We start from the raw sequence: 71,832 nt of genomic DNA on the forward strand, positions 1-71,832 counted from the left end.
CTGTTATGCCTGGAACGTTCCTCTAGTCTGAGTTCAAGCATTTGCTAACTATCCCAATATCAAATCTCTCCTCTTTGTCTAGATATTCAACAGAATAATTAAAGCAGAACTATTTAAAAATCCTTGCCCCTCTTACTTGACCTCAAATCTGGGTGTCTTTATTCCATCATCAGTGCTTTTTCTGGTCTATTATTGAACTCTGTGTATTAATTCTCCTATCATTAATGTCCGCATCTGACTTTAAACTATGGTCTCTGTTCATTCTTCCGCTATAAATTCCTCTCTGGTAGTGTTGCCTTCCACACAGACCTCTGATAAAACTACCACTGTTAATGCCCCCTTAAACAAGGACTTTGGTTAGTGAGTTTACCATCAATACCCTCCTGTTTTATTTTATTTTTTTATTTTTATTGAGACAGAGTCTTGCTCTTGTCACCCAGGCTGGAGTGCAGTGGCACGATCTTGGCTCACTGAAACCTCTGCCTCCCGGGTTCAAGTGATTCTCCTGCCTCAGCCTCCTGAGTAGCTGGGATTACCGGTGCGTGCCACCACGCGTGGTTAACTTTTTTTTTTTTTTTTTTTTTTTTTTTGAGACGGAGTCTTGCTCTGTAGCCCAGGCTGGAGTGCAGTGGCCGGATCTCAGCTCACTGCAAGCTCCGCCTCCCGGGTTCACGCCATTCTCCTGCCTCAGCCTCCGGAGTAGCTGGGACTACAGGCGCCCGCCACCTCGCCCGGCTAGTTTTTGTATTTTTTAGTAGAGATGGGGTTTCACCGTGTTAGCCAGGATGGTCTCGATCTCCTGACCTCGTGATCCACCCGTCTCGGCCTCCCAAAGTGCTGGGATTACAGGCGTGAGCCACCACGCCCGGCCTTTTTTTTTTTTTTTTTTTTTTTTTTGAGACAGTCTCACTGTGTTGTCCAGGCTGGAGTGCAGTGGCACGATCTCAGCTTACTGCAACCTCTGCTTCCTGAGTTCAAGTGATTCTGCCCCCACCTCCCGAGTAACTGGTATTACAGGCATGCACCACCATGCCCAGCTAACTTTTGTATTTTTAGTAGAGACAGGGTTTCGCCATGTTGGCCAGGCTGGTCTCAAACTCCTGGACCTCAAGGGATCCGCCTGCCTCTACCTCCCAAAGTACTGGGATTACAGGGGTGAGCTATCACGCCTGGCTGATACCTTCCTATTTATAAAGCACTGGCCCTGGCATGTGTTAACTAGTCCATCACCCATGCCCTATTTTCTGACCTTGAACTTGGACCATTGTTTGTTTTTGAGACAGAGTTTCTTTTTTTTTTTTTTTTTTTTTTTTTTGTGATGGAGTCTTGCCCTGTCGCCCAGGCTGGAGTGCAGTGGCACGATCTCAGGTCACTGCAATCTCTGCCTCTGGGGCTCAAGTGATTCTCCTGCTTCAGCCTGCCAAGTAGCTGGGACTACAGGCGAGCGCCACCAGGCCTGGCTAATTTTTTGTATTTTTAGTAGAGACAGGGTTTCACCATGTTGGCCAGGCTAGTCTGGAACTCCTGACCTCAGGTGATCTGTCCGCCTCAGCCTTCCAAAGTGCTGGGATTACAGACGTGAGGCACCGCGCCCGACTGGACCATTGTTAAGTGTCTCTATATCCATGCCTCTTCGGTTACACTTTAAACCTGGGCTTATGGCAAATACTTCAGCATTAGTGGCCTTCAGATCTGAACCCAAATATAGGAGATTAAATTACTGGACTTATAAGGGCTTCACAGTGGTCACTATTAAGGAAATGCAGACTGCAGTCCAGATAAAATGGGGTGAGAGACTGCAGTGTGGACAAAAGTGTCCACAGAAATAAATGTGAGTTCTAGTGGAGTCACAGACTAGGGTGTGGACACTCCTAGGATCTATACCTGACACTGTGTGACCCCAGGAATTTCTGCACCCTGCTCTGTGTGACACCAGAAGTAGTCATGTCCCAGTATGTATGTGGCCAGGAGTGTCCACATTCTAGTCTTTGTGGCCTGAGGATTGTTGGCATCCTGGTCCCTGAACCCGTAAGTTCACCCTCCAGTCTGTGTGACCCATAGGTGTCCAAATTCCTATTTGTGTGAACCCAGAAGTGTTCATATCACAGTCAATATGAGGATCTATACCTAGTGTGTCTGACCCCAGCATTTCCAAACTGCAGTCTATGTGACCCATGGGGTTCACATCCCAAGTATGCCTCCACCCTGCCTGTGTGACTCTCACAGCATCGAAACCCCTGTTTCTGTGATCTCAGAAGAGTTCACATTCCCATTCACAAAGGAGAGAATATATATTCTTTCATTTCTGCTGCTGATAATTAGAGAAATGTAGATTCAATTTTTTTTTTTTTTTTGAGATGGAGTCTAGCTGTATCGCCAGGCTAGAGTGCAGTGGCATGATCTTGGCTCACTGCGACCTCTGCCTCCCGGGTTCCAGTGATTCTCCTGCCTCAGCCTCCCGAGTAGCTGGGATTACATGCGCCCACCACCACATCCAGCTAATTTTTGTATTTTTCGTAGAGACAGGGTTTCACCATGTTGGTCAGGATGGTCTCAATCTCTTGACCTTGTGATCCACCCTCCTCGGCCTCCCAAAGTGCTGGGATTACAGGCGTGAGCCACCGCGCCTGGCCTCAACTGTATTTTTTTTTTTAACCTAAAGGTAATCACAAGTGGAATTAAAAACAGGGATAGGTTGGCACAGCAGCTCACGCCTGTAATCCTAGCAGTTTCGGAGGCTGAGGTGGGTAGATCACTTGAGGCCAGGAGTTTGAGACCAGCCTGGCCAACACAGTGAAACCTTGTCTCTACCAAAAAAATACGAAAATTAGCCAGATGTGGTGGCATGTACCTGTAGTCCCAGCTACTCAGGAGGCTGAGGCAGGAGAATCACTTGAACCTGGGAGGCAGAGGCTATGGTGAGCCGAGATCGTGCCACTGCACTCCAGCCTGGGTGACAGAGTGAGACCTGTCTCAGAAAAAAAAAAAAAAAAATGACAAGGGCACTCAGACTGAATGAATATTCCAAGAAACAACCAAATGATATCTGAATCAATATGATGCAGAAAGTTTTTTAATGATGCATAAAAATGCATGAGAAAAGTAAAGAGAGAAAACAGCAGTTACAATAGAAGTTCAAGATAAAATTAAGGGAAAAAAGCATTAGACAGTCAAAGAGGACCCTTTTTATTGATGAAGGGCATGATCAACATTGAAAATACAAGTCATGAATTCTTGTATTCCATACAAGAGACCAAATCTTTAGCTAAAGGAATGGAAGAGAGCCAACTGAATCCTAGCCAAGCTCATGCATATGGTTGGATCAAATTAAGCAGTCTTCACAGCAGACACTAAAAATTGAAATGGGCGTATCAGTTAGGGTTAGTGGACAATAGAGGAAAAGCGAGGAAGTGGACACATGGTTTACCCATTTTCTCACCGTGGACCCAAGAAAGGATACTTTGGTGACCTTGGGTGTTCTCTCGTGCAGTGAATATAAGTGGCTACAGTACAATGTTGAGCACTCTTATGAGACCTTGACATGACTATACTAAGTTCATTTTCAGGTGCTTATTCAAAGGGGAAGTCACTGATGGCAAATTCTAACTCACAGCCTCATCTGTATAGAAAAGATGTGCCGTGATCGTGCCACTGCACTCCAGCCTCGGCAACAGAGTGAGACCTTCTCTCTAAATAGTAACAGTAAGTTCCAAAACAAAACAAAACAACAACTTATAGTGGCCATAAGCTCCAGACCACAATGTAATCGTGGTTAGAAATTAGTAGTCGATTATACAGAAGAAGCCATTAAGCCCCTCCTACCACAGCTAACTGAGGTTCTGGCTGGTGGCTCTGGGGCTTTGTCCTCCATCTGTCCATGGTGATGCTCTAGCATTACATAACAGGGTTGGTCTGGTCAGCTCTCAACACATCGACATAACTTACTCTTGCATCAGAGAGATTATTCAAGTGCCAAGTACCACCACTTTCTTCTTCTTCTTCTTTTTTTTCCCCTTGAGACAGAATCTTGCTGTGTCATCCAGGCTAGAGTGCAGTGGCGCCATCTGGGCTCACTGCAACCTCAAGCTATTCTCGTGCCTCAGCCTCCCGAGTAGCTGGGACCACAGATGCACGGCACCACGCCCAGCTAAATTTTGTATTTTTAGTAGAGACAGGTTTTGCCACATTGGTCAGGCTGGTCTCGAACTCCTGGCCTCAAGTGATCCACCCACCTTGGCCTCCCAGAGTGCTGGGATTACAGGTGTGAACCACCACACCCAGCCACTTTCAAACTCTTCATTGTTGAGTTTTTCTAAGTTAAAACAACCTGCTTCTTGAGCTATGCTGCATATTACATGTTTCAGGAACTCCCCGCAGACTGATTTCCCAGCTCCGGAAACATGCAATCCATCTGTTATTCCCTTGGACTTTTTGCTTTCTTCATTTTAGAGATGGGGGAGGGTCTCACTTGCTGCCCAGGCTGGACTTGGCCTCCTGGGCTCAAGAGATCTTCTCACCCTTGCCTCTCAAGTGGCTGGGACTACAGGTGTGAGCCACTATGCCCAGCTTTTTGATATATCGATTCCCTCAGAACCAGGTGGAAACATGTTCTGAATAAAAGCCAGTCCTGGGTTTTCTTGCTCTGCTCACCGGCTTGGTTGTGTTGGGCTGAGCCTTATAGAACACAGTGCCAGAGACCTTCTTAGGGTCACTTCCTGTACCCTTGACTTTGAGCTGCAACCCTCTGGTTTTCTCAGGTGAGCTTTCCTGACTCTTTCCACTACTCTTCAGCTGATAAACAAAGTGACCATTCCACTCATGTGCTTTCCCCTGGGGTAACTCCTGGTGGATGCAGTCTTGGGACCCCTTAGTTTCACTGGGCAGTGTCACAGGGCAGGCTCTTTAGAAGCAGAATTTGAGCTGGGACTTGGGGCACAGGAGGTTTATCAGTTGATGTAAAGGGAAGGAGGAGGAAGCAGGATTGGGCAGGGGGAGAGCTGAGTACAGATGCAAGCCGCACCGCACAAAGCCTTGGCCAGCCCAGCGGGGAGCTCTGGAGCAGGGATGGCGTGGCAGAGTGTTTTGGGGTAAAGGGCATGAGCTTGGGGAAGTGGTTCTCTGCAGACCCTGAAGGAGCTGACAGCTGGAGGCTGCCTGCCCACCGCACTCCCTGCAGCTGCACAGCGAGCCTTTCCTTGAACGGTGTCTCAGTGGTGCACGTTTTGTTGTTGTTGTTGTTGTTTGTTTGTTTGCTTGCTTTTTTGAGACAGAATCTTGCTCTGTCACTCAGGCTAGAGTGTAGTGGCATGATCTTTGCTCATTGCAACCTCTGCCTCCCGGGTTAAAGCGATTCTCATGCCTCAGCCACCCAAGTAGCTGGAATTACAGGCGTGCGCCACCACACATCTCTACTGTTTTTAGTAGAGATGGGGTTTCAGCATGTCGACCAGGCTGGTCTCAAACTCCCGATCTCAAGTGATCCGCCCACCTCGGCCTCCCAAAGTGCTGGGATTCCAGGCGTGAGCCACCATGCACGGCCAGTGGTACACATCTTTGTCTCCCACTGTCAGGAAAGGTATGGGGAGGGACTGTGAAAAGAAATGGGTGGCCACTGGGTAAGTAACTGGGGACCCAGGGAAAATCCTGTTACTCCCATGACTCACCCACATGGTCCTGAGCCAGTCACTTTACCACTCTGTGCCTCAGTTTCCTCAAGACTCAGTTGAGGGTTGGGGAGTACATCCATTCATTCTTCTGACCTATATTGACTGAGTATCTCTATGTGCCAGGCACTGTGCCAAGTTATAACAGTCAACAAGGCACACAAAACCTCTGCCCTCAGGGAGCTGACATTGCCAAGAACCCCTCAGATCTATGCAGTGACCCAGAGTGAGGGCAGATGTTACCCTGGCCTTGCTTGCAATGATCGTGATGCACAGAGAGCACCGTGGCCTCACTGCATATTCAGACAGATGACAGCCTGACATGGAAGCTGAGGAAAGAATCAGTGGCATCCACATGGTAACAGGAAGGAGGGAGCCACTGTGGGTCCTTGAGCAGGAGCACAGAGATATCAGGGCAGCACTTCAGAAGAGCAATTCCAGTGGCAATCAGTGGAAAAAGACCTTTTTACTGCATGTCACCCTGCCCCTTAGGTGAGTCAAATTAAGGCAAATAGACAGGCGAGGCCAGGCCACCCTGTCCCCTGTTATGTTTTTGGTTTTGGTTTGTTTATAGCTGAGTTATTCCCTAGTGGTGGCAGTGATGATTGGGAAATTGGCTTTCTGATCTGACCATTCGGTGACTTCTAGGAATCAATGAACGGATGTTGGCAGAGAACAGCAGGAGTCAGGCATGTTAGCCTGTGCCTCTCGAATCTCTTGCCCTGTGGTGAACTGTGTGAAAATGAGTCACTGAGCTCCCTCTGTGGCTGCAGTCAGACTCCTGGGGTGAGGGAGCCATGTTTCCCCCCCTCTCTGGAGGGTGTCCAGACATTATTTTGTAATGTCACTTAAAGGAACTCAGTTCTGATTGGCTGAAAGAGATACATAAGTATTTATACAAATCAAATATTCCTAAAATTATAGGAAAATTAGGAAATCAAACTTTTAAAATGGCTGTCCTCTGTAGTCCAGGAAGAAATTGAACTTTCAATACTGTCAATGCACTAGACTTGAAAAAGATTCCTCCTTCAGAAACCAATTCAGAATCCAAGTTCTCATAATTAAGATAAATCTCTGGCAAATGACACTAGTTTAATTATTTGAGTTTAATAAAAACAGTATAGGACGGGCGCAGTGGCTCACGCCTGTAGTCCCAGCACTTTGGAAGGCCAAGATGGGAGGATCCCTTGAGCCTGGGAGTTTGAGACCAACCTGGCCAACATGGCAAAACCCTGTCTCTACCAAAAATACAAAAATTAGCCAGTAGTGGTGGTGTGCGCCTGTAGTCCCCGCTCCTCGGGGGGCTGAGGTGGGAGGATGGTTTGAGCCTGGGAAGCAGAGGTTGCAGTGAGCTGAGATCATGCCATTGCACTCCAGCCTGGGTGACAGAGCCAGACCCTGTCTCAAAAACAAAACAAAACAACAACAAAAAACAATATTATGCTATTATTATGTAATTATCCTGTAATTATTATGGATGTTTTCTCTTTGATTTGTTAGTGTTAAGGATAATACAAGTGTGCATTTATCTGTTTAAGTTTGTGTTTTCCTAAATTGATGAAGGTTTACTGATCAAGTAAGCTACCACTTCTACATAATGTTGAAGATTACAAAAAATGTATCCTTGCATTTGACTAAAATAAATCATTAATCTAATAAGTTTATTTCACCGTAATTATGTTTTGTAGTATGTCATCTTGAAGATAACTTCCAAGATCTTTAGGTAATTGAAAATTCTGACTGATACTCAATGTACTTAATTAATGGATATTCATTGGATGCCCAGATCATTTCTGAGTAAGGAAGAAAACAGAAACACTGATTACTAAGCACAATTTTAAATTTGTATAATTTTGCTGCTTCTTATTTTTAAATTTAATTCAATTTATTTTAATTGAGACAGGGTCTCATTCCGTCGCCCAGGCTGGAATGCAGTGGTGTGAACACGGCTCACTGTGGCCTTGACCTTCCGGGCTCAAGCGATCCTCCCACCTCAGCCTCCCAAGTAGCTGGGACTACTGGTGCATGCCACCAAGCCCGGCTAGTTTTCGCTTTTTGTTTTTTGAGACAGGATTGCCCTCACTCCGGTTGCCCAGGCTGGAGTGCAGTGGCCTGATCTCGGCTCACTGCAGCCTCAAACTCCCAAGCTTAGGTGATTCTCCCACCTCAGCCTCCCAAGTAGCTGGGACAATAGGCACACACCACCACACCCAGCTAATTTGTGTTTTTGTTGTTGTTGTTGTTGTTGAGATGGAGTCTCACTCTGTCTCCCAGGCTAGAGTGCAGTGGCGTAATCTCGGCTCACTGCAGCCTCCGCCTCCCGGGTTCACACTGTTCTCCTGCCTCAGCCTCCCGAGTAGCTGGGACTACAGGTGCCTGCCACCACACCCAGCTAATGTCTTTTTTGTTGTTGTATTTTTAGTAGAGACGGGGTTTCATTGTGTTAGCCAGGATGGTCTCGATCTCCTGACCTCGTGATCTGCCTGCCTTGGCCTCCCAAAGTGCTGGGATTACAGGCATGAGCCACTGCGCCCAGCCTACTTTATTTTTTTTTTTTTTTTTGAGAGAGGGTTTCACCATGTTGCCCAGGCTGGTCTCGAACTCCTGGACTCAAGCAGTCTTCTCGCCTCGGCCACCTGAAGTGCTGGGATTACAGGCCTGAGTCACTGCACCCAGCCATAATTTTTGTATTTTTTGTAGAGATGGGGTTTCGCCATGTTGCCCAGGCTGGTCTGGAACTCCCGAGCTCAAGCAATTCACCTGCCTCGGCCTCCCAAAGTGCTGGGATTACAGGTGTGGGCCACTGTGCCTGGCCTGCTGTTTATTTGTATGTGCTACAGAGAGGCCCTCTTTTGGGGTCTATCAATCAACATGTCCATTTTTGCCACATCAAGATGTCATATAAGGGACGTGGGCCGTTCTAGGGAGCTGGTTTAGGTGTAGCCCTGAGCTTGGCTAGTTGATTAAAATGACATTTCACAATTGTCCACACCTCAGTGAAGTCAAAGCTAGTTCTGTTTAATCTCTTAGGGCTTATTAAAGACCCCAAAGAGCTTTGATTTATGTGGGTTATGGCTATTGATACTTATTGGGTTAGAAATTAAAACAGAAAATTGTCAATATTTATTGAGTCATAATAATAACAAATGCATTAACATGTTTAACATAAAGAATATCTTAGGGCTGGGTGCAGTGGCTCATGCCTGTAATCCCAGCACTTTGGGAGGCTGAGGTGGGAGGATCGCTTGAGGCTGCAGTCAGACTCCTCAGGTGAGTGAGCAATATTTTCCTGTCCCTGGAGGGTATCCGTAAATTATTTTGTGAAGTCACTTAAATTAAAGGAACTCTGTTCTGATTGGCTGATAGAGAGAAATAAGCACATATACAAATCAAATATTTCTAAAATTATAGGAAAATTAGAAAATCAAACTTTTTTTGATTTCGTGGATAACATAGAGACCTTGTCTCTACTTTTAATTTTATTTAAAAGTAAAAAAAGTTGGGTGTGATGGGGCATGCCTGTAGTCCCAACTACGTGGGAGGCTGAGATGGGAGGATTGCTCAAGCCCAGGAGTTTGAGGCCACAGTGAGCTATGATGGTGCTACTGCACTCAAGCCTGGATGACAGAGCAAGACCTTGTCTCATAAAACAAAACAAAACAAAAATGTATCTTGGTATTACTATGAAATTAGTTCTGACCTTTGGGCCCCTGACATCTGTCTTCAAGTAAAGTGTCAGTTTGTTCCATGATATGAGACTTGGAACGTGAATGTTATTTGCCTTGGTTGATAACACCTGAGTTATGGAGGAAGCTATGCAATGTATTCGTGTCTTACGTTTCTTTCCTTGGCCTACAACATGCTTGGTGATTCTTTCTTTTTTTTTTTCTTTTTCATTTTTGAGATGGAGTCTCGCTGCTCTGTCGCACAGGCTGGAGTGCAGTGGCGCAATCCCGGCTCACTGCAACTTCTGCCTCCTGAGTTCAAGCGATTCTCCTGCATCAGCCTCCCGAGTAGCTGGGACTACAGGTACACACCACCAGGCCCAGCTAATTTTTGTATTTTTTTTTTTTTTTAGTAGAGGTGCGGTTTTACCATGTTGGCCACGCTGGTCTTGAACTCCAGACCGCCTTGGCCTCCCAAAGTGCTGGGCTTATAAGCGTGAGCCACTGCTCCTGGCCTTGTGCCCAGCCTATTATGTCCTTAATTTTTTTTTTTTTTTTTTTTTTGAGACAGAGCCTTGCTCTGTCGCCCAGGCTGGAATGCAGTGGCGCGATCTCGGCTCACTGCAACCTCTGCCTCCTGGGTTCAAGCAATTCTCCTGCCTCAGCTTCCTGAGTAGCTGGGACTACAGGCGCCTGCCACCACGCCCAGCTAACTTTTTGTACTTTTAGTAGAGATGGGGTTTCACCGTGTTAACCAGGATCGTCTTGATCTCCTGACCTCATGATCCGCCCGCCTCAGCCTCCCAAAGTGCTGGAATTACAGGCGTGAGTCACCGTGTCTGGCTCTATGTCCTTAATTTTTGAAGAAAAGAAATACAAAGAAAAAAATTTTCTCTCAAGTGATTTATAATCATGTTACTCTATCTGTATTTTTATGTTTTGTTGTCACTTTGGTCACCATTATTGTTTCTCAGGTACCTATAATACTGTCTTACTCAAGTGTATAAAACTCCTCTGAATTTTTCTTTTTTCTCTTTCTTTCTTTCTCTTTTTCTTTTTTTTTTTTTTTTTGAGATGGAGTTTCGCTCTTGTTACCCAGGCTGGAGTGCAATGGCGTGACCTCTGCTCACTGCATCCTCTGCCTCCTGGGTTCAAGTGATTCTCCTGCCTCAACCTCCCGAGTAGCTGGGGTTACAGGCACCTGCCACCATGCCCAGCTAATTTTTGTGTTTTTAGCAGAGACAGGGTTTCACCATGTTGGCCAGGCTAGTCTCGAACTCCTGACCTCAGGTGATCTGCCCACCTCGGCCTCCCAAAGTGCTGGGATTGCAGGCATGAGCCACCACGCCTGGCCTTCTTTTTTTTGAGAGGGACTCTCTCTCTGGTGCCCAAGCTGGAGTGCAGTGGCACGATCTCGGCTCACTGCAACCTCCACTTCCTGGGCTCAAGCGATTCTCCCGCCTCAGCCTCCCGAGTAGCTGGGATTCCAGGCATGTGCCACCACGCCCAGCTAATTTTTGTATTTTTAGTAGAGACGGGGTTTCACCATGTTGGCCAGGCTGGTCTCGAACTCCTGACCTTAGGTGATCTGCCCACCTCGGCCTCCCAAAGTGCTGGGATTACAGGTGTGAGCCACCTCGCCTGGCCTAGTTTTTTACTTTTATCTTCCCAAAGCCAGACCTAAATATAGAAAAAAAAACTTTCATGATCTCCTTTGTACCTAAAACTATCTTTGACATTTCACACAGGGACCCTAGAAAATTACAAGGATCAGTTATTTCACTTTATTTAAAAAGGATGTTAGATACCAGGTGTGGTGGCTCATGTCTGTAAACACTTTGGGAGGCTGAGGCAGGCAGATCACATGAAGCCAGGAGTTCTTGCCAACATAGTGAAACTCTGTCTCTACTAAAAATACAAAAATTAGGCTGGGCATGGTGGCTCATGCCTGTAATCCCAGCACTTTGGGAGTGAGTCCGAGGCAGGCAGATCACTTGAGGTCAGGAGTTGGAGACCAGCCTGGCCAACATGGTGAAACTCCATCTCTACTAAAAATATGAAAATTAGCTGGGCATGGTGGTGCGTGCCTGTAGTCCCAGCTCCTCAGGAGGCAGAGGTGAGAGAATCTCTTGAACCTGGGAGATGGAGGCTGCAGTGAGTCAAGATCATGCCATTACACTCCAGCCTGGGTGATAGAGTGAGACTCCGTCTCAAAAAAAAAGAAAAGGGGCCGGGCGCGGTGGCTCACGCCTGTAATCCCAGCACTTTGGGAGGCCGAGACGGGCAGATCACGAGGTCAGGAGATTGAGACCATCCTGACTAACACGGTGAAATCCCGTCTCTACTAAAAATACAAAAAAATTAGCCGGGTGCGGTGGCGGGCGCCTGTAGTCCCAGCTACTTGGGAGGCTGAGGCAGGAGAATGGTGTGAACCCAGGAGGCAGAGCTTGCAGTGAGCCGAGATTGCGCCACTGCACTCCAGCCTGGGCAACAGAGCGAGACTCCGTCTCAAAAAAAAAAAAAAAAAAAAAAGAAAAAAAAAAAAGATACAGAACATGGCTGGGTGCAGTGGTTCATGCCTGTAATCCCAGCACTTTGGGAGGCCAAAGCGGGTGGACCACTTGTAGTCAGAAGTTCGAGACCAACCTGGGCAACATGGGGAAACCTCGTCTCTACTAAAAATACAAAAATTATCTGGGTGTGGTGTCGGGCACCTGTAATCCCAGCTACTCAGGAGACTGAGGCAGGAGAATCTCTTGAACCCAGGAGGCATAGGTTGCAGTGAGCCAAGATGGCGCCACTGCACTCCAGCCTGGGTGACAGCGAGACTCTGTCTCAAAAAAAGAAAACAAACAAAGAAATAAACAGAAAGTATATGCTTTATCGGAAGTCCCTGGAGATGTGTGCCCTTGCTTTTCATAATATGTTGCAACTTAGAGGAAACACTGAATGAAACTCTTATGAAATATTTCCTGGGCAGGGCGGTGGCTCATGCCTGTAATCCCAGCACTTTGGGAGGCCAAGGCAGGAAGATCACTTGAGCCCAGGAATTCAAGACAAGCCTGGGCAACACAGTGAGACCCCATCTCTACTAAAAATTAAAAAAAAAAAAATTAAACGGGCATGGTGGCATGCACCTATACTCTCAGTTACTCAGGACGCTGAGGTGGGAGGACTGCTTGAGCCTCAGAGGTCATGACTGCAGTGAGCTCAGATTGCGCCATGGCAACAGAGCAAGACCCTGTCTCAAAAAAAAGAAAAAAGAAATATTTTCGTTGAGTTTTCCTGTACTCATCAGAGTCCTGGTGGTGCTTTGCTTGATGCTATTAGACGACAGTGGTATAGAGTATTATTGGTCATCATAATTGGATATTACTGTAAATGCTTACTTGTTCACAGCCTTCTTTAATTTGAATCTGACATCTTCTCGGCCAGTGACGCTCAGTGCACATCAGACTTACCCATAAAGTTTTATTAAAATACAGATGTTTAGATTCTACTCCAAACTGAATCTCGTTATTTTATATTCTTGGTATATTATGTATGCTATGTCTCAGGACTATTATGTACTATATACAAGTTTTTTTTCTGGTTGGACGTGGTGCCTTACTTTGAGAGACCAAGGCGGGCGATGACTTGAGCCCAGGAGTTCGAGACCAGCCTGGGCAACATGGCAAGACCCAGTCTCTACAAAACAGTATAAAAAATTACCTGGGCATGATGGCATGTGCCTATAATCTCAGCTACTGGGGAGGCTGAGGTGGGAGGGTTGCTTGAGTCCATGAGGTCAAGGCTGCTGTGAGCTGTGATTGTACCACTGCACTCAAGCCTGGGCAACAGGGCAAAACCCTGTCTCTAAAAAAAAAAATAAAAGTAAAAATAAAGATTTTTTTCTTCTATAAAAATGTGTTCATCCATATTTATAAATGAGAGGAAGCATTCACAGATGTCTTTGGAAATAAACTTTGGCTGGGTGTGGTGGCTCATGCCTGCAATCCCAGCACTTTGGGAGGCCAAGGCAGGTGGATCACCTGAGGTCAGGAGTTCAAGACTAGCCTGGCCAACATGGTGAAACCCCGTCTCTACTAAAAGTACAAAAATTAGCTGGGCATGGTGGCAGGTGCCTGTAATCCCAGCTACTCGGGAGCCTGAGGCACGAGAATCACTTGAACCCAAGAGGTAGGGTTGCAGTCGGCCAAGAGCATGCCACTGCACTTCAGCCTGGGAGACAGAGCAATACTCTGTCTCAAAAAGACGGGGCACGGCGGCTCATGCCTGTACAGTTTGGGAGGCTAAGGCGGGTGGATCACTTGAGGTCAGGAGTTCAAGACCAGCCTGGCCAACATGGCGAAACCCCATCTCTACTAAAAATACAAAAAAATTAGCCAGGCCTGGTGGTGCGCACCTGTAGTCCCAGCTACTCGGAGGCTGAGGGAGGAGAATTCCTTGAACCTGCGAGGCAGAGGTTACAGTGAGCTGAGATTGTGCTACTGCACTCCAGCCTGGGTGGTAGAGCAAGACTCCGTCTCAAAACATAAATAAATACAAATAATCATTATCTTTACAGGCACTTTGTCTAAAAAAAAAAATTAGGAATGACTTAAAACTGCAAACATTTTTATCTTACAGTTTCTATAGCTGTGGGATCTGGGTGTATCTTTGCTATTACTAATAGATAGTTCTGGCTCAGGGTCTCCCACGAGGTTGCATCTAGGGCTGCAGTCATCTGAAGGCTTGACTGGGGCTGGGGGTGTCTGCTCCCAAGAAGGTCCACTCACCTGGCTGATGGCTGGTGTTGGCTGTTGGCTGGGGTACTTCAGTTCTCCTCCATGTGGCCTCTCAATCTCCAGGGCCTAATTTTTTTCTTTTTTTTTTTTTGAGACGGAGTCTCGCTCTGTTGCCCAGGCTGGAGTGCAGTGGCGCGATCTCGGCTCACTGCAAGCTCCGCCTCCCGGGTTCACGCCATTCTCCTGCCTCAGCCTCCCGAGTAGCTGGGACTACAGGCGCCCACAACCGCGCCCGGCTAATTTTTTGTATTTTTAGTAGAGACGGGGTTTCACCGTGGTCTCGATCTCCTGACCTTGTGATCCGCCCGCCTCGGCCTCCCAAAGTGCTGGGATTACAGGCGTGAGCCACCGCGCCCGGCTAATTTTTTTCATATAGCCTTTCTAATTGATGGCTGGGCTCCAGTGAGAGAGAGAGAGAGAGGGATCTTTTTATAAACGAATCTCAGAGGTGGTATCTCATCATTTCTACCATATTCTATTTGTTTTGAGTCACAAAATCCAGACCATACTCAACGCGGGGGGCACAGACACCAGGATGGGGAATCAGGGACCATCTCAAAGGCTAACCACAGTACTGCCCCTAAAATGTATGGGGCCCCAGACAAGTATTTTGTGCAGGGACTCTGTCTATATAAACAATTTAAATACAAAATGTATTACAAGATCATGAGTCCATGAAGTATTGTGATTTATTGATGAAGATTTTAATTTATTTATTTTAGAGATGGGGTCTTGTTCTGTCACCCAAGCTAAAATACAGTGGCGTGATCTCACCTCACTGCAGCCTCAAATTCCTGGGCTCAAATGATCTTCCCACCTTGACCTCCAGAGTAGCTAGAATTACAGGCGTGATGCCACTAGCCACTATGCTCAGCTAATTAAAAAAAATAATAATTGTTGTTTGTAGAGATAGTGCTTTTTGGGGGTGAAGGTTTAGAACACTGTGTTGACCCATTGTGAAATGAAATAAATAAATAAATACAATAGAACAGTGTGTATGTCTGGGTGTGGTGGCTCATGCCCATAGTCCCAATTACTTGGGAGGCTGAAGTGGAAGGAACACTTGAGACCAGGGTTGAGAAATGTTCAAGGCTGCAGTGAGCCATGATGGCACCACTGCATTTCAGCCTTAATAATAATAAATAAATAAATAAATAAATAAATAAATAAAAAAGAAAACTTGGCAAATAAAAAAAAAAAGAAAAAATTTAAAATGAAATAATGCTATAGCTGTCATAAATTTGTAAGTACTAATTAATAGAGTAGCAAGATGCAAAAAGTATAACCTCTAGGAAATGTAATAAATAAATGATAGAAATATACCAGAAGCAGGAGGCTTTAACTTACCTTTGTCAGCAAATGACAGCTCTAGTAGACAAAAGCAAAAATACTATAATTAATAAAGCTATATCAAATTCTCTTTTCTTAAAACCATGAATACATCTTTTAGTCAGTCAGCGACTATGGAACATTAGTAATCACTGGCCATAATATTAGGCCACAAAGAAAAGTGTAGTAAATCCAAAAAGTAGAATGGATACAGACCACAGTCTTTGACCATAATGCAATAAATGTGGACTTTTTTTTTTTTTTTTTTTTTTTGAGACAGAGTCTCGCTCTGTCACCCAGGCTAGAGAGCAGTGGTGCGATCATGGCTCACTGCAGCCTTTGCCTCTTGGGCTCAAGTGATCCTCCTACCTCAGCCTCCTGAGAAGCTGGGACTACAGGCGCGAGCCACCATGCCCAGCTAACTTTTTGTATCTTTTTGTAGAGACAGAGTTTTGCCATGTTGCCCAGGCTGGTCTTGAACTCCTGAGCTCAAGCAATCTTCCTGCTTTGGACTCCCAAAGTACTGGGATTACAGGTGTGAGCCACCAGGTCTGGCCAAACTTGGATTTTTTAAAACAAAAATAAAAACAGAAAACTCCAATAGCTCGGGGAAAAAAGACTTAGCTCTCTCACCTTTTATAATATTCAGTGCTGTCAAGAGTATAAGGAAAACTGATAATATATAACAGGTGGCAGTATAAAATTCAACCAGCATTTTAGAAGAAGTTTCACAGTATTTCTCAAAGTTTTACATTTATATACGTTTTGATCCATGAATATTTTTTTTTTTTTTTTTTTTTGCTAGGAATTTGCTCTTTTTCTGTTTTTTTTTTCTTTGTAAATTTACTTTAAAAAAATTAGCTGTCTGCATATTTTTGATGGACGGGTAAACCAAAAATATACAAACAGCTATTTGTAAAGGGGTAAATAAAAAAAGATAAAATGGTTTATTATGGGTGGAGAAAGAGGGAAGAAGGTTGAGGAGACAGGGATAGAAGCTAGATTTATCTAAATATACATTATTATTATTATTATTATTATTTGAGACGGAGTCTCGCTCTGTTGCCCAGGCTGGAGTGCAGTGGCACAATCTCTGCTCACTACAAGCTCCGCCTCCTGGGTTCATGCCATTCTCCTGCCTCAGCCTCCCGAGTAGGTGGGACTACAGACGCCCGCCACCATGCCCGGCTAATTTTTTTGTATTTTTAGTAGAGATGGGGTTTCACCATGTTAGCCAGGATGGTCTCGATCTCCTGACCTCGTGATCCGCCCGCCTCGGCCTCCCAAAATGCTGGGATTACAGGCGTGAGCCACCGTGCCTGGCACATATTATTATTATTTATCGTTTGAATATACCATACTATTATTGAGAACCATGCAAACACAATATTATTATATAATCATTATAATATAAAATTATATATTATTTAAAAACTGCATCATATCAAAAGGAAGTTATAGATTACTGGGGTCATATCAAGCAGTTTCAAAGGCTCCCATTGGCCAAAGATGGGGCAATTTGAGCATCAAAAAGAACAATAACTGCAATAGATCGAAATACATCTCCTAGCCCTCAGAGTACAATGATGCCACAAAATCTCCCTGGCCACCTTTGGAGGATGCTAGCGAACCAACTCATTCTGAAAACTGATAAAGAGAGAGACAAAGTAACTGACTAGATAATTGATTAAATAATAATTATTTTTGAGATATGATCATGATTTACAGCTAACTTGTTAAAAGTTCTTATCATTTGGGCCGGGTGCAGTGGCTCATGCCCGTAATCTCAGCACTTTGGGAGGCTGAGGTGGGTGGTTCACAAGGTCAAGAGATCGAGACCATCCTGGCCAACATGGCAAAACCCCCATCTCTACTAAAAATGCAAAATTAGGTGGGCGTGGTAGCGGGCACCTGTAATCCCAGCTACTCAGGAGGCTGAGGCAGGAGAATCGCTTGAACCCGGGAGGTGGAGAGTGCAGTGAGCCGAGATTGCACCACTGCACTCCAGCCTGGCAACAGAGCGAGACTGTCTCAAAAAAAAAAAAAAAAACAAAAAACAAACAAAAAAAAAGTTCTTATCATTTACAGCAACATCTTGAGAGATTCATGGGTAAAATTATGTAATATCTGGGTTTTGCTTCAAAATAATCCAGTGGGGATGTGGGTAGAGGACATAAAAGAAACAAGATTGGCTGTAAATTGATCAGTATTGAACTAGACGATGACTACATGGAGATTTATTGTATTATTCTCTCTACTTTTTTATACACTTGAAATTTTCTGTAACAGAAAAATAATTTTATGGAGGCAAAAGCTGTAAACAGTGTTCTATGCCTATATTGAGAGTATGACTTTTTTTTTTTTTTTTTTTGAGACGGAGTCTCGCTCTGTCGCCCAGGCTGGAGTGCAGTGGCCGGATCTCAGCTCACTGCAAGCTCCGCCTCCCGGGTTCACGCCATTCTCCTGCCTCAGCCTCCCGAGTAGCTGGGACTACAGGCGCCCACCACCTCGCCCGGCTATTTTTTTGTATTTTTTTTTTTAGTAGAGACGGGGTTTCACCGTGTTAGCCAGGATGGTCTCGATCTCCTGACCTCGTGATCCACCCGTCTCGGCCTCCCAAAGTGCTGGGATTACAGGCTTGAGCCACCGCGCCCGGCCGAGAGTATGACTTTTAAAAAAAAAAAGCCAGACCTGACTTTAAAAAAAATTTTATTTTAATGTAATTAAAAATATTTTTTTAGAGACAGGGTCTCACTTTGTGGCCCAGAGTGGAGTGCAATGGTGCGATCATAGCTCACTGTGCAGCCTCGAACTCCTGAGCTCAAGCGATCCTTCCACCTTAGCTTCCTGAGTAGCTGAGACTACGGCCACGAACCACCACACCCAACTAATGTCTTTATATTTTATATTATTTTATTTTTATTTTATTTTACTATATTTTATTTATTTGTTTGTTTTGAGACAGGGTCTTTGCTCTGTCACCCATGCTGGAGTGCAGTGGTGTGATCTCGGCTCACTGCAGCCTTGACTTCCTAGGCTCAAGCAATCTTCCCACCTCAATCTCCCAAGTAGCTGGGACTACAGGCATGCACCGTCACACCTGGCTAATTTTTTAAAAATTTTGGTAGAGACGGGGCCTCGACATGTTGCCCAGGCTGGTCTCAAACTCCTGGACTCAAGCAATCTTCCCTCCTCAGCCTCCCAAAATCTTGGGATTAGAGGCATGAACCACTGTGCCTGGCCTATTTTATATTTGAAAATAGAGACGGGGGTCTCGCTATATTGCTCAGGCTGGTCTTGAACTCCTGGTCTCAAGCGATCCTCTTGACTCGGCCTCCCAAAGTGTTGGGATTACATGAGCCACCACACCTGGCCACTATGCTGGGTTTAATTGTGGAGAACTAGAACTAAAGCATTGTCTTTAAAAAATAAGTACATTTTGGGCCGGGCGCAGTGGCTCACACCTATAATCCCAGCACTTTGGGAGGCCGAGGCAGGCGGATCACCTGAAGTCAGAAGTTTGAGACCAGCCTGGGCAACACGGCAAAACCCCGTCTCTACTAAAAAAAATAAAAATTAGCCAGGCATGGTGGCGAGTATCTGTAATCCCAGCTACTCGGGAGGCTAAAACAGGAGAATTGGTTGAACCTGGGAGGTGGAAGTTGCAGTGAGCCCAGATCACGCCACTGCACTCCAGCCTGAGAGACAGAGTTAGAGACTCCGTCTCAAAAATAAAAATTAAAATTAAAATTAAAAATAAAAAACATTTTGGCCTACAATTCCTGACAAAGACGGAATGTGGGCAAACGCATAATGACCTGGATTATTTCTGGGGGAGTTGTAAAAAGTTTCTGTAGTCAGCGGAAATGCTTTAAATATTTTCCATATATTGGTTCATTAATCCCCCATGAAGTAGGTACAAGTAGGGGAAACTGAGGCACAGGGACGTTGACTAATTTGCCCAGGGTCACAAAGTGAGTAAGTGGCAGAACCGCTATTTGAACCTAGCTGCACTCGTAGTGCGTTAATCTTCAATCAGCGAGGATCGTCAGGTTGGCTGCTGGATCTTTCCAGATCTATTTTTCATTACCTCGCCTTTCAAACGTTGTGGGTTCATGTTGTTTTCGTCCACATAGCTTTGAGGCTTTATCAGATTCCTCTTGGGGGCAGTGTTGCTCCAGAAATGCCAGAAAGCTCCGCTATCTCTCACTTCACCCCTAAATATACGGCATCTCCTCCCGCCCTTAGGCTCCGAAAAAAATGCTGCGGAGCCAAAAAGGCTGCAGAAAGCCGGGTGTGGCCACTGGCTCTGTAGCCAACCTGTTCCCTGCTGCTGCTGCTGCTGCTGCTGCTGCAGTCGTTTTGTTTCCCCTTAGAATCTGAGATGATTCTGAGGTCTACACTGCAAACTCTTGGCATACATCATTTCTAGAATTCCATTTCTACTCGACCTAGGCTGTGTGAATCTGCACTAGTTCGCGGCACGTTAGATCGCGCCCATTTCCCTTACTGGCAAGTTGTCAGGTTGAGGAAGCTCGAGGCCTGGAGGAGGGCATCTCCAGCCACCAGCCACGAGGCCCAGGGCCTCAAGCACCTTCCGGCCTCCGGGTGGCCTCCTCTATTCGCTGACCCAGACACTAGTCCAGTGGTTCCCAAAGTGGGGTTCCCTGGCAGGCAGCAGCTGCCTCGCTGGGAATTTATTAAAAATGCATATTCCTGGGCCCCACCCAGGACCCACTGAATCAGAAGCTGTGGGCCTGGGGCCCAGCAGTTGGTGTTTTCAGAAACCCTCCAGTGGACTCCGATGGTTCCTAGAGTTTCAGAAGCACACTGGGCTGGGCCAGCTGTGCCAAGCGGGAAGTAGCTTTTTGGCTCAAGTCCTCACAGGAACGGTCAGAGGGTCCCCATCAGTCTATCAGTGCGCACCATACAACGCTCACAGAGGGACACACGTGCGCCCGTGTGCATGCCTCCCTGTATGGGCTCCAGTTGGAGGGGGAGGGACAGTTTTGCCTTGTGGTTTTGTCACTCGCCATTGGAAAATAGCCCTTTCCCCTACTACCAACTAGCTTCCCATTGTTTTCTATTCCCTTTACTTTAATTTCAGAGAGTGTTTTCTCTTCTGTGTTTGTTTGTTTTGTTTTTTGTTTTTTGAGACGGAGTCTCACTCTCTCACCCAGGCTGGAGTGAAGTGGCAGCGATCTCGGCCCATTGCAACCTCCGCCTCCCGGGTTCAAGCGATTCTCCTGCCTCAGCCTCCTGAGTAGCTGGGATTACAGGCGCCCGCCACCACGCCCACCTAATTTTGCATTTTTAGTAGAGATGGGGGTTTTGCCATGTTGGCCAGGCTGGTCTCGAACTCCCGACCTCAGATGATCCACCTGCCTCGGCCTCCCAAGTGCTGGGATTACAGGCGTGAGCCACCATGCCGGGTCTCTCTTATCTTTGGAAAAGTCATCCATGTTGCTTGCAACTTTTTCGGAAAAGAGGGGACTACATTGTAGAAATAAATGGCAAACAGACACCCAACACCCAAGGAGTAATTTCTCATTTCTATCCTTTGAATGTTTATATTTCTAAATGTCCGTGTTTATATTTACATAAAGTTTTAAAAAAACGGTTTACTTGTACGTGTCATTTTGTTTTTATTTTAAATTTTTGTGTTTTTAATTTTGGTGATATATCATTTTGGTTTTACTTTTTCACTTTTGTATATACTGTTACGTAACATGCAGTTTTCCAGTAACACTAATTTGTGAATGCATATTTTACAATTTTATTTTTATTTATTTATTCATTTATTTATTTATTTTTGAGACAGTCTCACTCTGTCTCCCAGGCTGGAGTGCAGTGGCGTGATCTCGGCTCACGGCAACCTCCACCTCCCAGGTTCAAGCAATTCTCCTGCCTTAGCTTCCCTAGTAGCTGGGATTACAGACACGCCACCGCACCTGGCTAATTTTTGTTTTTTCTAAGTAGAGACGGGGTTTTGCCATGTTGGCCAGGGTGGTCTCAAACTCCTGACCTCAGGTGATCTGCCTGCCTCGGCCTCCCAAAGTGCTGGGATTACAGGCATGAGCCACTATGCTTGGCCTCATGTGTTTTTTTAATCCTTTATTCTCATAGTATGTTTTGTTTCATGCTGACAGTCCAGCCATTTCTATCCTTTTGCTTGTGCAAAGAGGGTTCACACATGCCCAGGTACAGAGTAGAGGTGCTGATGGGCGGGAAAATAGATGGGATGCATGGCTCAGGCTGCCGTTTGCTTCTTTAATCCTTCCAATCCAAGTTTCCTCCATCAAACCAAGTTCGCTGGCTGGGCGCGGTGGCTCATGCCTGTAATCCCAACATTTTTGGAGGCCGAGGTGGGTGGATCACTTGAGGTCAGGAGTTAAGAGACCAGCCTGACCAACATGGTGAAACCCCGTCTCTACTAAAATACAACTAATTAGCCAGGCATGGTGGTGGGTACCTGTAGTCTCAACTACTCAGGAAGACTCTCTCAACAACAAAAACAAAAAACCAAAAGTTCCATGAAAGCTGCTGACAATTGTCCCCCAGCCTCTACCTGGGCCACAGAGGTAACTTCTTTAATGTCATTGCTCCTTGTGAAGTAGGAGTAATTCCTGTTAACAGTGGAACGGAATGCAGAGTGTCCTCTGCGAGTCTAGGCCCCCACGTGTGTGAGCACTGGAGTGAAGTTACAGGAAGCTTCAGCCCCATGTGGATGCCCCAATCAGCCTGAATGCAAGATTGCCTCCCAAGCAAAGGCCTTCATTTTCCCAAGATTCTAAATGGTCCATGGCTTCCTCTGATCTAAATGTGACTTTACAAGGAGGTGACTTTGGAAGCAGTTTCTTTTCTGTGCTCCAAAATTCAGCATCATACTTAGATGATTTGAAGAAAAATGAATGTGTGAAAAACACAATTAAGGAAGATTCAGGGAAATTATAAGCTTTGTGTTTGCACATTTTGTTGACAAACATAAAATTCATAATCCACTTAAGTAACACCTAAGAATCTAATGGCTAGAAATCAAACCTAGGCTGGGCACGGTGACTCACGCCTATAATCCCAATTACTTGGGAGGCTGAGGCACGAGAATTGCTTGAACCCAGGAGGCGGAGGCTGCGGTGAGCCAAGATTGTGCCACTGCACTTCAGCCTGGGCAGCAACAGAGCGAGACTCCAGGCCTGGGCAATGGAGCGAGACTCCGTCTCAAAAAAAAAAGAAAGAAGTCAAACCTATTTGTGGTAGATTACAGAAATGGCCCTAATTCTCCACCCCTCCCTGTGTCCATGCCCCTGTGCAATATGACTTTACACCTTTTCCAATCAAGACAGAGTCTCTACCACTCTTTGAATGTAAGCTGGCCTTAGAACTTGCTTTGGCCCGTGAGACAGTAGCAAATGTGACGCAAGCAGAGGCCTGAGAAGTGCTTACAGATGCTGATCTTGGGAACCGTAAGCCTGGGCTAGCCTGCTGGAGCAAAGGTAAACCAACCCAGTGGAGAACACTCTTATACCCACCGGCCTGCCTACTGCCAGACATATGAACGAGGCCATCCTATACACTCCAGCCCCACAGGAGCTGGCCCACACTAGAACCATCCAGCTGACCCACAAAGACATAAAAATAATTTAATGTTTATTGCCTTATGTCACTAAGTTTTGGTGTTGTTTCTAATGTAGCAAAAGTCAGCTAATATACAAGTATTTAAAAATAATTTATGTAATACCAACATAAAAATTGGAAACGAGGCCAGGTGCAGTAGCTCATACCTGTAATCCCAGCACTTTGGGAGGCTGAGGCGGTGGATCACTTGAGGTCAGGAGTTCGAGACCAGCCTAGCCAACATGGTGAAACCCCCGTCTCTACTAAAAATACAAAAATTAGCCGGGCTTGGTGATGCGTGCCTGTAATCCCAGCTACTCAGGAGACTGAGCACAGGAGGTCGAGACTGCAGTGCACCATGACTGCACCACTGTACTTTAGCCTGGGTGACAGAATGAGACCCCGTCTCAAAAACAAACAAACAAAAAAAACCTGACCAAGCGATTTCACTCCTAGGCATCTACCCAAGAGAATAAAAACATGTCCACTAAAGACTTGCATGCAAATATACACTATTCTTTTTTTTTTTTTTTTTTTGAGACGGAGTCATGCTCTGCCGCCCAGGCTGGAGTGCAGTGGCCGGATCTCAGCTCACTGCAAGCTCCGCCTCCCGGGTTCACGCCATTCTCCTGCCTCAGCCTCCTGAGTAGCTGGGACTACAGGCGCCCGCCACCGCGCCCGGCTAGTTTTTTGTATTTTTTAGTAGAGACGGGGTTTCACCGTGTTAGCCAGGATGGTCTCGATCTCCTGACCTCGTGATCCGCCCATCTCGGCCTCCCAAAGTGCTGGGATTACAGGCTTGAGCCACCGCGCCCGGCCAAATATACACTATTCATACATATTGAATTACAGCATTATTCATAACAACCAGAACCTAGAAATCATCCCAATGTCTATTAGTGGTGCGCAGATAATCAAAATGTGATATAGCCATACAATGGAGTACTATCAGCAGTAAAAGGAACAAAATACTGACACAGCACCACACGGATGAGCCAGATACAAAAGACCACATACTGTATGACTCCATTTATATAAAATGTCCAGAAAAGGCAAATCTATAGAAACAGAAAGGTCAGTGGTTGCCTGAGGCTACAGGTTAGAAAGTGGAGAGTCGCCATGAGTGGGCTTGAGGGAAATTTTGGAGTTGATGGAAAAGTTCTAAAATGGGATTGTGATGATGTTGGGACGACTCTAGAAATTTACTAAAAAATCATTGAATTGACACAATGGGTGAATTTTATGGTATGCAAATTAAGCCTCAATAAAGCTATAAATATGTGCCCAGAGGTTTTTGATTTCTGCTTCAATCTTGCTACTCATTGTTAGTCTGTTCAGATTTTCTGTTGCTTTATGACCAGAGGGCTCCACTGGTGAATGCTGCCAAACATTAAAAAATAATAATATAAATCCTTCTTAAACTCTTCCAAAAATAGAAGAGGGAACACTTCCAGATTCATTTTACTTTATTTATTTTTACTTTTCATTTTTGTGGGTACACAACATGTATACATACTTAACCGGGTGCATGAGATGTTTTGATACAGGCATGCCATGTGCAACGCATAATGCAAAATAATTGTATCATGGAGAATGGGGTATCCATCACCTCAAGCATTTATCCTTTGGGTTACAAACAACACAACTACATTCTTTTAGTTATTTTATTCATTTATTTTTTTGAGATGGAGTCTCGCACTGTCACCTGGGCTGGAGTGCAATGGCGCGGTCTCGGCTCACTGCAACTTCCACCTCCCAGGTTCACGCAATTCTCCTGCCTCAGCCTCCTGAGCAGCTGGGATTACAGGCGCACACCACCACGCCTGGCTAATTTTTTGTATTTTCAGTAGAGACGGGGTTTCACTGTGTTGGCCAGGCTGGTCTCGGACTCCTGACATCGTGATCTGCCTGCCTTGGCCTCCCAAAGTGCTGGGATTACAGGCATGAGCCGCCGCACCTGGTCTATTTATTTATTGAGACAGAGTCTCACTCTGTTGCCCAGGCTGGAGTGCAGTGGTGTGATCTCAGCTCACTGCAACCTCCGCCTGCCGGGTTCAAGACATTCTCCTGCCTCAGCCTCCTACGTAGCTGGGATTACAGGCACCTGCCACCATGCCTGGCTAATTTTTGTATTTTTAGTAGAGACAGGGTTTCACCACATTGGCCAGGCTCGTCTTGAACTCCTGACCTCAAGTGATCTGCCTGCCTCAGCCTCCCGAAGTGCTGGGATTATAGGCATGAGCCACCATGCCTGGCCTTCTTTTAGTTATTTTAAAATGTGCAACTAAGTTACTGTTGACTATAGTTACCCAGTTGTGCTATCAAATACTGGGTCTTATTCATTCTATTTTTTATTGTACCCATTAACTATCCCCACCTTCCCCCAATCCCCCTATTAGCCTTCTCAGCCTCTGGTAACCATGCTTCTACTCTCTGTGTCCATGAGTTCAATCATTTTGATTTTTAGATCCTACAAATGAGAACATGTGATGTTTGTCTTTCTGTGCCTGGCTTATTTCACTTAACAATGATCTCCAGTTCCATCTTTTTATTTATTTATTTTTTTTGAGACATAGTCTCGCTCTGTCACCCAGGCTAGAGTGCAGTGGCACAATCTAGGCTCACTGCAACCTCCGCCTCCTGGGTTCAAGCAATTCTCCTGCCTCAGCCTCCTGAGTAGCTGGGATTAAAGTTGCGTGCCACCACGCCCAGCTAATTTTTGTATTTTTGGTAGAGATGGGGTTTCGCCATGTTGGCCAGGCTGGTCTCAAACTCCAGGACTCAAGTAATCAGCCTGCCTCTGCCTCCCAAAGTGCTGCAATGACGGGGTGAGCTACTGCACCCAGCCTCCATCTATGTTTTTGCAAATGACAGGATCTCATACTTTTTTATGGCTGAATAGTACTCCATTGTGTACAAGTACCATATTTTCTTTATCCATTCATCTGTTGGTGAACACTTAGGTTGCTTCCAAATCTTAGATATTGGAAACAGTGATGCAACATAGGAGTGCAGATATCTCTTCCATATACTGATTTCCTTTCCTTTCTTTTGGGTATATAGCCAGCAGTGGGATTGCTGGATCATACGAGAGCCCTATTTTTAGTTTTTTGAGGAAGCTCCAAACTGTTCTCCATACTGGTTGTACTAATGTACATTCCCACCAACCGTGTACGTGGGTTCCCTTTTCTCCATATCCTTGCCAGCATTTGTTACTGCCTGTTTTTTGGATAGAAGCCTTTTTTTTTTTTGAGACCGAGTCTCATTCTGTTGCCCAGGCTGGAGTGCAATGGTGCAATCTCAGCTCACTGCAACCTCCGCCAACCAGGTTCAAGCGATTCTCCTGCCTCAGCTTCCCGAGTAGCTGGGATTACAGGCACACGCCACCAGGCCCGGCTAATTTTTGTATTTTTAGTAGAGTCAGGGGTTTCACCATGTTGGCCAGGATGGTCTCGAACTCCTGACCTCGTGATCCACCCGCCTCGGCCTCCCAAAGTGCTAGGATTACAGGCATGAGCCACCGCATCTGGCAGGACAGAAGCCGTTTTAACTGGGGTGAGATTGTTATCTCATTGTAGTTTTGATTTGCATTTCTCTGATGATCAGTGACATTGAGCAACTTTTCATATGCCTGCTTGTCATTTGTATGTCTTCTTTTGAGAAATGTCTATGGAGATCTTTTGCCCACTTTTTGATCAGATTATTAGATTCTTTCCTCTCGGGTTGTTTGAGATCCTTATATATTCTGGTTATTAATCCCTTGATGGGTAGTTGCGAATATTTTCTCCCATTCTTTGGGTTGTCTCTTCACTTCGTGGATTGTTTCCTTTGCTGCGCAGAAGCTTTTTAACTTGATGTGATCCCGTTTGCCCATTTTTGCTTTGGTTGCCTGTGTTTGCCAAATTCATTTTACAAGGCCAGCATTACCCTAATACCAAAGTCAGACACTACAAGAAAAGAACGCTACAGCCAATATCCCTGATGAACATAAATGCAAAAAGCCTCAACAAAATACTGGCAAACCAAATCCAACAGCACATTAAAAGGATCATACATCATGACCAAATGGGATTAATCCCTAAGATGCAAGGATGGCTCAACATACACAAATTAATAAATGTGATATACCACATTAACAGAAGGAAGGATAACAATCATCTCAAAAGATTCAGAAAGAGTATTTCACAAAAATTCAATGCAACTTCATGATAAAACTCTAAATCAACTAGGTATAGATGGAATTTACCTAAGGCCATATATGCCTGGCTAATTTTTGTATTTTTAATAGACACAGGGTTTCACTATGTTAGCCAGGCTGGTCTTGATCTCCTAACCTCAAATGAGCCTCACCTCAGCCTCCCAAAGTGTTGGGATTACAGGCGTGAGCCACCGCGCCCGGCTGCAATTTTCTTCTAAGATAAAAATATTTACATAAGGGTTCTCTGGGATGGAAACAAAAGTTGGACAGAGCCATGATTATTTTAATAAAATACAATTAATAGGAGTTGTGATAAATGAAATGATGCCCCACAAAAGTGCCCATGTCTTAACCCCTGGGTCCTAGGAATATATTATGGTGTATGACAAAGAAGAATAGCGGCTGTAGATAAAATCAAGGGTGATAATCAGTTGACTCTAAAATAAAGAGATTAATTTGAATTATGAGTTTGGTGTCTACAGCCATACCACCCTGAATGCACCTGATCTTATCTGAATTATAAGTGTGAGCCTAGGGTAATCATAAAAGTTCTTAAATGTGAAAGAGAGGCTAAGAAAATTAATGCTGTGATATGAGAGTCAGTCAGATTTTGTTTTCAATTTTTTAAGTTATGTTGGGTTGGGCGTGGTGGCTCCCAAAATCCCAGCACTTTGGGAGGGCAAGGTGGGCGGATCACCTGAGGTCAGGAGTTTGAGACCAGCCTGGCCAACATGGTGAAACCCCATTTCTACTAAAAATAGAAAAATTAGCCAGGCGTGGTGGCAGGCGCCCGTAATCCCACATACTTGGGAGGCTGAGGTAGGGGAATTGCTTGAACCTAGGAGGCAGAGGTTGTGGTGAGCTGAAGTCACACCATTGCACTCCAGCCTGGGTGACAAGAGTAAAGCTCCGTCTCAAAAAAAAAAAAAAAAAAAAAAAGTATGTATACACGGCCAGGCACTGTGGCTCATGCCTGTAATCCCAGCACTTTGGGAGGCCAAGGTAGGTGGTTCACTTGAGGTCAGGAGTTCGAGACCAGCCTAGCCAACATGGTGAAACCTTGTCTCTACCAAAAATACAAAAATTAGCCAGGCGTGGTGGTGCACACCTTTAGTCACAGCTACTCAGGAGGTTGAGGTAGGAGAATTGCTTGAATCTGGGAGGTGGAGGTTGCAGTGAGCCGAGATCATGCCACTGCACTCCAGCTTGGGCGACAGAGAGAGACTCCATCTCAAAATATATATATATACACACACACAAATATTCTTAGAATATATATATATATAGTGTGAAAAATAATGCTGACTGTACTTTTGAAAATTTATGCAATAGAATCAAGAATTTTATGATAAAAAAGTGATTTTGAACATACAATAACATTTATAATGTAAAGTCTATTATTTTCAGATATTCAAAATATGTTTCTCTTTTGCAATTTAGATGATTACATTCCAGTTATGTTTTCATTGAAAAATGCCTTTTTTTTTTTCAAGGTGGCATTGGAATCTTGACCCTCAGTTTCCTCATTTTCTTCCACGTCTTCACACTTCTTCTGTAATGCAGGCCTAAGCCCACAGACCTGAGCATTTATCACCTGGCCTTCATCCACAGTGACCCTCCTTACTGTGGTGCCATTGTTGTCTCCAGGTCTGTCTGAATTACTGTATTTTCAGAACGACTTCAAGTGTAAAGGATTTTTTTTTTTACCTGAACAAGGTGATGAGGAGTTTCTCCATCTGCACCACCTGCCTCCTGAGTGTACTTCAGGCCATAATCATCAGCCCCAGAAGCTCTCGGTTTAACCATAAATATATATCATTTTCACCTGCCATTTCTTCTTTTCACATTTTCTCAGGTTTTTTTTCAGTAGTAATCTCATCTTGTGCACTGTGGCGTCTTCCGTTGTGACCCTGAGCCATCTTCTGCATACCAGTAAAGACTGTTCACTTTTCCACCGTGAACTCCATCATCAGAAGACTGTTTCTTACTCCAGATATGTTTTTCTTATAGGAACAATGCTGCTCTCAAGTGCATACAGGGTGGTTCTTTTGTTCAGGCACCAGAAGAAATTCTGATACTTTCACAGCACCAGCCTCTCCCCAAGACCTTCCCCAGAGAAAAGTGCCACTCAGACCATCCTGCTGCTGGTGAGTTTCTTTGTGGTCATCTACTGGGTCGATTTCATCATCTCATGCACCTTAACCTTGCTATGGGCATATGACCCTGTTGTCCTGGGTGTCCAGAGGCTTGTGGGCAATGTATACTGCCACTGTCAGTCTTTTGGTGCTACTCAGATCTGATAAAAGGATAATCAGTGTGACACAAACTGTGAGACAGAAGCTTAACAAGTTATTTTTATTGAAAACAGATTATTCTGTCACCAGTTAAGTTACTTAAGTAGTACAGAACTTGCTATCTAATTTAACTTAAATGTATGGATTTACACTTTCAATATGTCTAAATACTTTTGAAACAAATGCTGCCAATTCTCTGTGGGTTTTTTTTTTTTTTTTAGTTTAACATACATGATGGATAGATATTCCCATATGTTTACAAGTGTCTTCTTTTTTCATTTTGATTTTCAGGCCTTAATATAGAAAACATTTTTACTTCTTTTTGAAGTGTAATATTAAGAATATCCTTCTGGTAATATAAGCTCTCTGTCTTCGTACTTTTGAGAATGTTTTATTTTTATTTATTAAAGATATTTGACTAAATATTAAATTCTTACACTCAATATTTACTTTTCCTTGTTCTGGCTTCTATCAAGGCTGTGTGGATGGTGCCTACAAATTTGTGGCTTACCTCTGTTTTTTTTCTCCCTACTTTTAAGATTTTTATTTCTTTTTAGTGTTATACAGCTTGACTATTATTTCTGTATAAATGATCACCTGTATTTACCTTTTTTTTTGAAAACTATGTACTTCTGAATTCGAGAATTTTTTCTGGCTTTTAATTTTACAAAAAAAGTATTTCTTTTTAAAACTATATTTGTGTCTTATTCTTTGTATATATTTCAGTGAAACAATTGAATATACTTTATTCCTTCTAATCTTTGTCTTTATAGATCCATAAATATATTTACATTTTATATCACTTTACTTTTATTAGCATCGATTTTCTCTCCTTAATCTTCCAGTGCACTATTTCTCTCATTAGCTTATTCTGAGTCAATAGCTTCCCAATACAATGTATATTGAATTTATAGATTTTTATTTCTCATTTATTCACTTTACAGTTATCTCTTTCCATGGATGCTCTTCAATTTTAAAGTTTCTTCCTCTTTAAACATTATTTTTGTCTCTTATTTTATCACTGAATTGACTTAAACATTTTAAATACAATTCCAATATTATTAATTTATGTAGCATCCAATTTCTTCTTACTCTAAATTATGGAAGCTTATTTTGTGTGTGTGTGTACTTCATAACTTATAATTTAGCTGTCATGATTGGGAGATCTTTCCATGTAAATGTCTTCAATCAGTATATTTGTTTGTTCTACTTAACCTGGCACAATATTATCAATTTTGCCTTGTGATCAGCCATTGGTTTCTCACGTTGATAAAGCCTTTTAATCTTTTCTTGACTCATTTGTGTTCCTGAAAAGTTCTGATATTTTTCCTTTCAGCCCCGTTGGGCATTCTGGAGATTTTTGTAACTTCTGATGCAAACTTTCACACTGCACACATAAGTAAAATATTTTAGTTATGTATTGCTACCACACATCAGCATCTTATGAGAAATCTTGAGCCTCTTTACTTGAAATACCCCCTCCCCAATATACAGTATGGAACACTGATGTGTAGAATGTGATTAGTTTATTAATATTAGCAGCTACACATGGCCAGAATAGATTTTTCTCTCTATAAATGTTAAGTTAGTACTGGTATTTGTTATGCAATATTTGGTTCTTTAGTTTCAGTCTCAATGCTTTCTTCTTGGCATTTCATTGACTCTGTAAATTAACCTCAGCATCAATTTTCTTTTAAATTCAATAGTTATTCAAACTGATCGAAAATTAAACTTGTATGTAGCTAGATATTATTTGTGAGTTACACTTTAATTGACAGTTTCTGATGTCATTTCACAGAGTCTAGAATATAGGACCTATTGGAGATCTACTTTCATGAAATTACTGACATAATTTTGGGTCCAAAATTTCAAAATTTTAAATATTTTTATTTGGAATTTGAAAATAATTTATATGAGGCCGGGCGCGGTGGCTCAAGCCTGTAATCCCAGCACTTTGGGAGGCCGAGACGGGCGGATCACAAGGTCAGGAGATCGAGACCAGCCTGGCTAATACGGTGAAACCCCGTCTCTACTAAAAAATACAAAAAACTAGCCGGGTGAGGTGGCGGGCGCCTGTAGTCCCAGCTACTCGGGAGGCTGAGGCAGGAGAATGGCGTAGACCCGGGAGGCGGAGCTTGCAGTGAGCTGAGATGCGGCCATTGCACTCCAGCCTGGGCGACAGAGCGAGACTCCGTCTCAAAAAAAAAAAAAAAAAAGAAAATAATTTATATGGTCTTTTTACTGACTAATAATGCTATTCATTTTAATCTGATATTCAAACTGTCTAAAAAAGTTAACAATCATTGATTTATTTGTTGTATATACAGTTTATTTCCATGACAGTTTTAATGTCACCTAATATTATTTTTAATGTTTCAGTTTCTCATTTAAATATATTTTGTGTTGTTTATTTTAATCTGATTCAATCTGTATGTGCAAATGGCTTAGGGAAAAAAAAAGGCCATATATGACAAGCCCACAGCTAACATCATGTAGTCAACAGTGAAAAACTAAAAGCTTCTCCTCTAAGATCAGGAACAAGGCAAGGATGCCCATTCTCACCACTCCTATTCAACACAGTACTGGAAGTCCTAGCCAGAGCAATTAGGCACAAAAAAGAAAAGGCAACAGGCCAAGTGCGGTGTCTCACGCCTGTAATCCCAGCACTTTGGGAGGCTGAGGCAGGCTGATCACTTGAGGTCGGGAGTTCCAAGACCAGCCTGGCCAACATGATGAAACCCTGTCTGTACTAAAAATACAAAAACTTGGCCGGGCGCGGTGGCTCACGCCTGTAATCCCAGCACTTTGGGAGGCCGAGGCGGGCGGATCACAAGGTCAGGAGATCGAGACCACGGTGAAACCCCGTCTCTACTAAAAATACAAAAAATTAGCCGGGCGCGGTAGTGGGCGCCTGTAGTCCCAGCTACTCAGGAGGCTGAGGCAGGAGAATGGCGTGAACCTGGGAGGCGAAGCTCGCAGTGAGCCGAGATCGCGCCACTGCACTCCAGCCTGGGGGACACAGCAAGACTCCATCTCAAAAAATAAATAAATAAATAAATAAATAAATAAATAAATAAATACAAAAACTTAGCCAGGCGTAGTGGTGCGCACCTGTAGACCCAGCTATTCAGGAGGCTGAGGTGAGAGAATTGCTTGAACCCTGGAGGCAGAGGGTGCAACTCCAGCCTGGGCAACAGAGTGAGACTTCGTCTCCTAAATAAATAAATAAATAAAAGGCAACCAAATCAGAAAGAAAAAAAATTATCTCTGCTTGCAGATGATACAATCTTATCTCTAGAAAACTCTAAACACTTCACAAAATAATTGTTAGAACTAATAAACAAATTCACAAAATAACTGTTAGAACTAATAAACAAATTCAGTAAAGTTGCAGGATACAAAATCAACATTAAAAAATTAGTTGTGCCAGGCACGGTGGCTCACGCCTGTAATCCCAGCACTTTGGGAGACCGAGGTGGGTGGATCACCTGAGGTCAGGAGTTCAAGACCAGCCTGGATCACGTGGTGAAACCCCGTCTCTACTAAAATATAAAATATTAGCTGGGCGTGGTGCCGAGCGCCTGTAATCCCAGCTCCTCAGGAGGCTGAGGCAGGAGAATCGCTTGAACCCAGGAGGTGGAGGTTGCAGTGAGCCGAGATGGTACCATTGCACTCCAGCCTGGGCAACAAGAGCGAAACTCTGTTGCAAAAAAAAAAAAAAAAAAAAAAATCAGTTGCATTTCTATACACCAACAATGAACTATCTGGAAGGGAAATTAAGAAAATAATTCCATAATTCCATTTACAATGACATTAAAAAGAACAAAATACTTAGGAATAAATTTAAGCAGAGGTGAAAGACATGTACACTGAAAACTACGTAACATTAATTAAAGAAACCGAAGACAATACAAATGAATAGAAAGACATCCTGAGCTTGTGGATTGTTAGACTTAAATTAATATAGTTAAAACGTCTATACTACCCAAAGCAGTCTACAGATTCAATGCAATCCCTATCAAAATCTCAATGACATTTTTTACAGTAATAGAAAAAAAATCCAAAAATCCATATGGATCTACAAAAGGCCCCATAGCCAAAACAATCTTGAGAAAGAAGAACAAAGCTAGAGTCATCACACTTTCTGCTTTCAAAATCTAATTTAAACAGTATGCTACTGGCATAAAAACAGACAGACATATAAACCAATGAAACAGAATCAAGAGCCCAGAAATAAACCTCACACATATGGCCAACTAATCTGACAAAGGTACTCTGGATACACAATAGGAAAAAGATAATCTCTTCAACAAATGGTATAGGGAAAATTGGATATCCACATGCAAAATAATGAAATTAGACCCTTATCTTACACTACACACAAAAATAATTTATTTGGAATTTATTTTAATTATTCCATTATTTTAATAAATTTTATTTCTAAATAAATATAAATACATTTATTTTTAAATAAATGGATTTAAATGTAAGACCTGACCCTGTAAAAATGGGACACCTGTATAGGGCATTAATCATGAATAGAGCTTGCAGGACTAGAAGTTGCTCTGGGTGAGTTAGTGTGCGGGTGGTAAGTGAATGGGAAGGCCTAGGACATTCCTGTACACTACCATGGACATTATAAACTCTGTACACTTAGGCTACACTGCATTTATTTAAAATATTTTTCTTTTTTGGGCCAGACACTGTGGCTCACGCCTGTAATCCCAGCACTTTGGGAGGCCGAGGCGGGTGGATCACCTGAGGTCGAGAGTTCGAGACCAGCCTGACCAACAGGAAGAATCCCTGTCCCTACTAAAAATACAAAATTAGCTGGGTGTGGTGACGCATGCCTGTAATCCCAACTACTCGGGAGGCTGAGGCAGGAGAGTCGCTTGAACCCAGGAGGCAGAGGTTGCGGTGAGCTGAGATCGCACCATTGCACTCCAGCCTGGGCAACAGGAGCTAAACTTCATTTCCAAAAAACAAAAATTCTTTTTTTTTTTTTTTGAGACAGAGTCTCACTCTGTCTCCCAGGCTGGAGTGAGGCAGCACAATCTGGGCTCACCGCAACCTCCGCCTCCAGGGTTCAAGCGATTCTCCTGCCTCAGCCTCCCGAGTAGCTGGGATTACAGGCACGTGCCACCAGGCCCAGCTAATTTTTGTATTTTTAGTAGTGACAGGGTTTCTCCATGTTGGCCAGGTTGGTCTCGAACTCGTGACCTCAAGTGATCCATCCGCTTCGGCCTCCCAAAGTGCTGGGATTACAGGTGTGAACCACTGCATCTGGCTCATTTAAAATATTTTTCTTGGCTGACTCTGGGCACACTACCTATGAGTTAGCCCTGCTTCTCAAGGAGCAGTACCATTCAAAAAATTAAAATTAAAAAAAAAAAAGAGAAAAATACATTTAAAAAAATTTTTCTTCTATAATAAATTAATCTGTGTTTACTGTAACTTTTTTACTTTATGGACTTTTTACTTTTTAAAAAACTTTTTGACTCTTTTGTAATAATACTTAGTCTAAAATTAAAGACATTGTATAGTTGTATAAAAATATTTTCTTTTTTTATATCCTTATTGTATTTTTCTATTTTTAAAAATATTTTACATATTGCTTGAGCCCAGGAGTTTGAGATCAGCCTGGGCAACATGGTGAAACCCCATCCCTACAAAAAATTAGCTGGGCATGGTGGTGCACACCTGTAGTCCCAGCTACTAGGGAGACTGTGGGGGGAGGACTGCTTGAGCCCAGGAGATTGAGGCTACAGTGAGCTGAGATCGCACCACTGCACTCCAGCCTGGGTGAAAGAGTGATACCCTGTCTTTCTCTCTCTCTCTCAATCTCTCTCTCTATATATGTATATACTATATACTATAGTATAGATGGTATATTATATAGTAGATATATACTATATATACACAAAATAGTATACTCTCTCTATATATCTATATATATATTTAACATTTTAAATTTTTTAGCTAAAACTGAGACAAACACACACATTAGCCTAGGCCTACACAGGGTCAGGATAATCAACATCACTGTCTTCCACCTCTATATCTTTTCCCACTGGAAGGTCTTCAGGGGCAATGACAGGCATGGAGCTGTCATCTCCTAAAACAATGCCTTCTTCTGGAATGTTTTCTGAAGACTTGCCTAAGGGTGTTTTACAGTTAACTTTTTTTTGTATGTAAGAGTACACTCTAAAATAATGATTAAAACTATGGCATAATAAATACATAAACCAGTAACATAGTTGTTTATTATCATTAAGTATTATGTACTATACATAATTGTATATGCTATCCAGTATTTTTATTTTATCTTATTGTATTCTATTCTACTCTTATTTTATTTTATTATTTTATTGGAAACAGGGTCTCACTCTATCGACACACTGGAGTGCAGTGGCCCAATCCTAGCTCACTGAAGCCTCAATCTCCTGGGCTCAAGTGATCCTCCCACCTCAGCCTCCTGAGTTGCTGGGATTACAGATGCCTGTCACCGTGCCTGGCTACAGTACTTTTATAGGACTGGCAGCACAGTAGGTTTGTTTACACCAGCATCACCACAAACACGTAATGTGTTGTGCTATGGTTAGATGACAGGAATTTTTTTTTTGAGACAGAGTCTCATTCTGCCCAGGCTAGAGTGCAGTGGTGCAATCTCAGCTCACTGCAACCTCTGCCTCCCGGGTTCAAGCAATTCTCCCTGCCTCAGCCTCCCGAGTAGCTGGGATTAAAGGAATGTGCCACCACACTTGGCTAATTTTTGTATTTTTAGTAGAGATGGTGTTTCGCCATGTTGGCCAGGCTGGTTTAGAACTCCTGACCTCAAGTGATTCACCTGTCTTGGGCTCCTATAATCCAAAGTGCTTGGATTATAGGCGTGAGCCACAATGCCTGGCCAAATGATAGGAATTTTTCAGCTGTATTATAATCTTATGGGACAACTGTCATATATGTGGTCTGTCATTGAAACATCATCATTTGCTATATGACTATGGCATGATTCCACTTATATGGGGTATCCAGAGTAGTCAAACTCATAGAAACAAAACACTAGGATGGTGGTTGCCAGGGCTGAGAGGATGGGGAATGCGAGTTGCTGTTCAATGGGTATAAAGTTTCAGTTATGCATGATGAGTAAGTTCTAGAGAGCTGTTTAGAGCATAGGGCCTACAGTTTACAATACTGTATTGTACACTGAAACCTTTCAACTGGGTAGATCTCATGTTAAGTGTTCTTATGAGAGAAAGAGAGGTGGGGGAGGGAGAGAGAGAGAGAAAGAGAGAGAGAAGGAAGGAAGCAAGGAAGGAAGGAAGGAAGGAAAGAAGGAAGGAAGGAAGGAAGGAGGGAGGGAGGAAGGGGGGAGGGAAGAAAGGGAGGGAAGAGGGAAGTAAGGAAGGGAGGGGAGAAAGGAGGGAGGGAGGGAGGGGGAAGGGAAGGAGGGAGAGAGAGAAGAAAGAAAGGAAGGAAGGGAGGGAAGAGGGAGGAGGAGGGAGGGAGGAGGGAAGGAAGCCCAAAACCAGGAGAGAGCAATAGGCATTATCTTGCACCAGTGGCCACAGTAGCACCAACCAGTGTGTGCCTGGAAGATAAGCCCAGGGCTTTGCCTCATGTCAGAGATGAGAAACAAGCACTAGGCATGCTGCTGTCACCACCTTTCTCCTGACCAAAGAGGGGTGACTTCCTCCAAGACGTGCTATCAGAGCGCCAGGTGCCGTGGCTCACACCCATAATCCCAGCACTTTCGGAGGCGTAGGCAGGCAGATGGCTTGAGCCCAAGAGTTTGAGACCAGCCTGAGAAATTTGGTGAAACCCCATAAAAAATGAGCCAGGCGTGGCGTGGTGATGCTCGCCTGTAGTCCCAGCTACTTGGGAGGCTGAGGTGGGAGGATCACTTGAGCCCAGGAGGTTAAGGCCACAGTGAACCATGATCACACCACTGCACTTCAGCCTGGGTGAGAGAGTAAGATCCTGTCTTTAAACAAAACAAACAAACAAACAAACAAACAAAAAACTGCTATTAGAGTTATAAGAAGCTTTTCCATGGGTCTTCACAGAGAAATATCTCATTCTTTTGGCTTTAAATATGACCTTCCCAGGCTCTCTCAGATGGACCGTGGTTCCTGTGCTCTTAACCTGTTTCCCTCCAAATCATCGCTATAAACAAGTAAGGTGCAGGCCAAGCTAATTCTTTCTCTCTCTCTCTCTTTTTTTTTAATTTGAGATGGAGTCTCCCTCTGTAGCCCAGGCTGGAGTGCAGTGGCACAATCTCAGCTCACTGCAATCTCCACCTCCCGGCTTCAAGCAATTCTGCCTCAGCCTCCTGAGTAGCTGGGATTACAGGTGCCCGCCACCATGCCTGGCTAATTTTTGTATTTTTAGTATAGACGGGGATTCACCATCTTGGCCAGGCTGGTCTTGAACTCCTGACTTTGTGATCCACCCGCCTTGGCCTCCCAAAGTGCTGAGATTACAGACGTGAGCCACCGCGCCCAGCCAGCTGCACTGTAGCAGGACCAGCCGCAGACAAAACTCCTCAGACACCGGATTAAAGAAGGAAGAGGTTTTTTATTCGGCTGGGAGCATCGGCAGACTCACGTCTTAAGAGCCAAGCTCCCCGAAAAAGAAATTCTTGGCCTTTTTAAAGGCTTACAACTTTAAGGGGTCCATGTGAAAGGGTCATGATAAATCAAGCAAGCATGGGAAATGTGACTGGGGGATACATGCATCAGCTAACAGAACAAAAAGTTTTACAATGCTTTTTTCATACAGTGTCTGGAATTTACAGATGACACAAGTAGTTTAGGTCAGGGGTTGATGTTATTATTACTTTTTTTAACTCCTAGGGCCGGGTGGTGGTGCCAAAGTTGTCTGGCTATTTATCTTACTTTTGTTTCTAACTTTTTGCTTTCTCTCTTTCCTCCTGTCTTGTGAACTAGGTAAGGTGGGGGGAGGAGGGCAGCAGGAGTAGTAGTGGTCTCCTTCCTTAGCACCAATTCTTTTTTTTTTTTTTTTTGGAGACGGAGCCTCTCTGTCGCCCAGGCTGGAATGCAGTGGCCGGATCTCAGCTCACTGCAAGCTCCGCCTCCCGGGTTTACGCCATTCTCCTGCCTCAGCCTCCCGAGTAGCTGGGACTACAGGCGCCCGCCACCTCGCCCGGCTAGTTTTTTGTATTTTTTAGTAGAGACGGGGTTTCACCGTGTTAGCCAGGATGGTCTCGATCTCCTGACCTCGTGATCCGCCCGTCTCGGCCTCCCAAAGTGCTGGGATTACAGGCTTGAGCCACCGCGCCCGGCCCTTAGCACCAATTCTTACACCAAGAAGTGATGGAGCACAAGTGCTGCTGGGCCTTAACACCATCATAAGGCCGGGCGCGGTGGCTCAAGCCTGTAATCCCAGCACTTTGGGAGGCCGAGACGGGCGGATCACAAGGCAGGAGATCGAGACCATCCTGGCTAACACGGTGAAACCCCGTCTCTACTAAAAAATACAAAAAACTAGCCGGGCGAGGTGGTGGGCGCCTATAGTCCCAGCTACTCGGGAGGCTGAGGCAGGAGAATGGCGTGAACCCGGGGGGCGGAGCTTGCAGTGAGCTGAGATCCGGCCACTGCACTCCAGCCTGGGTGACAGAGCGAGACTCCGTCTCAAAAAAAAAAAAAAAAAAAAAAAAAACACCATCATAAACATCTTTGTCCCAGGGAAGAAATTCCCAACTCATTCCAAAGGTCTGTGAAAGTCTACCAGTACCCCAAACTGATTTCCTTATCCTCTCAGCAGATGCTGGAAAGCTGGAGGTCTCCTTCCTTCTTCTCACTCTCCTGCTTGACATCTGCACAGCCATTCTTCTTCCTCCCCTTCCTCCCCTTCTCCTTCTCCTTCTTCCTGAGACAGAGTCTCGCTCTGTCGCCCAGGCTGGAGTGCAGTCATGTGATCTCGGCTTACTGCAACCTCCGCCTCCTGGGTTCAAGCAATTCTTTTGCCTCCACCTCCTGAGTAGCTGGGATTACAGGTGTGCGCCACCACAGCAGGCTAATTTTTGTATTTTTAGTAGCAACGGGGTTTCACCATGTTGGCCAGGATGGTCTCGAACCCCTAACCTCAGGTGATCTGCCTGCCTCAGCCTCCCAAAGTGCTGGGATTACAGGTATGAGCCACCGCGCCCGGCCCTTTTTATTATTATATATTATTTTTGAGACTGGGTCTCACTCTGTCATCCAGGCTGGAGTGCAGTGGCGTGATCACAGCTCACTGCAGCCCTGACCTCTTGGGCACAAGCAATCTTCCTGCGTCAGCCTCCCAAAGTGCTGGGGTTACAGGCGTGAGCTATTGTGCCCAGCCTATGATTTTTAAAAAATTTGCAATAATTGTGTTTATTCAGGCAGTACAATGTGATGTTTTGATTTATATACACGTTATAGAGTCAAGCTAATTAACACTCATCACCTCACCAATTTATCATTTTTGTGTGGTGAGAACATTAAAAACCCATTCTTTCTCCTCTGAAGCTCTAGAGGATGGTGTGCCCCTGCTTTCATTTTTAATGAGAAAATCATGTTTGTTATTTCATAAAATGATGGCAAGAATAGTTAGACAGTGAGGCTTTGTTAGTTTGTTTAATGTCCTAACTTGGCAAAATTGAAAGGTGGCACCACTCTGCCCCTCTCCCATGTACCATGCATACACACATATGTTTACAGCTAGGTCTTTTTGCAGGGGAGGTAGTATCCATATCATGTATTAATTTTCTTACAATGTCTTTTTTCTTTTCTTTCAGTGATGGGGTGTTGCTCTGTCACCCAGGCTGGAGTGCAGTGATGTGATCATAGCTCACTACAGCCTCGACCTTCTGGCCTCCAGCTATCCTCCCACCTCAGGTTCCCAAGGAGCTGGGAATACAGACGTGCACCACCACACCCAGCTAATTTTTCTTTTTCTTTTTTTGTAGAGACAGGATTTTGCCATGTTGGCCAGGCTGGTCTCGAACTCCTAGCCTCAAGCCATCCTCCAACCTTGGCCTCCAAAAGTGCTGGGATTATAGGCAATGAGCCCACCATGCCCTGCCTAATTTTCTTACAATTTCAAAATGTAAATACCATATCTTAATAATTTATGATGACATCACCAATATTCTCCCTATTGTCTAAAAAAAGTGGCAACCTTTGCAGAAGGAAGGATCTTCTAAAAGAACAACATGAAAGAAGGTAATAATTCTAACTTGGGTCTTGTGCCGGGCATTGCCTGAAGCAGCCAGAGGCAATCTTTCAGGAACGGAGTGAGGAAGAAACGGGCAGGGAGAGGTAAGCCTGGGGTTCTGCGGGCAGCAGGAATCTTCAGCTGCTGGGAGCTAAGGGGACTTCTAAGAAAGTGGATGTCCTCTGTTTGACTTTGTTACATTTTCTGCTGTGTGGCCTGGGCTTGTCAGCTTGTCATCTTTCTCCCTTGGCCCTACAAACACAGAGAAACAGAGAAAAGAACAAGAATTCTGGGGACAGTGGAATTAAAACCAGAGGTGACCAAAGGGACATATTGTCTAGGTGGTAGCTACCATAAGTAGATAATATGCTATTTAACAGTTTAAAAAGTGATGATGAGGCCAGGCACGGTAGCTCGCGCCTGTAATCCCAGCACTTTGGGAGGCTGAGGTGGGTAGATCACCTGAGGTCAGGAGTTCAAGACCAGCCTGGCCAGCATGGTAAAACTCTGTCTCTACTAAAAATACAAAAAATTAGCCGGGCATGGTGGCATGTGCCTATAATTCCAGCTACTTGGGAGGCTGAGGCAGGAGAATCGCTTGAACCTGGGAGGCAGAGGTTGCAGTGAGCCGAGATCACACCACTGCACTCCAGTCTGGGCAACAGAGCGAGACTCCGTCTCAAGAAAAAAAAAAAAAAAGTGATGATGATGACAGAAAGAATACAATGTAGAAAAGTTTAGACCCTTGGCTAATGGGGCTTTGTTTAACCACATAGGATTTAATCTGAACCACTTCTGTCAAAATTTTGTTCTCTAGAGGCCCTATTCTTTGCTTTATTATTATTATTACATTATTATTTTTTGAGTTGGAGTCTGGTTCTGTCGCCCAGGCTGGAGTGCAGTGGTGTGATCTTGGCTCACTGCAACCTCTGCCTCCCAGGTTCAAGCAATTCTCCTGCCTCAGCCTCTCGACTAGCTGGGATTACAGGCATGCGCCACTACGCCTGGCTAATTTTTGTTTGTTTGTTTATTTATTTTCTGAGACCAAGTCTTGCTCTGTTGCCCAGGCTGGAGTGCAGTGGTGCAATCTCAGCTCACTGCAACCTCCACCTCCCAGGTTCAAGCAATTCTCCTGCCTCAGCCTCCCAAGTAGCTGGGATTACAGGCACCTGCCACTATGCCTAGTTAATTTTTGTATTTATTTTATTTTATTTTTGAGACAGAGTCTCGCTGTCTCCCAGGCTGAAGTGCAGTGGCGCTATCTCGGCTCACTGCAAGCTCCGCCTCCCGGGTTCACACCATTCTCCTGCCTCAGCCTCCCAAGTAGCTGGGACTACAGGCACCCGCCACCGCGCCCAGCTACTTTTTGTATTTTTAGCCAGAATAGTCTCGACCGTGTTAGCCAGAATGGTCTCGATCTCCTGACCTCATGATCCGCCTGCCTCGGCCTCCCAAAGTGCTGGGATTACAGGCGTGAGCCACCACGCCCGGCCAATTTTTGTGTTTTATTTTGTTTTTTTTTTAGAGGAGTCTCGCTCTGTCGCCCAGACTGGAGCACAGTGGCCGGATCTCAGCTCACTGCAAGCTCCGCCTCCCAGGTTCACGCCATTCTCCTGCCTCAGCCTCCAGAGTAGCTGGGACTACAGGCGCCCACCACCTCGCCCGGCTAGTTTTTTGTATTTTTTTAGTAGAGATGGGGTTTCACCGTGTTAGCCAGGATGGTCTCGATCTCTTGACCTCGTGATTCGCCCTTCTCGGCCTCCCAAAGTGCTGGGATTACAGGCTTCAGCCACCGCGCCTGGCCAATTTTTGTATTTTTAGCAGAGACGGGGTTTCACCATGTTGGCCAGGCTGGTCTTAAACTCCTAACCTTGTGATCCACCCATCTCGGCCTCCCGAAGTGCTGGGATTACATACATGAGCCTCCGTGCCCGGCCAATTTTTGTATTTTTAGTAGAGATAGGGTTTCACACCGTTTTTCTCACAGCTGGGATTACAGCTGTGAGCCACCTTACCCGGCCGCATTCTTTGCTTTCTACTCTTTCTTAACCCTGTTCCCAAAATGTACATATCTGTGGCTGGAATATGTTAACGGGAAGTAGCTTTCCACTTCTGTGTTGGTTCACTCCGACTCTGATTTTTCTTGCACCTGTGCTCTTCTTTTTAAAATGTTTTTGAGTGTTTTTATTTAACACTAATACACGTTGGATTTGGCCAAATAGATGTCTTTTCATCCCTGTGCCCCTCTGCAATGATACATTTCTGGAGAGGAGAGGCCAGGCAGGTTTCGTTATCCTTACACATTACCTGGCAAGCTGCCATGTGCAACAGGTATTTAATACATATTTTTTAAAAAACAATCTCTCATGTCTTTGGAATCATTGGGAACTACAACCAAGTATGCAGTAGAAGTCAGTGGCTGATGAAGTACCTACAATGCATGCTATTTCTATAGGGAAGATTCCAAATGTATGTCAATTGCTAGTAAAGGAACTGATAGAGGCCAGGCATGGTGTGGTTCATGCCTGTAATCCCAGCACTTTGGGAGGGCAAGGCAGGCGGACTGCTTGAGCCCAGGAGTTCAAGATGTAGCCTGGGCAACATAGTGAGATTCCATCCCTACTAAAAATACAAAAATTAGCCACATGTGGTGGCTTACACCTGTAGTCTCAGCTACTCGGGAGGCTGAAGTGGGAGGATCGCCTGATTCCATGAGTTCAAGACCACTCTGGGCAACATAGGGAGACCTCATCACTACCAAAAATAAAAAAAATTATCTGGGCGTGGTGGCTCATGCCCATGGTCCCAGCTACTTAGGAGGCTGAGATGGGAGGATTGCCTGAGCCAAGGAGGTCGAGGCTGCAGTGAGCTGAGATCATGCCACTGCACTCCAGCCTGGGTCACAGAGTGGAAGCCTGTCCCAAAAAAATAAAACAATGAAATCATGAGCTAAACCAAGTACAAAATTAATAAATACAAAGATTAAAAATAAAAATAAAATAAAGGAATGGATAGAAAGGATGAATTGTCAACAAGATCCCAATATGTTTTCCCTTCTGATTTCAAATATCTACTTCAGTTATTCATTTTACCCAGAGGGTGGCAGCAGGAGTCTCTTCTATCGCCCAGGCGTTGCCAAGAGGCAACTTTTAGGTCACTCTGACATGAGCTAACAGATGCAGTTTCTGGTTAGAGAGCACTTAGCTTCAGCTTGGATAGATCCATGCCATTTCCTCTCCCTTACAGGGTTGGGGGCAAAGGCTGCGTGCAGCCTCAGGAAACCCTGGGGAGCAGCGGGGATCCTCCCCAGCTGTCGCCCAATTAGAAAGCCAGTGATTTAACAGAAGGCCAAGAAGACTCACAGAGCCAGGCCTGGGGTTCTCTTTGTTCCACCTTTTTTCCCATGCTGAGAAATGAAAGAGAAAAACAGTGCATGACAAGAATTAATGGTGTCAAACAAATACCATCAAAGACAATTTAAGTATTGCTCTTCTCTCTCGGAAGTGGATGAAGACAAAGAGTAGTGGCTTCCTTTTTACCCATTAACTACTCTACATTTGGAAAGAGCTGGCGGACAGTGTTTTTATACTGTATCCATTCAGCTTAATTAATGCTCACAAATGTACAGTTCAGAAATTTTTCAAGGAAACAGTTTGCTACAAAGCATACAGTTTCCTCTGATCATAACCATGACCTCGTTTATAATCATAATCTTTTTTTTTTTTTTTTTTTTTTTTTGAGACGGAGTCTCGCTCTGTCACCCAGGCTGGAGTGCAGTGGCCGGATCTCAGCTCACTGCAAGCTCCGCCTCCCGGGTTCACGCCATTCTCCTGCCTCAGGCTCCCGAGTAGCTGGGACTACAGGCGCCCGCCACCTCGCCCGGCTAGTTTTTTGTATTTTTTAGTAGAGACGGGGTTTCACCGTGTTAGCCAGGATGGTCTCGATCTCCTGACCTCGTGATCCGCCCGTCTCGGCCTCCCAAAGTGCTGGGATTACAGGCTTGAGCCACCGCGTCCGGCCTATAATCATAATCTTGTTTATAATCTCAGGATGCCAATATGCCCAAAATGACTTTGGAATCATTGTTTTGAAATTTCATCTTTTTTTTTAAGACTTTAGTTTTTAGAGCAGTTTTAGGTTCATGGCAAAATTGAGCAGAAAGTGCAGAAATTTCCCAGATAACTCCTGCCCCTACACACCCACAACCTCTGTCACTATCACCACCCCTAACCACAGCCTCACAGTTGTTGCAATTGATGAACCTTGCAATTGGCCACCATCACCCAAAGTCCATAGTTTATATTATGATTCACTCTTGTGTTGTACATTTTATGGGTTTTGACAAAGATACAATGACACATATCCATCATTGCAGTATCATACAGAGTAGTTTCACTGCCCTAAAAATCCTCTGTGCTCCACTTATTCATCTCTCCTTCCCCCCAACTCCTGTAAACCACTGATCTTTTTACTGCCTCCATAGTTTTGCCTCTTCCAGAATGTCATATAGTTGGAATTATACAGTATGTAGCCTTTTCAGATTGGCTTCTTTCACTTACTATATTAGTCTGTTCTCATGCTGCTGATAAAGACATACCCAAGACTGCGTAATTTATAAAGAGGTTTAATGGACTCACAGTTCCACGTGGCTGGGGAGGCCTCACAATCATGATGGAAGGTGAAAGGCATGTTTTACATGGTGGCAGATAAAAGAGAATGTGGACCAAGCAAAAGGGTTTTCCCCTTACGAAACCATCAGATTTTGTGAGACTTATTCACTACCATGAGAACAATATGAGGGAAACTGCCCCCCATGATTCAGTTATCTCCCACTGGGTCTCTCCCACAACACATGGGAATTATGGGAGCCATAATTCAAGATGAGATTTGGGTGGGGACACAGCCAAACCGTATCACTTAGTAATATGCATTTAAGTTTCCTCCATTTTTTTTTTTTTTTTTTCTGACACAGAGTCTCACTCTGTCACCCAGGCTGGAGTGCAGTAGAGTGATCTTGGCTCACTGCAACCCCTGCCTCCTGGGTTCGAGCGATTCTCTCCTGCCTCAGCTTCCTGAGTAGCTGGAATTACAGGCGTGTGCCACCACACCCAACTCATTTTTAGGAGACACGGGGTTTCACCATGTTGGCCAGGCTGGTCTCAATCTCCTGACCTCAAGTGATCCACCCGCCTCCACTTCCCAAAGTGCCAGGATTACAGGCATTGAGCCACCACGCCTGGCCTCTTCCATGTCTTTTTATGGCTTGGTAGCTCAGTTCTTTTTCTCACTGCATAATATTCCACTATCTGGATGTACCAGTTTATTTATCCACTCACCTACTAAAGGACATTTCAGCTGCTTCCATGTTTTCGCAATTATGAATAAAGCTGCTACAAACGCATGAACCCGGGAGGCGGAGCTTGCAGTGAGCCGAGATCGTACCACTGCACTCCAGCCTGGGTGACAGAGTGAGACTCCGTCTTAAAAAAAAAAAAAAAAAAAAAAAAGCTGCTATAAACATCCCTGTGTGTAGATTTATGTGGGGACATAAGTTTTCAAGTCATTTGGGTAAATATCAAGGAATGCAATTGCTGGGTGGTATAGTAAGAGTATGTTTAGTTTTGTAAGAAGCCACCAAACTGTCTTCCAAAGTGGCTGTGCCATTTTGCACTCCCAGGAATGAGAGTTTCTGTTGCTCCACATCCTCGACAGCATTTGGTGTTGTCAGTGTGTTGGGTTTTCACCATTCTTTTTTTTTTTTTTTTTTTTTTTTTTTGAGACGGAGTCTTACTCTGTCGCCCAGGTTGGAGTGCAGTGGCTGGATCTCAGCTCACTGCAAGCTCCGCCTCCCGGGTTTACGCCATTCTCCTGCCTCAGCCTCCCGAGTAGCTGGGACTACAGGCGCCCACCACCTCGCCCGGCTAGTTTTTTGTATTTTTTAGTAGAGACGGGGTTTCACTGTGTTAGCCAGGATGGTCTCGATCTCCTGACCTCGTGATCCGCCCGTCTCGGCCTCCCAAAGTGCTGGGATTACAGGCTTGAGCCACCGCGCCCGGCCTTCTTTTTTTTTTTTTTTTTTTTTGAGACGGAGTCTTGCTCTGTCACCCAGGCTGGGGTGCAGTGGCCCGATCTCAGCTCACTGCAAGCTCCGCCTCCCGGGTTTCACGCCATTCTCCTGCCTCAGCCTCCTGAGTAGCTGGGACTACAGGCGCCCGCCACCTCACCCAGCTAGTTTTTTGTATTTTTTAGTAGAGACGGGGTTTCACCGTGTTAGCCAGGATGGTCTCGATCTCCTGACCTCGTGATCCGCCCGTCTCGGCCTCCCAAAGTGCTGAGATTACAGGCTTGAGCAACCATGCCTGGCCGGGTTTTCACCATTCTAATAGGTGTGTAGTGGCATCTCGCTGTTGTTTTATTTTATTTATATATTTATTTAGAGGCAAATTTTCGCTTTTGTTGCCCAGGCTGGAGTGCAATGGCGCGATCTCAGCTCACCACAACCTCTGCCTCCCAGGTTCAAACGATTCTCCTGCCTCAGCCTCCCGAGTAGCTGGGATTACAGGCATGCACCACCACACCCGGCTAATTTTGTATTTTTAGTAGAGATGGCGTTTCTCTAGTGTTGGTCAGGTTGGTCTCAAACTCCCGACCTCAGGTGATCCACCTGCCTCGGCCTCCCAAAGTGCTGGGATTACAGGCATGAGGCACCATGCCTGACCTCACTGTTGCTTTAATTTGCAAGTCTCTAAAGACATATGATGTTGGGCATCTTCATATGCTTATTTGCCATCTGTCCACCTTCTTTGGTGAGGTGTCTATTCAGGTCTTTTGCCCATTTTTTAATCAGGTTGCACATTTTCTTCTTACTGTTGAGTTTTAAGAGTTCTTTGCAATTTTGGGTAAGAGTCATTTATCAGATACCTCTTGCAAATATTGTGGCTTGTCATTTCATTCACTTTTTTTGTGGGGAGGGGGGAACGGAGTCTCACTCTGTCACCCAGGCTGGAGTGCAGTGGTGCAATCTCGGCTCACTGCAACCTCCGCCTCCTGGGTTCAAGCAATTCTCCTGCCTCAACTTCCGAGTAGATGGGATTACAGGTGCGCACTACCACACCTGGCTATCATCTCATTCTCTTGATCATCTCTTTTTCTTAAATTAAAAAGTGAGCAATTTCTTTGCAGTTAGAACAACATTTCTGTTGGCAGTGTGTGGTGGTAAAGAGGGGGACTCTGGAGTTAGCTTGGATTTGAATTCCAGTTGTGCCACTTACTAGCTGTGCCAGTTACTGAATGTCTCTGTGCTGCAGTTTCCTCATCTTTAAAATAGGGATATGAGCTGGGCGTGGTGGTTCATGCCTGTAATCTCAACACTTTGAGAGGTAGAGGCAGGCGGATTGCTTAAGGTCAGGAGTTCAAGACCAGCCTGGGCAACATGGCAAAATCCCATCTCTGTAAAAAATACAAAAATTAGTTGGGTGTGGTGGCGCACACCTGTAGTCTCAGCTACTTGGGGGACTGAGGTGGGAAGATCGCTTGGGCCCAGGAAGAGGAGGCTGCAGTGAGTGGAGATCGTGCCACTGCACTCCAGCCTGGGTGACAGAGTGAGACTCTGTCTCGAAATAAAATAAAATAAAATGGTGATAATACCAGTGCATACCTCAGAGGGTTGCTGCGAAAATTAAGTCAATTAATATAATTAGTATAAGAGATTTAAAGCAGTTTCTGCAATATTTATTATTAAATTATTTTATTAGAACAAAAGATATAGTTTGTACAGTGGCAGAGACATGCATGAAAAGCAATGGTAAACATTTCTGACATGAAGGGCATGCCTTGGCAGCCTTTTAAGATCATTCTCCACTGGGCAACAGCAGTTTTGTTTTTGAAGTCGCATCAAAGCTACTTTGGCTTTTGCAAGGCACTTTCTGCGCATTATGCACAGAATGACACACCATCCTAAGAACACTGATCTACTAGCAATTAGTGAGATGGAGCAGGAGAAGGAGCTAGCTTGCTATAGAAAAAGTGACAAAGAGATGGATTGAGTTGAGACACTTAGAGGTCTCTGCCACTAACTGGCGCCTCACTCTGTACAAATCACTTTATTCATCTGTTTCAGGTTTCCACTTGGTTTTGTTTTGTTTTTTGAGATAAGAGTCTCGCTCTGTCACCCAGGCTGGGGTACAATGGCGCGATCTCGGCTCACTGCAATCTCTGCCTACTGCAATCTCTGCCTCCTGGGTTCAAGCAATTCTCCTGTCTCAGCCTCCTGAGTAGCTGGGATTACAGGCATGTGCCACCAGGCCCAGCTAATTTTTTTTTTTTTTTTTTAAGTAGAGATGGGGTTTCACCACGTTGGCCAGGATGGTCTCGAACTCCTGACCTAAGGTGATCCGCCCGCCTCAGACTCCCAAAGTGCTGAGATTACAGGCGTGAGCCATGACGCCCGGCCCAGGTTTCCACTTTTGTTAGGAAGGTGTTACAGTTATCAGGACTGGGGATGGATATGTATATTAATCGTGTTTTTTAATTTTCTGTATTTCATGATGCTTTGACATCTTGGGGCCTTGCTAATCTTGAAGAGACTGTCCCTCCCAGGGCTAATTCCTACAGAACTTGGCTCTGAGAGTGCTTTTGATATACAAACCAACAATCATGAGACCATACCCAAACCATCTCCTTTTTCTAACTCTCACACACCAGCCAATATTCTCCCTCCAGGGCCAGGTACTGAACAACTAGGGGCCACCCTGTAGCCCACCAAAATCATTCAAACTATCCAGTCCTAAGGTTTCTCAGCTTGCCAATCCTGTCTCATCCATTCCTTCCCACAAAACCTACAATAAAGGCTCTGGCCCATGCTTTCTCCTCACTCCTGACTCCTGACTGACCCTGGTGCCTCCCATGTGGCCCTTGCATGGCCATGGCTTGGCAAGCCCCCTCCTCATGAGAACTGTGGGTAACAAACTATCTTTTCAATGGCAGTTGCCTCCTGATCTGCTGGGCTCACCGTACCTCAATTTTTAAAGATTCTTGGTTATATTTTAAAACAATCTAACCCCAGGTGCTAACTCTGGTGGCTGCTTAATAGCTGTCCCGAGTGAGGGATGAGAAAAATCTTCAGGTTGAGTCAAAATATCAATGTCTGCTCTGAGCATCGGTGTGAGGAATAAAGATGTGAGAGAAAGTATTTGTCCTCCCTGACGCAGATGATCTCTAGGGGCCCTTCCAGCTCTAATATCTAAGCATTTTAGAAAGTACTTTAAGGCTGGGAACAGTAGCTCATGCCTATAATCCCAGCACCTTGGGAGGCTGAGGTGGGCAGATTCCTTGAGGTCAGGAGTTCGAGACCAGCCTGGGCAACAAGGCAAAACCCCCATCTCTACTCAAAATACAAAAATTAGCCAGGCATGGTGCCACATGCCTGTAATCCCGGCTACTCAGGTGGCTGAGGCAGGAGAATCTCTTGAACCCAGGAGGTGGAGGCTGCAGGGAACTTAGATTGCACCACTGAACTCCAGACTGGGCAACAAAGCAAAACTCTGTCTCAAAAAAAAAAAAAAAAGAAAGAAAGAAAGAAAGGAAGGAAGGAAGAAGAGGAAGAGGAGGGAGGAGGAAGGATCTGAGCTAGCACACTCAGCCCCTTGCCAAGTGATGCCCTGCACTGTCTCAGGACTCTTCAGAGTCCTCACCAGCAAAAAGGCCCCCACCAGATGTAGTCCCTTGACCTTGAACTTCTCAGCCCCCACAACTGTAAGAAAGAAATTCATTTCCTTTAAAATTACCTAATTTCAGGTATTCTGTTATAAGCAACAGAAAATGGACTAAGACAGGAAAACACAAACATTCAGTCCATTGCTTTCCAACACCTGCCTGCTCCTGACAATTCATGTGCTTCTCACATACAAAATACATTCAATTCCATCCAAACATCCCCCCAAATCTTAACTCATTCCAGCATGAACTCTAAAGTCTAAAGCCAAAAATCTCATCTAAAGATCATCTAAATCAGGTATGGGTGAGACTCACCCTGAAGCAAAATTCCTCTCCAGCTGTGAACCTGTAAAAGAAACCAAACAAAGTATTTGCTTCCAAAATACAATGATGGGACGCACAGAGGGTCTACAGACATTCCCATTCCAAAAGGGAGAAACAAGGAAGGAGGATGGGGTGACACGTCCCAAGCAAGTCCAAAACCTAGCAAGGGAAGTTCTGTGAGATCTTGAGACTCAGGTAATCCTCTTTGGCTTAAAGCTTTGCCTCCAGACCTACTGGGATGTCAGTCCCACATGCCAGACCCACTGAGGGGCAATGTCACCCTCACAGTGAGAGACAGCACTAGCTGGATTTCCTAGGCCGACTAAGAATCCCTAAGCCTAGCTGGGAAGGTGACCACATCCACCTTTAAACATGGGGCTTGCAACTTAGCTCATACCTGACCAATCAGGGAGTAAAGAGAGCTCACTAAAATGCTAATTAGGCAAAAACAGGAGGTAAAGAAATAGCCAATCATCTATCACCTGAGAGCACAGCGGGAGGGACAATGATCGGGATGTAAACCCAGGCATTTGAGCCAACAATGGCTACCCTCTTTGGGTCCCCTCCCTTTGTATGGGAGCTCTGTTTTCACTCTATTAAATCTTGCAACTGCACTCTCTTCTGGTCCATGTTTGTTACGGCTGGAACTGAGCTTTCACTCGCCATCCACCACTGCTGTTTGCCGCCCTCATAGACCCGCCACTGACTTCCATCCCTCCAGATCCGGCAGGGTGTCCGCTGTGCTCCTGACCCAGCGAGGTGCCTATTGCCGCTCCTGATCAGGCTAAAGGCTTGCCATTGTTCCTGCACGGCTAAGGGCCTGGGTTCATCCTAATCGAGCTGAACACTAGTCACTGGGTTCCACGGTTCTCTTCCGTGACCCACGGCTTCTAATAGAGCTATAACACTCACCACACGGCCCAATATTCCATTCCTTGGAATCCGTGAGGCCACGAGGCTTGCCACCATCTTGGAAGCAACCCGCCACCATCTTGGGAGCTCTGGGAGCAAGGACCCCTGGTAACAACAGTTTGGCAGCACTGCTCCTGCTGCGGTTCTCTGTCAGGGCAGGGGTTGTAGCCTCAGGGTTCTGCTGGTGGCTTCCATCCCCACTGCTCTACCAGGTGTTGGTCTCACCCTTTGAAATGGAGGTGGAGGCCGGGCGCAGTGGCTCACACCTGTAATCCCAGCACTTTGGGAGGCTGAGATGGGCAGATCATGAGGTCAGAAGATCGAGGCCATCCTGGCTAACATGGTGAAACCCCATTTCTACTAAAAATACAAAAAAATTAGCCGGGTGTGGTGGCGGGCGCCTGTAGTCCCAGCTACTTGGGAGGCTGAGGCGGGAGAATGGCATGAACCCCGGAGGTGGAGTTTGTAGTGAGCCGAGATTGCGTCACTGCACTCCAGCCTGGTGACAGAGCGAGACTCTGTCTCAAAAAAAAAAAAAAAAAAAAAAAAAGGAGGTGCAGGTAGTCCTGTGCCCTGGGCCCATGTACTCTGGGCCTCTGATGGGAGTGGTGACCTGGAAGGTCTCTGAATCACCTTCAGGGTTCTTCTTCCCTTATCTTGAAGAACATTGTATGTTCACAGCCAAACAGTTCTATGGTTTGGTCCTATAGGATCTAAGAAGTTTAGTCGTCTTCCTTCATTTTGTCCCATTTTCCTTTTTTCTTTTTCTTTTCTTTTTTTTTTTTTGAGACAGAGTCAGTCTCGCTCTGTTGCCCAGCGCCCAGGCTAGAGTGCAGTGGCACAATCTCAGCTCACTGCAACCTCTGCTTCCTGGGTTCAAGTGATTCTCCTGCCTCAGCCTCCCAAGTAGCTGGCATTACAGGCATGCACCTCCGCACCCAGCTAATTTTTGTATTTTTAGTAGAGACAGGGTTTTGCCATGTTGGCCAGGCTGGTCTCGAACTCCTGACCTCAGGTGATCCACTCACCTCAGCATCCCAAAGTGTTGGGATTACAGGCATGAGCCACTGCGCCCAGCCATTTTGTACCATTTTCTCTGTTTCCTTTAGTCCCAGGCAGCAGTGCCATTTCCAGTACAATTCCATCTCTACTGCTGCTTTGTTGAGATGGTTAATGAAGTCTGCAGTTCACATTCACAGTAACCTCCTTGTCAAATAGTCCAGCAGACCCTTAGTGTTCTCTTCCAAACATGCTTTGTCATGTTTTGTAACATGGACAGGGACAGGCCGAGAATTTTCCAGACCCACTGAGGGAGCAATGTCACCCTCAGAGCTAGGGTAAGGTTTCAGTTCTGGTTCCTTTTTGCATTAGCAATTCTGTTTTCAATTCATATCTCTCTTCTCAAATTTTACTATAAGCAGTCAGGAGGAACCAAGCCTCTCCTGTCAACACTTTGCCTAGAGATCTCCTCAACTAAATCTCCATTTCACTGTTCACAAGTCCTACCCTCCACAAAACACTAAAACGTAAACACAATTCAGCCAGGTTATTTGCTACTTTATAACAAGGATCACCTTTTCTCCATTGTCTAATAACACATTCCTCATTTCTATCTGAGACCACATCAGAACAGCCTTTAACCACCCATATTTCTACCACCAATCTGTTCGTGATTACTTACGTATTCTTTAAGAAAGCAGAAGCTTTCTCTACAGCTCTCTTCATTTCTTTCTGACTGCTCACTAGAATCACCTTTAAAGGTCCATTCAATAGCAATATAGGATTTTTCTTGTTTTCTTTTTTTTAGATGGAGTCTTGCTCTGTTGCCCAGTCTGGAGTGCAGTGGAGCAATCCTGGCTCGCTACAACTTCTGCCTCCTGGATTCAATCAATTCTCCTGCCTCAGCCTCCTGAGTAGCTGAGATTACAGGTGTGCACCACCACGTCCGGCTAATTTTTTTTTTTGTATTTTTAGTAGAGATGGGGTTTCACCGTGGTGGTCAAGCTGGTCTCAAACTCCTGATCTCGTAATCCGTCCACCTCGGCCTCCCAAAGTGCTGGGATTACAGGCGTCAGCCACCACACCTGGTGGCAATATAGGATTTTTTCTAGTGCATGCACCCAAATTTATGTCTTAGTCTGTTTCCTGTTGCTATAACAGAATGCCACAGACCAGTTAATTTATGAAGAAAAGAAGCTCAGCCAGGCGCAGTGGCTCACACCTGTAATCCCAGCACTTTGGGAGGCCAAGGTGGGTGGATCACTTGAGGTCAGGAGTTTGAGACCCGCCTGAGTAACATGGTGAAACCCCATCTCTACTAAAAATACAAAAATTAGCTGGGCCTGGTGATGAATGCCTGTAATACCAGCTAGTTGGGAGGCTAAGGCAGAAGAATCGCTTGAACCTGGGAAGCAGAGGTTGCAGTGAGCAGAGATCGTGCCACTGCACTCTAGTCTGGGTGACAGAGTGAGATTCTGTCTCAAAAAATAACAAATAAAAATAATTTTAAAAACAAGCTTAACCAGTTCACAGTTCTGGAGACTGGGAAGTCCAAGAGCATGGTGCTAGCATCAGATGAGGCCTTCATGCTGCATCATCCCATCATGGGTAGACAGAAGGGCAAGAGGGTGCATGCGAGAGACAGCTCACTTTTATAACAAAGCTACTCCCACAATAACAGCATTAGTCCATTCATGAGGGTGACAGTCCCATGACCTAATGTCTTCTTAAAGACCCCACCTCTCAATACTGTTACGATGGCAACTAAAGGTCAACATGAGTTTTGGAGGAAACATTCAAACCACGGCACTCTTCCAGCCTCTAGTCATTACAGAGTTACAAGGCCACTTCCACATTTTTAGGTATTTGTTACATAGCACCCCTCACTTCTCAGTACCAATTTCTGTCTTAGTCAGTTCTGACTGGTATAACAAAGTACCATAGACTGGGTGGCTTATAAACAACAGAAATTTATCTCTTAACAGTTCTGGTTAGAAGTCTGACATTACGGTGCCAGCATGGTCAGGTTCTGGTAGGGGCCCTGTTTAGGGTTGCAGACAGCTAAATTTTCATTGTATCCTCACACTGTGGAAAGAACTCTCTGGGGTTATTTTATTTTATTTATTTTATTTTTATTTATTTATTTATTTTTGAGACGGAGTCTTGCTGTGTCACCCAGGCTGGAGTGCAGTGGCGCGATCTCGGCTCACTGCAAGCTCCGCCTCCCGGGTTCACGCCCTTCTCCCACCTCAGCCTTCAAGTAGCTGGGACTACAAGGCGCGCACCACCACGCCCAGCTAATTTTTTGTATTTTAGTAGAGACGGGGTTTCACCATGTTAGCCAGGATGGTCTCGATCTCCTGACCTCGTGATCCACCCACCTCGGCCTCCCAAAGTGCTGGGATTACAGGCTTGAGCCACCGCGCCTGGCCTATTTTATTGTTTTATTTTATTTTTATTTTATTTATTTTATTTTTTGAGACAGAGTCTCACTCTGTCGCCCAGGCTGGAGTGCAGTGGCACCATCTTGACTCACTGCAACCTCCACCTCCTGGGTTCAAGTGATTCTCCTGCCTCAGCCTCCTGAGTAGCTGGGATTACAGGCACACACCATCATACCCGGCTAATTTTTGTATTTTTAGTAGAGACAGGGTTTCGCCATGTTGGCCAGGATGGTCTTGAACTCCTGGCCTCAGGTGATCCATCTGCTTCGGCCTCCCACAGGGCTGGGATTACAGGCACGTGCCACTGCACCCAGCCTGGGGTCCCTTTTATAAGGGCACCAATCCCATTCATGAGGGCTCCACTGTCATGACTTAATCACCTCCCAAAGGTTCCCATCTTCTAATACGATTACATTGGGGGTTAGGATATCAACATGTTTGGGGAGACACAAACATTCAGTCTCTTGCAGAGCCCTTTACCTTCTGCAAATAAAACTGCTTCCAGTACACCCAAACCCATACTAAAACCTCTTTCTTTAGCACTATTCATAGTCTCTTTTCCTGGAAGTCAGTACTTAATAGAGTCGTCCTCCTTCATGGACTCCACACTTTTCTCTCTCTCTCTCTCTCTCTCTCTCTCTCTCTCTCTCTCTCTCTGTCTCTCTCTGTCTCTCTCTCTCTGAGACAGAGTCTCACTCTGTCACCCAGGCTGGAATGCAGGGGCAAGATCACAGCTCACTGAAACCTCCACCTCCCAGGGCTCAAGTGATCTTCCCATCTCAGCCTCCTGAGTAGCTGGGACTACAGGCATGTGCCACTGTGCCTGGCTAATTTTTATATTTTTTGCAGAGAAGAGGTTTCACTATGTTGCCCAGGTTGATCTTAAATTCCTGGGCTCAAGCTGTCTTCCTACCTCAGCCTCCCAAAGTACTGGGATTATAGGCATGAGCCACTGTGCCTAGCCATATATCCTTCTCTCTTTTATCCTACTCCAGTCTGGCTTTGGTCCTCACTTGTTCACTGACATTCCTCTCTGTGACATGATAAGTTCTCTGTGGGCACACTGAGTTTGAGGTGTCAAAGCACATAAAAATGGAAAGGTCTACTAGGCAGTCATTTATGTGGTCCAACTCTCTTTTGGTTCATATTTGCTTGGTATATCTTTTTCCATCCCTCTATTTTCAACCTTTCTTTGTGGTTTTATTCTAAGCGTGTTTCCTGTCACAGGTCTATAGTTGAATTAACAACAACAACAACAACAACAAATCCAAACTGATAACCTCTGTTTTGAACAGGCATGTAATCTTTTTATTTATTTTGATTAATTATGTATTGGGACTTATTTCTACTATCTTACGTTTGCTGTTTACTACCCGTTCCCCCTCATCCTTTTCCATTATGTTAGATGGATAAAGTTTTTGAAATTGCCCCATTACACATTTTATTTTTTCCTTTGCTGGTTCTGAAGTTATACATGGTATTTCTCCTCATTTAGTGGTTTCCATTAATTTTTAAAGTTCCTGAATCTCATGCTTCCAGTATCAACATGCCTAACTAGCAGGGCCTCCATTAATTTTTAAATATATGTTCTAAATTATAAATTTAAGAGCCAGGCACAGTGGCTCACACCCGTAATCCCAGTGACTTTGAAGGCTGAGTTGGGAGGATCGTTTGAGGCCAGGAGTTTAAGACCAAACTGGGTAACACAGAGAGATCCCATCTCTACAATTTTTTTGTTTTTTAATGAGCCAAGTGTGGTGGCACATGCCTGTAGTCCCAACTACTTGGGAGGTTGAGGTGGGAGGATCCCTTGAGCCCAGGAATTTGAGGCTATAGTGAGCTAGGATTGTAGCACTGCACTCCAGCCTGGGTAACAGAGTGAAACAAATAAAAACTAACTATTTATGTTTCTATAAATTTACATACATATATAAATATTAAAAATATATTAAGCCAGCTGTAGTGGCACACACCTGTAGTCCCAGCTACTTGGGAGGCTAAGCTGGCAGGATTTCTTGAGCCTAGGAGTTCGAGGCCAGCCTAGGAAACATGAGACCCCATTTCTTTAAAAAAAAAAAAATATATATATATATACACACACACACACACACACACACACACACACACACACACACCAATATCCAAAAAATATATCTTTAAAAATGTATTGTCTCAGCCAGGCACGGTGGCTCAAGCCTGTAATCCCAGCACTTTGGGAGGCTGAGGCAGGTGGATCACGAGGTCAGGAGATCAAGACTATCCTGGCTAACATGGTGAAACCCCGTCTCTACTAAATACAAAAAAAATTAGCCGAGCATGGTGGTGGGTGACTGTAGTCCCAGCTACTTAGGAGTCTGAGGCAGGAGAATGGCATGAACCTCGGAAGAGGAGCTTGCAGTGAGCCGAGATTGCGCCACTGCACTCCAGCCTGGGCAACAGAGCAAGACTCTGTCTCAAAACAAACAAACAAACAAAGTATTGTCTCCAGTTCTTCAGTATATGTATTATCTACCTACTCTTGAAAGAATAAAGGCCGGGCGTGGTGGCTCACGCCTGTAATCCCAGCACTTTGGGAGGCCAAGGCAGGTGGATCATGAGGTCAGGAGATCGAGACCATCCTGGCTAACATGGTGAAACCCCGTCTCTACTAAAAATACAAAAAAATTAGCCAGGCCTGGTGGCAGATGCCTGTAGTCCCAGCTACTTGGGAGGCTGAGGCAGGAGAATGCATGAACTTGGGAGGCAGAGCTTGCAGTGAGCTGAGATTGCACCACTGCACTCCAGCCTGGGAGACAGAGCAAGACAACATCTAAAAAAAAAAAAAAAAAAAAGAATAAAGACACAGTGAATCAAGTTCTTTAAAAGCAGAGCCAAGAAGAGGCCTGTAATAGGCAGCTTCTGACATGGCCCCAATGATTTCTGCCTTCTGATATTTACACCCATGTGGAAATCCCTCCACTTAAGTGTGGGCTGAACCTAGTGACCAGCTTCTAATGAATAGAATATGGCAAAAGTGATAGGATGTAGGATGTCACTTCTATGATTAGGCTCCAAAAGATTGTGACTTCTGATGTGCTAGTTCTCTCTCTCTCTCACTATCTCTTGCCCTCTTCTTTGCTTCCTCTGATGAAGCCAGCGGCCACAGTGTGAGCTGCCCTATGGAGAGGCCTCTATAGCAAGGAAGTGAGGCTCTCAGTCCAGCAACCCTCAAGCAACTGAAACCTGCCAACAACCACATGAGTCAGCTTGGAAGTGGATTCATCACCCATCAAGCCTTCAGATGAGACCACAGCCCCAGCAGCCACCTTGATTTCAACCTCATGAGAAATCTAGAGACAGAGAACCCATCTAATCTGTGACTAGATTCCTGACCCACAGAAACTATGAGATAATAAATGTGTGTTGTTTTAAGCTGCTAAGTTCTAGGTAGTTTGTTACACATCAATACATGGCTAATACAAAGATTTTTCTTTCTGTGACAACTATTTTATCATATGGAGAGGCAAAGATGGCACAGACTCTACAATCAGCCAAACGTGGTTATCTCTTGCCCTGGGCAGGTTAGGTAATCTCTGAGCTCAGTCTTCTCACTTGTAGATCTTTTTCTTTTTCTTTTCTTTTTTTTTTTTTTTTTTTTTTTTTTTTTGAGATGGAGTCTTACTCTGTCACCCAGGCTGGAGTGCAGAAGCGTGATCTCGGCTCACTGCAAGCTCTGCCTCCTGGGTTCACGCCATTCTCCTGCCTCAGCCTTCTGGGACTGAGTAGCTGGGACTACAGGCTCCCACCACCACGCCCGGCTAATTTTTAGTACAGACTTGGTTTCACTGCGTTAGCCAGGATGATCTCGATCTCCTGACCTCGTGATTCACCCGCCTCGGCCTCCCAAAGTGCTGGGATTACAGGCATGAGTCACAGCGCCCGGCCCTCACTTGTAAATCTTTTTTTGTTTTCTTCCCCTTCCTCTCTCTCTCTCTTTTTTTTTTTTTTTTTTTGACAGAGTCTTGCTCTGTTGCCCAGGCTGGAGTGCAGTGGCATGATCTCGGTTCACTGCAAACTCCGCTTCCCAGGCTCAAGCGATTCTCATGTCTCAGCCTCCCAAGTAGCTGGGACTATAGGTGTGCACCACCACCCCTGGCTACTTTTTGTATTTTCAGTAGAGATGAGGTTTTGCCATGTTGGCCAGGCTGATCTCGAACTCCTGGCCTCAAGTGATCCACCCACCTCAGCCTCCCAAAGTGTTGGGATTATAGGCCTCACTTGTAAATCTAAGCTAACAATGCCTGCCTTGCATATGAGCTTTTCGGATTATTAATAAGGTTGAAGAGGGCATGGCACACAGTAGGTCATCATCTTTATGACTTCCATTCTTATAAATCTGATGCTCATTCCAATTTCAGTGTTCTGGGTTCTGGAATACAAAAGTCCCCACCACTAAAACTTTGCTTTATCATGAAGATTTCACTCAGTCCATTGTGTGATAGTATTCATAAAGCACCTGAAAATACTACCTCCCAAATTAGTATCTCCCGTTCTCAAAGTCAGTGCCACACATAGACTCTAATATAACCATGGTACAGGGGATGGTGAATTAGACCTGGAGCCTCTAAGCAATGGCCTGCCATCCAATATCAAATCATGCTGAAAATCTTTTTTTTTTTTTTTTTTACTAAGACAAAAACACAATCAAAGAATCATTGCAGTTTCTATGTGAATGAACCGCATATGAAATCCTCTCTGAACAGCAGTGGCTCATATCTGAGAGGGCAGGAGGATGTTAGAACATCTACATTACTAGATCTTCATGAATGCACTGCTGAAGTCTAGCTTTTCCCTGTACTAAATGTCACTGTAATTTTGTGTCTGCTCATGGAAGCTGCATTCACAAATAGTATGTTATGCATATACACAGACTTACACAGACAACCTTTGCAGATAAAAAGCAAATCCATGCCAATGATAAACAAAATGAACATAAAATCTATTACAGTCTTAGATTACCTTCTAAACCTTACATTCTCTTATGCTTATTTCATTTTTAATTTTTTCTAATTTTTAATTTTTTTATTTTCCTGCTCTCCTCAGCTGCTCATAATTTGTATTTTTAGAGACGGGGTCTCATGCTGTCACCCAGGAGTATAGTGGCCTGACCATGGCTCATTGCAGCCTCGACCTCCTGGGCTCCAGTGATCCTCCTACCTCAGTTTCCTGAGTAACTGGGATTACAGGTGTACACCAACATGCCCAGCTAATTTTTGTATTTTTAGTGGAGACAGGGTTTTGCCATGTTGGCCAGGCTGGTCTCGAACTCCTGGCCTCAAGTGATCTTCCCGCCTCGGCCTCCTAAAGTGCTGGGATTACAGGTGTGAGCAACCGTGCCAGGCCTATGTTTATTATTTATATATTTTTACATTGAATATGCATACCTTTTCTTACATTCTTGTATTTCGTACACATAATGGTCAGCAGCCTGTATATACTACCCTGGATCTTTTTTCTTTTTTGTTTTTTTTGAGACGGAGTTTCACCCTTGTTGCCCAGGCTGGAGTGCAATGGTGCGGTCTCGGCTCACTGCAACCTCCACCTCTCGGGTTCAAGCGATTCTCCTGCTGGGATTACAGGTGTGAGCCACCGCACCCAGCCTTACCCTGGGTATTTTAGAACAATTACAGACAGTAAATACTATCAATCTATACCTTAAGATATACATATCTTAAGAATTTTATAAAAAATGATCAAAAGAGAATTCTCTCCTTTTTCCTTCTAATTCAGATCTCGAGTTGCACTGTTGAAGTAATGTGCCAAAATTGCTTTTATTTTCCTAAATTAAAAGATATGATATTATCTATTCTTATCAGCAAAGGGCAAAAACAATTTATTACAGAAGAAAAAGCGAGATAAAAACATAGGATGGTAGGCTGGGCGTAGTGGCTCACACCTGTCATCCCAGCAGTTTGGGAGGCCAAGGCAGGCAGATCACCTGAGGTCAGGAGTTCGAGACCAGCCTGGCCAACATGGTGAAATTCCATCTCTACTAAAAATACAAAAATTAGCCAGGCATGATGGCAGATGCCTGTAATCCCAGCTACTCGGGAGGCTGAGGCAGGAGAAACACTTGAACCCGGGAGGCGGAGGGTGCAGTGAGCTGAGATCACGCCACTGCACTCCAGCCTGGGTGACAGAGCAAGACTCCATCTAAAAACAAAACAAAACAAAACAAGCAAAAAAAATAAAATGGTCCTTTTCCTTTCAGGATTGCAAAGAGAACATAAAGAATTAAGCTGCATACTTTCCTAAAATCCTGAAACAGAAACCTTTCTTCAAAGTTCTAATTCTACTCCCTCTAGACGGTCATCCTCCCAGCTCACCCAGCTAGCTGCCCAGTCAGTGACTAAGAGCAGAGCTGTTTTGGCTCAGGCTGAAGTTAATCTGTGCCTTGGGCAGAGACAAACTGTTGGTGCCTCTAAGAGTGAAATCCTAAATTATTAGATCAGAAAACTCTTCTGAATAAGGGTCTGCAAGACAAACAGGTTGCCATAGACATTTATGAGGAAACAGCCATTAGCACACCCATATGATACACTTTGCTCTTTTTTTTTTTTTTTTTTTTTTTTTTTTTGAGACATAGCCTTATTCTGTCACCCAGGCTGGAGTGCAGTGGCATGATCTCGGGTCACTGCAACCTCCGCCTCCCAGGTTCAAGTGATTTTCCTGCTTCAGCCCCCCAAGTAGCTGGGACTACAGATGTGCACCACCACGCTCAGCTAATTTTTGTATTTTTAGTAGAGACGGGGTTTCACCATATTGGCCAGTTTGGTCTCAAACTCCTGGCCTCAGATGATCTGCCCCACTTGGCTTCCCAAATTGCTGGGATTACAGGCAAGAGCCACTGCGTCTGGCCTCACTTTGCTCTATCTTCTAGTCTGGTTTCCCCAGGCACTGTGGAGGGAACACAAATGTGAGTCACTGTTCCTGTCCTCCAACTGCTTCCTGCCTCTTTGGGGAGCTCAGTCCTGTACCGTCCAAAGAGAGGACTACCAGCCTGGGCAACATAGCAAGACACCACCTCTACAAAAAATTTTTTAGAAATTAGCTGGGCATGGTGGCGCACACCTGTATTCATGACTACGTGGGAAGCTGAGGCGAGAGGATCACTTGAGCCCAGGAGTCTGAGACTACAGTGGGGTATCACAACACTGCACGCCAGCCTGGGTGACACAGCAAGACCCGTCTCAAAAAAATAAAAATAAATAACAAAGAGGGGACTAGCAGAGCCATGTGGGAAGTAGTAAGTCACTTGTAGTAATAGCCACTTGTAATTAATCACTTCACAAATCAAAGTAGTTCATATTTAGCCTACTCATCAGCATCTGACTATAAAGGTATCAGGCCAGAGTCTCCATTTCATAACTTACATTAAAGTGATTGTTCTCAGCCGGGCGTAGTGGCTCACACCTGTAATCCCAGCACTTTGGGAGGCCAAGGCGTGAGGATCACTTGAGGTTAGGAATTCGAGACTAGCCTGGCCAACATGGTGAAACCCCGTCTCCACTAAAAATACAAAAAAAAAAAAAAAATAGCTGAGTGTGGTGGCGCGTGCCTGTAGTTCCAGCTACTAGGGAGACTGAGGCAGGAGAATTGCTTGAACCCAGGAGGCAGAGGTTGCAGTGAGTCAAGATCATACCACTGCACCCAGCCTGGGTGAGAGAGCAAGACTCTGTCCAAAAAAAAAAAAAAAAGAAAAGAAAACAGAACAAAAAAAACCACCACCAAAGCGATCATTCTCATGTTTGAATTGGAAAATTAATTTGGACTAACCAAACTTTAGTTGCCTCCTTCTCGAATGACATCAGTTCACTTCAGCTGCCCTCCCTCCCTCCTCTTAGGCCATTTGGGCTGCCAAAACAAAGTATGATAGACTGACTAGCTCATAAATGACAGAACTGTGAGAAACAGTTCCAGAGCCTGGGAAATTCACATTTGAGGTGCCGCAGATTCAGTGGCTGGTGAGGGCCGCTTTCTGGGTCACAGTTGGTGCCTCCTCATTGTGTCCTCACATGGTGGAAGAGGCAAGGGAACTCTCTGGGTCCTCTTCTCACTGATGTCACTCACTAATCATCGTTCAAGGCCCCACCTCCTAATATGATTATATTGGGAATAAGTTTTCAAGGTACTACTTCTGGAGGGACACAGACATTCAGATAAATAGCACTGCCCTCTCTCAATTCCTTGAGCATTGCTCACCTCTCCTCCAGCCCAGGGCATACTGCATGACCATCAGTTGTTTTCTGGGGTCGGGCTGTGGACCCAAACCCACAAAGTCAGGCACATTCACTTTTGTATTACATCCCGGGCTCAGCAGGGGTCCTGGACCCATGTAAGGAGGCAAGTGTGTGTTAAGGGAGGCTGAAGGTTTGTTGAAACCTTTGGAATGCCTCATTCACAAGTTCATTCATTCATTTACTCACTCATCCAACAGCATTTATTTATTTATTTATTTATTTTTTTGAGACAGGGTCTCACTCTGTCACCCAGGCTGGAGTGCAGTGGTGCAATCATGACTCACAGCAGCCTCAACCTCCCGGGCTCAAGCAATCTCCCAATCTCAACCTCAGTCTCCCGAGTAGCTGGGACCACAGGCACACAACACTATGCCTGGCTAATTTTTTCATTTTCAGTAGAGACGAGGTCTCGCTATGTTGCCCAGGCTGGTCTTGAACTCCTGGGCTCATGTGATCCGCCTGCCTGGCCTCCCAAAGTGTTGGGATTATAGACGTGAGCCACCGCGTCTGGACACCAGCGATTTCTTAAATGTCTATACACGCCTGAAACGGAAATAAGGCCGGGAAGTCTCTTGCCCACTTAGCAATTACAGAGAAGGGATATATGGGCTTATAGTAAATGTGACGGGTAAGTCCAGGGGGCCCTGGGAGCCCACAGGAGAGGCATAGAACTTGAACCCCGGGTGTCAGGGAAGGAGTCCTGGGGAAAGTGAGGTCTCAGCTAAGATGTGAAGGTTGAACAGGAGTTTGACATATGAATGGGGTGAGGGGATGTGGGAGCTGGGGGCCGGATTTCTGAGGAAACAGTACAGCTTTATTTGCGCTGGCTGTGTCGCTTTGAGCAAACAAGTCACAAAAATTCTCTGAATCTCAGATTCCCATTACTAAAATGGGGATAAAAGGAGCTGCCTCGGCCGGGCGCAGCAACTCACGCCTTTAATACCAGCACTTTGGGAGGCCGAGGCAGGCGGATCATGAGGTCAGAAGTTCGAGACCAGCCTGGCCAATATGGTGAAACCCTGTCTCCACTAAAAATACAAAAAATTAGCTGGGCATAGTGGCAGGTGCCTGTAACCCCAGCTACTCGGGAGGCTGAGGCAGGAGAATTGCTTGAACTCGGGAGGCGGAGGTTGCAGTGAGCCGAGATCACGCCACTGCACTCCAGCCTGGGTGACAGTGTGAGATCGTCTCAAAAAAAAGAAAAAAGAAAAAAGAAAAGGAGCTGCCTCGTGCGTCTGTTGTGGGGGTTAAATGAGATCATGTGGTCCAAGTGCCTGGCATATAGTAGATGCTCAATGGACATCTGATGGCATAGGGGTGCCTCAATGATCCCTCAGCATGACAACCTGTATTAAAGTCAGGCAGATCTCTTGTGTTTTGTCAAAGATCCACTTTAAGATCCTACTCACCTTGGCTCTCAAGCTGAGAGTGGACTAAGAAGGCCTCAAGTGTTCAGCTAGTGATGACAGCTGAGCAAACTAACAGGTAGTTACTGCACACGCCGGGCCATCAGATGCCAAAAAATTTTGTTTTGCAAATTATATAGACCAAAAGAGAAATTGAGCCTGAAAGTTCCAGTGTGTGGATGTGAGAACACACTAAAGAAATCTCTACCTGAAGCCTGGGGAAGGGGCTGCTGATGGTGCTCTGCTCGCATCATTTTCAGCTCCTGCCACCAGCAGCAGCTTCATCTTCCTTTTAAAAATTTTTTATTGAAAATAGAGACGAGGTCTCACTATGTTGCCCAGGCTGCTCTTGAACTCCTGGGCTCAAGTGAGCCTCCTGCCTCGGCCTCCCAAAGTGCTGGGATTACAGACATGAGCCACCACACTCAGCCAGCAGCTTCATGTTCTAAGAGGGCAGATTTCACGTTTAGGATCCTGAATTTCTCTGTATGGAAGTGAGCAGATCACACCTTCTCAAGCAGGGAAATGCTCAGCTCTGCCAAAAGAGAAACAAGTTATTGAGACTGAGAAATTTCACATTTTTGATGAGTTAGCTGAGTTTGCAGACAGTAAACTGTATTTTCAAAGACACGATATTGTAGCAATGTCTTCAGAATAAGATCAGGTAACGTAATTGATCCTAAATTTGTTATTTTGGAGCCAAGTAACCAATAGCTGCCTCGTGACTTGGGCATCTTCCTTCTAGATCATGGCTCTGTGAGAACAGCAGCTCTGCCCATGTTGTTCACCACAGGGCTGAACACCACGCCACATACTTAGCATTCAAACTTATTCTCCAACCTGGGCGACAGAGTGAGACTCCATCTCTAACAAAAAAAGAAAGAAAAAACTTTGTTGAATGAGTGAATTTTGATTAGATGGATCTAATACATTGCATAACGTTCGTAAGTGTTTCTCTCCTAAGTCCAATCCTGTTTGTGTAATAACAACCTCATTGAATTATTTTACCAGAACAATTGGATATCAAGGATGGGTCTGTCAGCTACCAAACCACTCCATCATATTAGATTTCTCTCTTTGAGAACCCTGACATGGCTCCGTGATCCACAGGAACACACATATCTGTGTATGTATACATAATGTACACACATCTGTTTGTCTGAACAAGGGCCATATAAAGATAGTGTAACTGTCAAGAGCCTTTCCAGCTCATTAGATGGGTTTCTGGACATCTCTTAACTCTGTGGTTCAGCTTTCCCCCTGCAAAGTGGAGATGTATTTCAGTTTCCTATTTCAGTGGAAGTTTAGAAGAATTATTGTGACATCATTTTCCTGAATGACAAATGTCCACTTGACTGCAGGGAATTCCTTTTAGGAAACTGAAGATCAAAAATAGAAAATTTATATTACAAAGCAATATTAAGATGTATGCCTTTTTTTTTTTTTTTTTTTTTTTTTTGAGACGTAGTCTTACTCTGTAGCCTAGGCTGGAGCGCGGTGGCACAATCTCAGCTCACTGCAACCTCTGCCTCCCGGGTTCAAGCGATTCTCCTGCCTCAGCCTTCTGAGTAGCTGGGATTACAGGCGCACACCACCACACCTGGCTAATTTTTGTATTTTTAGTAGAGACGGGGTTTCACCATGTTGGTCAGGCTGGTCGTGAACTCCTGACCTCGTGATCTGCCCGCCTCGGCCTCCCAAAGTGCTGAGATTACAGGCGTGAGCCACCGCGCCTGGCCAAGATGTATGCCTTTATGTTGATCAAAAGCAAACCTACTCACTCCTTAATCAAAATATGAAATGTGGGCCAGGCGCGGTGGCTCACGCATTAATCCCAGCACTTTGAGAGGCCGAGTGGGCGGATGACCTGAGGTCAGGAGTTGGAGACCAGTCTGGCCAACACGGTGAAACCCCATCTCTACAAAAAATACAAAAATTAGCCGGGTGTGGTGACAGGTGCCTGTAATCTCAAATACTTGGGAGGCTGAGGCAGGAGAATCGCTTGAACCCAGGAGGCAGAGATTACAGTGAGACAAGATCACGCCACTGCACTCTAGCCTGGGAGACAAGTGCGAGACTCCCATCTCAAAAACAAAAACAAACATGAAATGTGAACTCATATTCTGAAATACAATGCTCATTTTGGTGGGGGAAAAAGACCCTTTAAACAATATTGTTTTTTTCTTTTGTTTGTTTCTTTTTGAGAAAGAGTCTCACTCTGTCGCCCAGGCTGGAGTGCAGTGGCATGATCTCACCTCACTGCAAGCTCCACCTCCCGGGTTCACACCATTCTCCTGCCTCAGCCTCCCGAGTAACTGGGACTACAGGCGCCCACCACCACATCCAGCTAATTTTTTGTATTTTTAGTAGAGACGGGGTTTCACTGTGTTATCCAGGGTGGTCTCGATCTCCTGATCTCATGATCTGCCCGCTCGGCCTCCCAAAGTGCTGGGATTACAGGTGTGAGCCACTGCGCCCGGCTGGGGTTTTTGTTTTTGAGACAGGGTCTTGTCCGGCTGCCCAGGCTAGACTCCAGTGGCACAATCATGGCTCACTGCAGCCTTGAACTCCCAGACTTAACATGATCCTCCCACCTTAGCCTCCTGAGTAGCTGAGACCATAGGCATGTACCACCATGCCCAGCTATTTATTTTTTAATTTATAATTTGTAGAGATGGGGGTCTTCCTATGTTGCCCAGGCTGGTCTCAAACTCCTGGGCTCAAGCAATCCTCCTGCTTCAGCTTCCCAAAATGCTGAGATTACAGGCATGAGCCATCGCAACTGGCCTGTGTGTGTTTTTTTTTGAGATGGGGTTGGCGGCCGGGCGTGGTGGCTCACGCCTGTAATCGCAGCACTTTGGGAGGCCGAGGTGGGCGGATCACAAGGTCAGGAGATCGAGACCACGGTGAAACCCCGTCTCTACTAAAAAAATACAAAAAAAAAAAAAAAAAATTAGCTGGGCGCGGTTGCAGGTGCCTGTAGTCCCAGCTACTCGGGAGGCTGAGGCAGGAGAATGGCGGGAACCCGGGAGGAGGAGCTTGCAGTGAGCCGAGATCGCGTCACTGCACTCCAGCCTGGGCGACAGAGCGAGACCCCGTCTCAAAAAAAAAAAAAAAGAAAAAAAAAGAGATGGGGTTGGCAGGGCATGGTGACTCACGCCTGTAATCCCCAGCACTTTAGGAGGCCTAGGTGGGTGAATCCCAAGGTCAAGAGATCGAGACCATCCTGGCTTACATGGTGAAACCCTGTTTCTACTAAAAATACAAAAATTAGCCAGGCGTGGTGGTACACACCTGTAGTCTCAGTTACTGGGGAGGCTGAGGCAGAAGAATCGCTTGAACCTGGCAGGCGGAGGTTACAGTGAGCTGAGATCATGCCACTGCACTCCAGCCTGGGTGACAGAGCAAGGCTCTGTCTCAAAAAAAAAAAGAGAGAGAGAGAGAGTGTCTTGCCGTCACCCAGGCTGGAGTGCCGTGGTGCGATGATAGTTCACTGCAACCTCCAACTCCTGAGCTCAAGGAATACTCCTACCGCAGCCTCCCAAGTAGCTGGGACTACAAGCACGTGCCACCGCACCCAGCCATTTTTTTTTTTTTTTTTTTTTTTTTTAGTGGAGACAGGGTCTTGCTATGTTGCCCAGGTGAGCCTCAAACTCCTGGCCTCAAGTGATTATCTTGCTTTGCCTCCCAAAGCACTGGGATTACAAGCATGAGCCATAGTGCCCAGCCATATAATAATATTGTATTAGAGAATGTTTTTGAAAATCTTCAGCAAAAATGATACTTCTTTGTATGAGGAGAGATTTCCAGCCACTCAGTGCCAACAAGTTCCTGATGGAGATTACAATTTAACATTATGGGTTTGGTTTTGAGGCCAGCTGAAAATTCCAACTACTCTTTGGCAATAGAAATAATTTTGTAATAGACTGAGCGAACATATCAAAACAGGTGATTTTTGGCTGGGTGTGGTGGCTCACGCCTGTAATGCCACCACTCTGGGAGGCCGAGGTGGGCGAATCACCTGAGGTCAGAAGTTCAAGACCAGCCTGGCCAACATGGTGAAACCTCGTCTCTACTAAAAATACAAAAATCAGCTGGGCATGGTGGGGCATGTCTGTAGTCCCAGCTACTCGGGAGGCTGAGGCAGGAGAATCACTTGAACCTGGGAGGTGGAGGTTGCAGTGAGCCGAGATCACGTCACTGCACTCCAGCCTGGTGACAGAGGGAGACTCCATCTCAAAACAAAACAAAACAAAACAAACAGGTGATTAAATAGTCTTTTTCTCTCTTAAAGGATTTTTTTTTTTTTGAGGATTTTTTTCATCCCAGCTACTGAGGAGGCTGAGGCAGGAGAATGGCTTGAACCTGGGACGCGGAGGTTGCGGTGAGCTGAGATCGCGCCATTGCACTCCAGCCTGGGCAACAAAAGCGAAACTCTGTCTCAAAAAAAAAAAAAGAAGGGCCGGGAGCAGTGGCCCACGCCTGTAATCCCAGCACTTTGGGAGTACCAAGATGGGTAGATCACCTGAGGTCAGGAGTTCGAGATTAGCCCGGCCAACATGGTGAAACCCCGCCTCTACTAAAAATACAAAAATTAGCTGGGCATGGTGGCATCTACCTGCAATCCCAGCTACTCGGCAGGCTGAGGCAGGAGAATCGCTTGAACTCAGGAGGCAGTGGTTATAGTGAGTCGAGATCATGTCACCACACTCCAGCCTGGGCGACAGAGCGAGACTCCGTCTCAAAAAAAAAAATTAGTGCCTTCACATTGGTTATTCAAACTAATAATTAGGTATTCAAATTGTATACCATCACTTGCCCACAGAATACCTTGTAGAGACATTTATTTGGTGAAAGTTCATAATTGCTTTAAAAAACTTTTTTGAATTTCCAGTAGTTATCACCACAATTTCTAAGACAAGAAAGGCTGCTGTGTCATCAGGGTTGGTTTCTGGTGAGGCCTCTCTCCTTAGCTTTCAAATGGCTGCCTTCTTGCTGTGTGGCCTCACATGGTCTTTTCTCCGTGCATGAGCGTCCCTCATGTCTCTTCTTATAAGGACACCAGTCCTATTGGATTAGGATCCTCCTTTTATGACCTCATGTAACCTGAATTACCTCCCTAAAGGCCCTGTCTCAAATACAGTCACATTTGGGGTTAGAGCTTCAATATATGAATTACAGGAGGGGAGATATAATTCAGTCCATAGCACCCCCTTTGCAAACAATCTACCCCAAATGCATCTAGTGATAAACAAGATGTTTTACTCCATTTACTTGCTTTGATTTCAGTACATGGTTTCTTCCGGGAAAATAAAATATTTGGGATGAAAAAGGAGTCCAAAAACTGGCTGGACCTCTATGGCAACTAACTGCCCTATAGCCTGGCATCTGTTTTTACTCTTTGTGAAACCTAAACCTACAGTAGGCTGTTCAGGGATACTACAAGTAGGTATTCAGAGAGATTCAGGCTCACTGCAACTCCGCCTCCCAGGTTCAAGCGATTCTCCTGCCTCAGCCTCCCGAGTAGCTGCGATTACACGCCCGGCTAATTTTTGCATTTTTAGTAGAGACAGGGTTTCGCCATGTTGGCCAGGCTGGTCTCGAACTCCTGACCTCAGGTGATCTGCCCACTTCGGCCTCCCAAAATGCTGGGATTACAGGCATGAGCCACAGTGCCGGGCCCAGAGTTTCACTCTTGTTGCCCAGGCTAGAGTGCAATGGCACAATCTCGGCTCACTGCAACCTCCGCCTCCGGGGTTCAAGCGATTCTCCTGCCTCAGCCTCCCAAGTACTGGGATTACAGGTGCCCGCCACCACGCCCGGCTAATTTTTGTATTTTTAGTAGAGATGGGGTTTCACCATCTTGGCCAGGCTGGTCTTGAACTCCAGACCTCAGGTGATTCGCCCACCTTGGCCTCCCAAAGTGCTGCGATTACAGGCGTGAGCCACTGCGCCCAGCCAGTTAGTTTTTTTTTGTTTTTTTTTTTTTTTTTGAGACGGAGTCTCGCTCTGTCGCCCAGGCTGGAGTGCAGTGGCCAGATCTCAGCTCACTGCAAGCTCCGCCTCCTGGGTTTATGCCATTCTCCTGCCTCAGCCTCCCGAGTAGCTGGGACTACAGGCGCCCGCCACCTCGCCCGGCTAGTTTTTTGTATTTTTTAGTAGAGACGGGGTTTCACCGTGTTAGCCAGGATGCTCTCGATCTCCTGACCTCGTGATCCGCCCGTCTTGGCCTCCCAAAGTGCTGGGATTACAGGCTTGAGCCACCGCGCCCGGCCCAGTTAATAACTTTTTAAAGCTTCCATAAGCAACTTACAGCACTCACACATACTATGCTAACACTACGTATATGTACATATTTATCACCTAATCTTCTGAAAACTCAATTGATCACAAGATTATAAACACACACACTGCATTTTTCCCTAAGTTGCCAAACTTAGTCTCCTCCCCCCACCAACCCCCACCAAAAAAACTCTTTCTCTTCAAGTGGCCCATAATAAAGGTTTAAAATGGGGTTGATGATGGTGATAAAATTCTTACTATTTAAAGGACTAAAAGGGCTACTGATTTATAAGGCAAGCTATATTTATTGGAATGTGGGATTTTTAGCATTTTATTCTATTCAAATAGGCTTTTTCTTTTATTCATAAGCTAAAGATTTTCTTTTCTTCCCTCTTGCCTTCTTTAAATTGTATTACTTTTGTTTGTGTTTCTCTAAAAGAGGTTATATAGTTTATTCTGTTTGACTGTACCATATTATAACCATTAGGGCAAGATCCCAAAGAAACACAATGCACCCCTCACCTCCTATGGTGCTTGAGCGGAGGTACTAAAGTGAAGTATGCATGTTACAAGGCCAGCCACCCTCAGATGACTAAATGCTCATACTCTATCTGAACCTTTGATGTGTTGTACCCAGCTCTCTAATCCTCTGCACACACACTAAAAATAACGATCTTCCTCGGGACAACACCTGATACAAAGATCAGTGTGTGTTTCCAG

The 71,832-nt window shown here is 45.1% G+C and overlaps 5 long non-coding RNA genes and 1 pseudogene across 5 annotated transcripts; 5 read left to right on the plus strand and 1 right to left on the minus strand.

Moving 5' to 3' along the window:
* Positions 1-1,682: 1,682 nt before the first annotated feature.
* Positions 1,683-3,987, minus strand: LOC144338596 (uncharacterized). Its single transcript, XR_013412841.1, has 2 exons — positions 2,939-3,987; positions 1,683-2,364 (listed from the first exon to the last, which is right to left on the minus strand). It is a non-coding gene; the product is annotated as an uncharacterized LOC144338596 (long non-coding RNA).
* On the plus strand, positions 2,112-3,146 carry LOC144338599 (uncharacterized). Its single transcript, XR_013412846.1, has 2 exons — positions 2,112-2,430; positions 2,885-3,146. It is a non-coding gene; the product is annotated as an uncharacterized LOC144338599 (long non-coding RNA).
* A 13,374-nt stretch (positions 3,988-17,361) lies between the features above and the next one.
* On the plus strand, positions 17,362-25,121 carry LOC144338600 (uncharacterized). Its single transcript, XR_013412847.1, has 4 exons — positions 17,362-17,789; positions 18,106-18,212; positions 18,599-18,786; positions 24,986-25,121. It is a non-coding gene; the product is annotated as an uncharacterized LOC144338600 (long non-coding RNA).
* Positions 28,716-29,644, plus strand: MACMULV1R-PS1059 (vomeronasal 1 receptor macMulV1R-ps1059 pseudogene; annotated as a pseudogene).
* On the plus strand, positions 55,829-60,034 carry LOC144338598 (uncharacterized). Its single transcript, XR_013412845.1, has 3 exons — positions 55,829-55,956; positions 56,441-56,520; positions 59,666-60,034. It is a non-coding gene; the product is annotated as an uncharacterized LOC144338598 (long non-coding RNA).
* A 6,966-nt stretch (positions 60,035-67,000) lies between these two features.
* LOC144338601 (uncharacterized) lies at positions 67,001-68,100 on the plus strand. The gene is made up of 2 exons (XR_013412848.1): positions 67,001-67,290; positions 68,021-68,100. It is a non-coding gene; the product is annotated as an uncharacterized LOC144338601 (long non-coding RNA).
* Positions 68,101-71,832: the final 3,732 nt, after the last annotated feature.

This window comes from Macaca mulatta, chromosome X (genome assembly GCF_049350105.2).
Source record: "Macaca mulatta isolate MMU2019108-1 chromosome X, T2T-MMU8v2.0, whole genome shotgun sequence".
In the NCBI taxonomy this organism is placed as follows: domain Eukaryota; kingdom Metazoa; phylum Chordata; class Mammalia; order Primates; family Cercopithecidae; genus Macaca; species Macaca mulatta.